Source organism: Papaver somniferum, unplaced genomic scaffold (genome assembly GCF_003573695.1).
Source record: "Papaver somniferum cultivar HN1 unplaced genomic scaffold, ASM357369v1 unplaced-scaffold_19, whole genome shotgun sequence".
Taxonomy (NCBI): domain Eukaryota; kingdom Viridiplantae; phylum Streptophyta; class Magnoliopsida; order Ranunculales; family Papaveraceae; genus Papaver; species Papaver somniferum.
The window spans coordinates 5,537,933-5,608,359 of NW_020628818.1; the positions used below are offsets into that span (position 1 = coordinate 5,537,933).

The window sequence follows — 70,427 nt, forward strand, 5'->3', positions numbered from 1 at the left end:
CGGCAAGTGTGGTGTGAAGATTAGAAGCACACAAAACACTTGCAAGTATACAAGGCCAAGATTTGTAATAAAAGGGTGAGTAGGGGTTTGTCCACAGGGAGAGGAGCATATAAGAAGTCTTCCTAGCTAAAGTGTGTAGTGATGATGCAAGGCAGAGCAATATGGCATACAGACAAGAACCACAGCAGCAAGGAACCACAGCAAGGAAAGAAAAACAGACAAGAACCAGGCTTGGAAGCCAGGGCAGAGGTGAGTTTGTGCACTGACTTCAGTGCAACAAAGGCTTCAAGTGCAGAAAAAAAAAGGCAAAAAATAAACTGAATTTCAAGCAACAGACTGAAAATGCAATTACTGAGAAGGGATTGGTGGTTAGCCAAGGCTTAGGATCCACCTTGTGTCCTAATCAAATGACATGTTTCTAGGTTGTGTTTGATCCTATGCATACTCTAGAAATAGAAGATACTAAATTGCTCACTAGTTTGCCCCTAGCATTGGCTGTCTTTTGACAGTACATCCAATCACAGGCTCTATGAGCATTGGTATCTTCCCATTTGCTCAATCAAAACATAGCAACAGGAGAACTATCCTAGCTTCTAGTCACATGACAGTGCACAAGGCTTCAGCTGGCCCTTGGCCTGAGCTGTTTAGCTCATGCTAAACATGATATAGCAACATACCATACATTAACACAGATGATTCATACAACCTAGCAACATTTGAGATAACTAAAAATATATGCAATTGTTCAACTGTTAACTGACAAGCAACTAAAATTGAAATTCATAAAATTTGTAGCAAATTCTCTACTGGCTAGTCCAGAGAGATATACAGTGTCTTTCACACCATCCACATACTACTTTATACCCAATTACACTTTAGGGTTTTTCCCCAATTTTCCCCAAAATCAGTAGAACTAGGGTTTGGTGAAATTGATTTACCTACTGTTGATGAGATACTCGCTCCATCTCGTCGACCCACTCTCTCCTGCTTCTTCTCGTTCCTCTCATGCTCCAATTGTTGCTTTAATCATCACTATATCCCCAATTTCTCACCTAGGGTTTCAGTGAGCAGAGAGATGAGAAATTGAAATTAGTGATGCTAAAGAGATGGTACGTGATGGTGATGATGGGCTTAGGTAGAGTAGAGTTGGGGAGAAAATAGTGGAGTGATTTGGGGTGAGGTGGTGGTGATGGAGACGGACATGGTGGTGTACGGAGTATGGTGGTTCTGCAGAGGGTGGGATGGAGGAGATGGGTTCGATGGAGAAAGGGGAAGGGTGCGTTTGTTTGAGGTCTAGGGTGTTCGGCACTTGGGTGTGAGGCGAGTGTATCGAGTTTGATGATCTGCGACGCTGAGCCGTGGGATAGGGAGATGAAAGATCAATCGGACGGTGAGATGAAGTGAAGCTTGTAGCGACCGCTGGATTATATAATACAACAAAATCAACGACGCCAGATGGAGTTAGGTGTTGTATGTTAGGCGGGATATATCAAACTTCGATGCACAGCAAGGGAGCGACCGTCGGATGCTTCTGAGAACTGATCTGACGGCTGAAGACGCAAGCGGGTATGGATTTGGGTTTTAGGCTTTTGGGTATAGAATATGGGTTTGGGAATGAGTTTGGGCTTGGAAAACCTTGAGCCCACTTCCAGTTTTTGGACGTGCGCTCCATTCTTTGCGGCCTCCTTGCGTAATTTCTCCCGGCTTTTCACCACTTTTCTGCTCTTTTTGCTCCGCAACTCATCCAATCTTTATTTATTACCTAAAAATGCAAAATTAAGTAAGAAAAATATTTATTCTTGAAAACAATGAAAATACAGAATATGGGATAAAATGTAGATTAATGCACAAAAGATGAGTTAAATGCCAACAAAAAGGGATAAATATATACAATATTTGGCACTCATCAAATACCCCCAAACCTGAATTTTACTTGTCCTCAAGTAAAACAAAACTAAGGAAATCCTAACTATACCACTGTCGCTGGTCTCTCGAATGCATTTAGCGTATGCACTAAGCCTTTTAAACCACTAAGTGTCCCTAGTGGACGAGTTGAAGTCTCGTGAAGGTTTGCTTAGAACGTACCTACAAAGTTCTAGGTCAAAATATAAGCTCAGATTCCATCAAATGTGACATGTGCAAAACAGTTTAAGCTCACAGCAAAATGGAGATGTCAATCTAGCTATCGAAGGCACAATCCTAGCACTGATAACAAAAAAAGACATGTGATAAGAGTGTAAAGTGTATCTACACATGTGTAAAGAAAGATCTGAAGTTATGACTACTAATCACCAAGAGATAGTTTCTCAGGCTAAGAACTGAGGTCGAAATCTAGCTAGCTGTCCGGACTTTACGAGAATTGTGAATGAGTTGGAGGTATTTCACAATTACTCGCGTTGTACATCAATGGCATACACCCTCCTTGCTTATTACAATGAAACAACAAAATGACTTTTTATTTTTGGAACTGAATGAGAGGAACTACTCTTTTTTATTTTTGGAACAAGAGAGATGGAATTGATAAATACTTGATTTTTTTGTATTTTTTGATATTTTTTTTTTTTTTTTTTTTTTTTTTAAGGAAACACTTTTGATACATATACAAAAGGAAACAAAAATTACATGACACTTTGCAAGAGGTAGCCCTTTTTGATGCACCCAGTTAAATTCGATGGTTGTCTTTCTTAATGTAACCTCCACCTTCTATCCCAACCAACCAAAGAACAAGCTAGTCAAGTTTCGTTCAGTATTCTAAAGTGATTGGCAATCGTAACTTCCTATCAAACACCTTGAAGATCGAGGCCATACATGTATTGGTAGATCGTGCGCGTGCAAATTTCTTATCACTATGTGAATTGTGCTAGAATCAGGGTGCCTAAATATCTAGACTAAGACTCCTAATAATACATATTTGCACAAGAGTCAACATTTCAAGGTAAATGAGCTCCATTTTTGATTTTTTTTTTTTTTTTTTTTTTTTTTTTTTTGATTTTTCAATTTTTTTGGAATTTTTCAATTTTTTCAAAAAGAAGGAGTTTGTTTTCAATTATGGCAAATTATCATGGTATCTACTCTATATACCCCAACCTAAACTAAACATTGTCCTCAATGTTTCAAAATATGGAAAGAATTAAAATGCAACATATGGAAAGGGACATGCTGAGTAGAGTAAAAGGAGAGAGAATACCCGATTTCGGCGAAAGCAGAATTAAAACTCCGTTATTCAAGGCAAACAATCCAACATATTTCAACCGAGATCATATTGGATTAGCAAAATATATACAAAAAGGAACAAAAGGGTTTTTAAAATTTTATCTACTGGATTATATACAAAAAATTCACCATACACTAACAATCTAAAGAGTTGAGGATCAACCCAAAAGACAAAGTGTAGACATTTCAACAGCTTCACACAATAATAATATGATAGAAACGCAAGTGAAACTGTGAAACAAAATGAGCTACCCCCAAACCTGGATTTTACAGAAGATATAATTTTGAAAACAAAATCGCGCAGTTTTGGGGGTTCATCATGCACAAGGTCTAGCTCGAAATGAACTGTGCTAGGGACGGGCAAACATGCAATTTCCAACTGTGGTTCCTCAAATGTATTATATTTGGAAGCAAAATAGTCCAAGAGGACTTGGGAAGCACACAGTTCCAAACCTAGGTTAGGAATTTTCAGAAAAATTGGTTTAAAATTTTTGTTACAAACCAAATCTAGGTTGGGTGGAAGGCCATCAGATTGTGACTTAGGTAGGAGAATAGGCATATCATTATCAATCAAATCAAAATCTCCTAACTCATCTACACATGTCACATCATGCTCACAATCATCAATCAATTGGCAAGTTCACACTCAGAATCATCAACATCATCAACAAATTTCTCATGCATCGGCAAATCAGGAGAAATATCACAATGTGACCTAGGTAGAGAATCAGACACATCAAATATATTTTCATGCATATTAGTGTCTACAGAAGATTCAACTATTCCTATGTCATGCTCATCTTCACAGAATAATTGTACGAATCCCATGTCAATATCAAAATCATATGAATTACAATGAGTATTATAAAAAACAACATTCATGAAGGTCGAGGGCGAGAAGCCATATGTTTTTGAACCAACAGGTTCCACAATATTTTCATGTTCTTCTAACATATCATCATAATCATCATAATCATCATCATGGTAGCATGCATATTGGTCCTCATTAACAGTGGTGGTGTCATTAGTCGATTCATGTTCCTCTAAATTGGGTTCATATTCAACATTATTTACATGAATGGGACTAGACACTTCATTAGGGACAACATACATTTCCTCATGAATTTCCTCATTTTTTCGGTGAAGCAAAATCTGATCTAAATGTGCATGAATTCGTGCTGTAGATCTATCATAGTCTTGCTTACATAGTCTTAAAGCTTCTGTGGTGGAGTCTAAATTCATGGGAGTACAAAATTCTTCATGTTCAAATTGTGGTGAATGGTACATGTGTGCATGGTCATTAGGGTTTACAAAATATTGATCGCAACCCTCAAAGGATTGATTATGGTCCCAATGACTACCATTCTCACAATTTATGGGCATTTCATACATTGGATTTTCTCTAGATTGCCTAAAATTATGCAAAATATGACAATGCTCAACAGGGTGGTCTAAACTACCACATGCGGGACATGCATAGATTTCAGGTTGCCTAAGAAAATTAGATGTGACAGATTCCTCATGTGATTGCATTTCTAAAGCTGTGATTCGAGCTTCTATTTGATCCATAAGTGATGATTGGGTGAGTGAGGCACTAGCAAAACGTTCATTTTCACGTTGCGATGAATGATGCATGTATGAATAGTCATTAGGGTTCATGTATTGCGGCTCGGGACTTTGAAAATGTCCATAATAATTCCTATGACTATTGACATCATGGTCCGTGGAAGGTTCATAACGTGAAGTTTGTCCATAAGCAAGTTCTCTAAGAGTTTTATTTCCATCCCCAGGAGCAGACCAAAATCCAGACATGATTGGCTCAAAAGCTAAGTAACTATGTTACAAAGCCCAAAATTTGGTTTTTTAAAGGGTTTGGATTTTTGGGAAAAATTTGGTTTTGGTGGGAGACATTTGAAAATTTGGTTTAAAAATGGGAGCAAAAGAAAATTTTGGTTTTTTTTTTTTTTTTTTTGAAAAAGAAAATAAAATTTGGTTTTTGAATGGGAGCAAGCCCACTGTTGGTCCTCTAATGGAATGGAAGGCTGCGGCTCACGAAACACTAAGTTTTAACTTTGAAAGTTGAATTTGGCCCAGTTGGTTAAGGCCCGACGTTTTTTTAAAACTTTGGTTTCGAGGTCTACTCTTGAGTGGAAGCAAGCCCACATTCGGTTATAAGCTCAGCTGGGTTTAAACCCAGAGTCCAAAATACAAGTCCAATGGAAGAATTTAAACAAGCCCACACAAAATAAATACAAGCCCACAAATTAAACAAACAAGCCCAAAAATAATTAATTACAAACCCAAAATAGAGAAATAAAAAGCCCAAAAAATTGGGTTAATTATTACAAGCCCACAATTAAAGAAATTTGGAAGCCCACAGGTTGGGTTCTCTTAATGGAATGGGTTTAGGCTTACCTTTTTAGCACAGCCCAGCTGCTCTGATATTGTTGCAAAAACCCAGTTGGGTTTTGGTTCTTTTCCTTGGTGGCGTCCCAGCAGAGGAAAAACAGGTTCAGAACAGCAGGTCCAACAGCAAATGAAGTGAAGCAGATGCAGATGCAAATGCTATGAAATGAAATACAAAATAGCTAAAGAAAAACACAGATAAAACACAACACCAATCCCCGGCAGCGGCGCCAAAAACTTGGTGTGAAGATTAGAAGCACACAAAACACTTGCAAGTATACAAGGCCAAGATTTGTAATAAAAGGGTGAGTAGGGGTTTGTCCACAGGGAGAGGAGCATATAAGAAGTCTTCCTAGCTAAAGTGTGTAGTGATGATGCAAGGCAGAGCAATATGGCATACAGACAAGAACCACAGCAGCAAGGAACCACATCAAGGAAAGAAAAACAGACAAGAACCAAGGCTTGGAAGCCAAGGGCAGAGGTGAGTTTGTGCACTGACTTCAGTGCACAAAAGGCTTCAAAGTGCAAGAAAAAAAAAGGCAAGAAAATAAACTGAATTTCAAGCACACAGGACTGAAAATGCAAATTACTGAGAAGGGATTGGTGGTTAAGCCAAGGCTTAGGATCCACCTTGTGTCCTAATCAAATGACATGTTTCTAGGTTGTGTTTGATCCTATGCATACATCTAGAAATAGAAGAATACTAAATTGCTCACTAGTTTGCCCCTAGCATTGGCTGTCTTTTGACAGTACAGCCAATCACAGGCTCTATGAGCATTGGTATCTCCCATTTGCTCAATCAAAACATAGCAACAGGAGAACTATCCTAGCTTCTAGTCACATGACAGTGCACAAGGCTTCAGCTGAGCCTTGGCCTGATGCTGTTTAGCTCATGCTAAACATGATATAGCAACATACATACATTAACACAGATGATTCATACACAACTAGCAACATTTGAGATAACTAAAAATATATGCAATTGTTCAACTGTTAACTGACAAGCAACTAAAATTGAAATTCATAAAAATTTGTAGCAAATTCTCTACTGGCTAGTCCAGAGAGATATACAGTGTCTTTCACACACTCCACATACTACTAATTTATACCCAATTACACATTTAGGGTTTTCCCCCAATTTTCCCCCAAAATCAGTAGAACTAGGGTTTGGTGAAATTGATTTACCTACTGTTGATGAGATACTCGCTCCATCTCGTCGACCCACTCTTCTCCTGCTTCTTCTCGTTCCTCTCATGCTCCAATTGTTGCTTTAATCATCACTTATATCCCCAATTTCTCACCTAGGGTTTCAGTGAGCAGAGAGATGAGAAATTGGAGAAATTAGTGATGCTAAAGAGATGGTACGTGATGGTGATGATGGGCTTAGGTAGAGTAGAGTTGGGGAGAAAATAGTGGAGTGATTTGGGGTGAGGTGGTGGTGATGGAGACGGACATGGTGGTGGTACGAAGTATGGTGGTTCTGCAGAGGGGGGTGATGGAGGAGATGGGTTCGATGGAGAAAGGGGAAGGGTGCGTTTGTTTGAGGTCTAGGGTGTTCGGCACTTGGGTGTGAGGCGAGTGTATCGAGTTTGATGATCTGCGACGCTGAGCCGTGGGATAGGGAGATGAAAGATCAATCGGACGGTGAGATGAAGTGAAGCTTGTAGCGACCGCTGGATTATATAATACAACAAAATCAACGATGCCAGATGGAGTTAGGTGTTGTAGTGTTAGGCGGAGATATCAAACTTCGATGCACAGCAAGGGAGCGACCGTCGGATGCTTCTGAGAACTGATCTGACGGCTGAAGACGCAAGCGGGTATGGATTTGGGTTTTAGGCTTTTGGGTATAGAATATGGGTTTGGGAAATGAGTTTGGGCTTGGAAAACCTTGAGCCCACTTCCAGCTTTTTGGACGTGCGCTCCATTCTTTGCGGCCTCCTTGCGTAATTTCTCCCGGCTTTTCACCACTTTTCTGCTCTTTTTGCTCCGCAACTCATCCAATCTTTATTTATTACCTAAAAATGCAAAATTAAGTAAGAAAAATATTTATTCTTGAAAACAATGAAAATACAGAATATGGGGTAAAATGTAGAATTACTGCACAAAAGATGAGTTAAAATGCCAACAAAAAGGGATAAATATATACATTATTTGGCACTCATCAAAGTGATGCCTACATCCTCAGAGGAATCCCATAGGGAAAGATTTTATTGATGATCATAACACAATTGTATTTCTTCGGGTTAGCTAAGCTAGAATTCCATAGCTTCTTAGGGTTTAGGATACATGTTTTTATATATAGTTTATGTAACCCCAATTTTGATATAAACTATATGTGCTAGCAACTTGGGCAACAAGACTTCTGGAATCTTCTTTCACGGGCTAGACGGGTTTGATTAGCGGGATTTTCGTCTATTTTATAGACGGTACAAACATCGCTCCCTCTTAACCGCCAACTTTTTGGGGGTTAAGAAGTTGGTTTTTCCTTATGCGTCGACCATCGATGACGTAATTCATCCCCAAACGTTTGTAGAGATATTACAAAGACGCCCCCAACTGTGGTTACCTGCAATAAATTTTCTCACATGTCAAGCGAGAGTTTTTACCACGTGGTGGACTTAATGCTCGAGAGCTAGTTGAGTCTTGATAGGAATTAAGTGTGCTTTCGGTTGTGGCAAGGATTTTTTCTCGCAACGTAAGAAGGTTGTAGCGCCCGCTTCTCGGGTAGGCTGGTTGTTGCTTGTGTTGAGTACGAGTCTTTGGACCAACATCGGGCGTTGGGCTCGTGGTTGAGACGAGACTTTGTTCTTGCATCGATGCTATTCTTTATATGTACTTGCGCATAAGACGAGATTTTATGCTTGCGAAAGTAAGACTTAAGTACTCACGTGCAAGGTGAGGCTTTAGGTGCTTGCGATGTGATGCAAGGCTCATTATTTAAGGGTCTAAGCAATCCTCATCCCGAACTCGGTCACGTCGTTATCCACGAACCTCGAACTTGATCATGTTGCTGCCCCAAGTGCAAAATAAGCAATACATATATAATCCATGAAGATTAGGTATTGCAAGTGATCTTCCAAAATAAACTTTAAACATGTAAGATGATAATATTTAGAATAGATAATGTAACACATAAGAACTACTCCAAAAGCTAGTGTTCCTCCTTAAACAATAAGAATAAATTGCTACAAGGATTTAACTAGTAAAAAGATACGAAGGAGCTAAGGATCATCTCCATCTTCACTCTCCGATTCACTCTAAAAAGCTTGAGTTTTCTCCATATCATCCTTAATCTCGGCAAATTTTATACCCAGTAAACACATTTGTTCACGTATACATCTTACCTTGTTGTCTACCTTTCCAACCTTTTTAAGAATTTTGTGTAAAAGTTCCAAGGAAGTAGAATCACAAGTACCGAATGAGGATGGAGAAGATCTTCTTCTCTTGAGATCATCCCAAGTTTTCCAAAAAATCATTATATTCTTTGATCTCCTCGCCCGTGCCGTGTCAGTGACATTTAATGTCATGTCGTCTATTTTAAACTCCACCATTGATTATCTTCTAGATTTGCACGCGTAATCATTCCGAACAGATGTGGCAGATATCTAAACACTCGTGTTTGAACATCCACAAATGATTTGGTACTCTACTCTCATTCTTCCCCGATGTTCCGCTTCACTAGATGATGTCAAGTGTCCATCTAATATTTCACCGCTACACTAACAATTACCCTGCATTCATCTTGCTTGAAAATTCGACAAACGCAAGAAAAAAATGAATAAATGAAGTACCACGCAAGAAAAAAATGAATAAAGTCATGAAAGTCAAATACCTCAACATGAAGGATATAATGCATATGCCAGCTCTTCCTAAGCCAACTGACTCTTGGGTTTGGAAAGGAATCCTGTCAGGCATTGCAAACATCCAAAATTATGGGAAATGGAAAATAGGGAATAGAGTAAAAGTGAATATATGGACAGATGTCTGGGTTCATGATCTAGATGGAAAACTAGTCAAGCCTAACAACTGTCCTGAAAACATTGAATATGTTGCTGACCTAATAATCAACAACAACCAATGGAATAACATCATATTAGAAAATATGTTTGATAACACTATTGTGAACAAAATAAAGAACACAGAAATCCTAAATGAACAGGAAGACAAAGTCTACTGGCCACTAACCAAGGATGGTAAATTCACTGTAAAATCACTTTTCAGTGAACTTACCCATAGAGGAAAACATCAACGTAACATGAAGAATTGGAAAGCTATATGGAATCTGGAAGTTTCCCCCTCTATAAAATTATTCCTTTGGAAGGCAGCCCACTCAATACTTCCAACAGGAGAAAGAGTTGGAAAATACCTAAATTACATAGATACTACTTGCAAAATCTGCAACAGTTCTAAAGAGTCTATCTCCCATTTATTTATCCACTGTCCCCTTATCCATGAAGTCTAGCAGGAGCTATATTTCAACCCATATGACGTAATTGGCAACAAATGGGACTTTCATGAATGGCTTACACATATTCTTATGATAAGAAATACTGAACAACAGACTATGGGGTGGTCTGAACTGTGTGCGATTGTTCTATGGCATGTCTGGAAAGCCAGATGCAATTTAACCTTCGAAAAAATAAAACCAAGAGCTGATCTCATTGTCAAGGAGATTATACTCTACATTAATACAGCAATAGCTGCAAAAAAGAAAGAAAAGAATAATCCAATGCATGTGGAGTACACAAAAGATGAAGCGGAAGCATAAGTTATTGAATTCAGAATAACTTGGAAAGCTCCAACACTCTTTACGCTAAAACTTAACATTGCTCTCATATTTAACCTTGAGAATAATATGTATGGAATGGGAATGCTTCTCTTTGACCACACAGGAAACTGCAGAGGAGCTAAAGGGGCACGGGTCCAACAAAGATCGCTTACAACAATGAGAAGGAAAGTAGCTGCAAATGCTTACAACTGGGCAGCAGAATTACGAAGCAAAATGGAGTTCGAATCACACTCTGGCCAACTAATAAAGCTGATCAGGAGTCTGCATGCAGAGAAGATAGGAGGGAGATTCACACTGAACCATGAAGGGGAGGAAGTTTTTGAAGTAAGCACTTGGAGCACCATCAGTGAAAGGGAAAACAATCTGGCAGTTAACCTAGCTTTATTGAGTACGAAATCAATCGCTAATAGAAGTTGGGACAATTCTTCTATTCATGATCTTCTTCTATTAATTTCAGATAACTTTAATACAAGCCAAGTAGGAAATCAGAACAATGGCTTTGTAACTTTTAATCCAGTATTGGAAAACAATATTTTGAACAGGAATCAAACTGAAAGTCTGCTGGCCAGCTTCAGTTCCCACAACATGTAAGCGGCTTAGGAGTTTATCCCCCTTTTTCTTATAAAAAAAAGAAGAAGTACCACCCATTTCCATAGTCCTTACTGCTCCCTAGTTAAGTTGGTGGGGGGATTTAACTCTCTCCGACAGTTAGTTTTGGAGAGGTTACTCAAAAACCCAAAACCCCTCAAACCCCAAATCAGTAGAACCCTGAATGTCTGCTATGTTTTCCCTGCAGCTTCCTCTTCCTTCCATGAAAACCAGATTATCTCCTTCCATATCATTCAAACAAGTTCCATCGATTCTCAATAGTCAATCTTTTAGTAGTAGCAGAAAACATTCATCACAAATTTTACCTTCTTCTTTGTCTATTCCCAAATCATCTCTTGTTATTACTTCTTCTGCAACTAAAGCTCTGATTGAAGAAGTTAATGAAGGTAATGAAAGGATAACAGATGCAAAAGTTCAAACAGAGGAATGGGGTTTAAGGACTGGGCTGAAATTAGAATCGATTCCAAAACATGTAGCAGTAATCATGGATGGAAATGCAAGATGGGCAAGACAAAGAGGTTTACCTCCAACTTCAGGTCATGAAGCTGGACTTCGTAGTCTCAGAGAGATTGTTGACTCATGTTGTAAATTGGGAATTAGGGTTTTGACTGTATTTGCTTTCTCTACTGACAATTGGGTTCGGCCTCAGGTTAGTGTTTTGAATCTACACATGAACATAAACTGTTCTAGAAAATTACTCTGAGATTTTTATTGTTTTTATCTTAATGAATTCGATTCGTGTTCCAGATGGAGGTTGGATTTCTAATGAGATTATTTGAAAGAGGGTTAGAAGATGAATTGGAGAATTTTATGAGGTAATAATTGCTGTCTAGAATCATGATTTAGTTAATACTAACGGGGGGTTGGTTCCGGATTTAAACTTGGGATTTGGTGGAAAGTTGAATCTGTTTTTAGTTGAGCTTCGTTTTCTCGACTAATAGAGAGTTGTATGAGTTTTGTTTCCTTTTGTGTGCATGCAAATGCAACATTTGTAACATTGCTTGACATGTCTTGGTTTGTTTGCTTATACGTAATTTGTCATTTCGGCAGGAGAACCCTTGTTTTAGTTTGTCTCCATCTCAAGTAATCATGTGCCAGTTATACTGAACAAAATTTCATTTGGTTTGCCACAGGAAAAACATCCAAGTATCTGTAATAGGTGACTCGTCAAAACTTCCAATTTCTCTGCGGAAATTGATAGCTAAGGCGACAGAAACCACCAAGAACAACACAAGACTTCAACTGATTGTTGCAGTTAGCTACAGTGGGAGGTATGACTTAGTTCAAGCATGTCAAAGTATTTCTCAGAAAGTAAAGGATGGTAAGATCGAACTAGAAGACATTGACGAAACCCTAATCAATCAGGAACTGGAAACAAGCTGTACAAAGTACCCTTACCCTGATTTACTTATTCGTACTAGCGGCGAACTTAGGATTAGTAACTTCATGTTATGGCAATTAGCATACACTGAATTGCTTTTTGTAGAATCACTCTGGCCTGATTTTGGTGAAAGCGAGTTTTTAGAGGCTCTCCACTCGTTTCAGCAGAGGCAGAGACGATATGGGGGTAGAAATTCATAAAAGTTCGCATGCTACATATATTTACACTCAGTACACATAGTAAAAATACTAAGTAGAGATGTGTGTTAGGACAATCTAGTTGAACTTGTATATTAGTGTTTGTCCAACACTACTTGGTAAATATTTTTGTTAACATGATGCTACTTCAATTTCACTATAATTCCGCTATTAAAGCCTGCTATTTGTATTTGGTACATTCTTTTATAAGCACTCATATCTATAGCCAACAGTTAACACCGTTTTTATAACAGTGGTAGTCTTGCAAGCAAAAACAAAGAGCATTTGGGTGATTGCTATTATTTCTAGTTCTATTGGGGAGATTTACTTTATGAACTAATGGTATGATTCAAATGATTTACTTGGTCCAACTAAAAAAGTACTAGATTGTACAGTTGGACCAGCAAGCAACTAATGTATGTCTGCTTGCATAAATACGATACACCAGAATTGTAAATTACTTGCTTCTGTTGTATTAGGAAAGAAAAACATGTGCTTTCAACGGGAGATGAGATTAAGACAGAAAACATTCAAAAACTGACATTTAGAACAAGAGTATCGTGGGAATAATTATATAATTTATTTGTTTCACTAACATGGTAAATCTAAAAGTAGGCATGATTCAACAACTAACTACACTGACGTTGGTGACTAACAGTGTTGCATTGGCAATTAATTTACTAGTCCCTCTGCACTGTGTCAAAAGCTTTTATATAGATTGAGTGCTCGAAACCAGGAATTCTCCATGCATTTACAATTCCAAGTTATCACCAGTTCTTCCATTGAATTTCTCAATGATTAATATTTACCTTGTAGTAGCAGTGGTAATGGTAGTAATTATAGTAGCAGAAAAGTTTCGCAAATCTTCTGCTTTGCTTTTTTTTTAACTCATCATCTCAATTTGCAAAAAATGAAGAGAGGGTTATGGTTGAAAGACTATACCAGGAAAACATTGGAAAAGTTCCTTCTAGTTCTGATGCAAAAATTTCATCAAAGGATGAACCTCCGCCTGGTCTAAGTTGCCAACTTATTCCGAAACACGTGGCAGTAATCATGGATGGCAACCGAAGGTGGGCGAAAAAAAAGGGAATGCCACCTATGTATGGTCACCGTGCTGGAATCCAGGCTCTTATAGATCTTGTTCCAATATGTGGTAATTGGGGTATTAAGGTCTTGACAGTATTTGCATTCTCTTCAGAGAACTGGATTCGACCTCAAGTATGTTACTTCTACTCCACTAGATATCTCGCTCTTTCTCTTTGGATTTCTTGTTTCCTGATCAGTTTTATTTGTGTTTTCAGATGGAGGTTGACTTCTTAATGAATTTGTTTGAAAGAATTTTACAGGAAGAGCTGGACAATTTCATGAGGTAACTCGTAGTAGTTTTGGATCAGTGTCTTTGGCTATTTACAGCATCTGTACTTGTATGATGTCCCATACGGTCGCTGATATTTCTTGTGATCCCTTAATAAACACCGCTATACTGCAATTTTATATAAACAATAAGTAAACATTGGCAGAGACAAAACTCTTGGCTGTGTCAGGTGAGAATGTCTGCTTGGTCATGTGGATGTTTGTCCAAGTTATAAACCGACTCCTTAGCTGACATTGATCTCGTTATTTAGCTTAATTCGGTTCTTTTCTAAACAGTAATTACTAAATGCTTATTTGTAACAGGAATTCGGTTCGACTATCTGTAATAGGAGATTCCAGAAAACTCCCAAACTCGTTACGAAGGTTGATAATGAAGACAACGGAAACCACCAAGAACAACTCAAGGTTTCATCTGATAATGGCAGTTGACTATAGTGGGAGGAATGACATTGTGCAAGCATGTCAAAGCGTTTCTCACAAAGTAAAAGATGGTTTAATCAAACCAGAAAACATCGACGAACCCTTGACCAATCAAGAACTGCAAACCAATTGTATGGAGATCCCGTACCCTGATTTACTTATTCGGACTAGTGGTGAACTTAGGATGAGTAATTTTTTAATGTGGCAATTAGCTTATACCGAACTTTACTTTGATGAATCTCTTTGGCCTGATTTTGGTGAGAAAGAATTTGCAATGGCATTGCATTCATTTCAGAAAAGACAGACGATTTGGAGGAGATTCCAAAGGGGATTTAGGAGACGATGTCCAGAATACTCTAGTTAGAGATACCAGAGGGGATTTGGGAGACGATACCCAGAATGTTCTAGCTAGTTGATTACCCACAAAGGGATCAAGTGATAAACTACTCATTTGAGCAATTAAATGTATTAAGTTTTAGGTTCTTTCTGTTCTATTTTGTACTGTGCTCTCATTGATTTGTTCTGTCGTGGAAAATCTTCGGCTTCGACTGCGGGTCAAGATTTTTCAGTTATGGTTTGCTGGCAGTGATAGACATAACTTTTGCAACTATTCCTCCGTTCGAGTAACAACTGTTTGTAACAGCTTATTTGACCTGTCAGATTCCTTTACAAATTCAGAATATTTACTAGTTACATAATTACACTCTGCTTGTAGTTAAAGGAGTATAACATTGATGGAGACTGGAGAGTGGCTTTACTATACTGTTTTTCAGAGCCAATGACCAAAGCCTACATGTCTAGTTTTAATCTTTGCAATAGCCATGTATTTTGGAGTAGCCTTATTTTTGGTGTATTACTTTAGCTTCATGCCCCCACTAATGGCAATCAAACATACACCTGCTGAATAAACTTAAGTACTGAAATGAATGCCCGGCTCAACGTCGCAAGTACATGCAGGAAAGATGCTCTCTTTTTTCAGGAGGATATGGTGGGAAGTTGTTATACAAAAATGAGAGCTAAAATAATGTGAGAGGAATTTTGGACTTGTACAACAACACTTACAGGAATGGCGGGGCTATTTAAAATCAGTACCCGGTCATCTTAAAATGGATCTAGTAACGGTGTTGCACCGGCAATTCATACTTCAGTTAATCAAACCAGGACTTTTTTTTTGTTTTTTGATACTCAACCGCTACCATAAATTCTTATAATGATTTACCTACTAATGGTAGGAGTGGTGGTGGTGGTAATGATAGCGGAAAAAAGGTTTCAAAAGTCGTCCCCTTTTGAGCAGTTTGAAGCGGATACTGGACAAGCTGCTGTTAGCGGTGCAAAAGCTTTGTCAGAGGGGGAATTGCCGGCCGGCCTAAGGCACGAGCTTTTGCCAAAACATGTGGCAGTTATTGCTGATGGAAGCCGGAGGTGTGCAATAAAGAAAGGAATGCCATCTATATTAGGCCATGGTGCTGGAATGCAAAGTCTTCTGCAACTTGCTGACTTATGTTGCAACTGGGGTATTGAGGTTCTGAACGTATTTCTATTCTCTACTGAGAATTGGGTTCGACCTCGTGTCAGTCATCTCTCTAACTAGATTCTTCTATTTCATTCGTGCACTGTTTTAGCAATTACACTTTCTGATTCATTGATTATTTCTTTCTTTCCAGTCATAATGGAAGTTTATCAAAAAGGAATTTTCGAGGAAGGGCTGGAGTTGTTCATGAGGTAACTGCTCTAGGACCAAAATCCAAATTTGCATGATCTTTAGGCACAACGATCATACTGTGCAATTGTATTTCATGAGTGCATACAGATTGTTGTCTAATACTTATCTTGCACTGATTTGCAACAGAAAAGGGATTCAAGTATCTTTAATAGGGGATCCTTCGAAGTTACAGATTTCATTATGGATAACAAAGACAGTAGAAGCTACTAAGAACAACTCAAGACTTCATTTTATCCTGGCAATCAACCACAGCGGAAGAGAGGACATTGTACAAGCATGTCAAAGTATTTGTCGCAGAGTAATGGATAACTTGATCAGAGTAGAAGACATCGATGAAACCATATTTAGCCAACAACTTGAAACAAATTGTACTGAATTCCCTTACCCCGATTTACTCATCAGGACTAGCGGTGAGCAGCGGATTAGTAATTTCTTAATGTGGCAATTAGCATACACTGAACTTTATTTTGAGGAATGTATGTGGCCTGATTTTGGCGAGAAAGAATTTGTCAAGGCGTTGCTCTCATTTCAAGGAAGACACAGACGATACGGAGGGCAAGATTAAAAGAAATTAGAAGAAGACAGGAATTTGGAACCAATCTACATGACAGTTTCATTTGCAAGCTTAAGAACTAATTGGTTAGCCCGTTAGAGAAAGTGAAATTAGAGGGTCTATCATTTTCTGTTTTTTAGTCTGTTTGTCTAAATGCAATCCAATATGTGTACCCTCTGCGCGTCTGTGTCTGGTCTCTGCAAAAATGATGGTGACCTTTAGGATTCTTGCACTTCTCTGTGACATTCCTAATGGGGAAACAATTAAGCCCCTTCTGGTTTTCATTTCACCACTGCATGCCTCTATTTACTATCAGTTCTGGTGCTGCTGTGCAAATTAGACATTTGATCGTTAGAGGACGGATGGGTGCAAAATCGGACTCTGCAAATGTTCCATTCTTAATCGAAAACTAATCTCCGCTTCTTTCTGGGATTGTTCTTGTTTTTTTTTCAAAAGGGATTGTACTAAAAATAGAAATACATTATGATACCAAATGGAGAATCAAGTACAGATTTTGTGTAAAATCAAGGAGGACCCAAACAAAAAGGATAAAATATTTATGCTTTTACTTAGAATAACTTAGTGCCTAGTGGCCATCTTCCCTTCTAATAAAATGCATGGCCCTCGTTGCAAACAGTAGATTTGTGCCGACATAGTCTGAAATATGTAACAGAAATGTTTGGTGTAGCGCAGCAATGCACCGTGATGTTTGGTGTGAGAGAAAAAAGAAGTGGTGGACTCCACCTTTAACCCCATCCCCTGCAAATCTCCCCGGAGCTGCCCTAATGGCCCTTGGATCTGATCACAGTGCACATCACGGTGCACTGCTTCGGTACATGTATCATTTCTGAATATATGTAATGAAGCGTGATATTGAAACTCGTTTTTTATAATAGAGTAACACAAGTGGCCTGCCCACCACCGATGCGTGGAGGTCTGCTCTTCACAAAATGAAAATACTAGCCCTTTTAGTTTAAATAAGCAATAATACATTTTTAAACCGTGAGACTTGAATAGTAGCTCTTGGTGGTGCCATTTGGTACCGAATACGTGTAAAGTAAAGCTAGCTACAAAGACTTGTCTGCTCAAAAATGGCCTATAAATGTACCACCAAAACAGGCAAAAGAAAAAATAAGCTGTGATTATAAGCACTAGTTCTTACATTGAAGTTTCTAAATGATCGATATTCTTCTTCTGGGAGCACTGGTAGTGGTACTAGTAGTACTCATTGCAGAGGTGTTCCGCAAATCTTCGATTTTTTTTCTTTGCAAATCATCAACTCATTCTGCAACAAAACAGCCCAAAAAGGGAACTGGAAAATCATTGGACGACAGCGGATTGCCGAGTGGTCTAAGCCGTGAACTTGTTCCAAAACATGTTGCAATTATCATGGATGGCAACCGGAGATGGGCGAAAAATAAAGGATTGCCATCTATGGCAGGCCACACCGCTGGAGCTCGGAGTCTTATGAAACTTGTTCCATTATGTTGCAAATGGGGCATTAAGGTCTTGACGGTGTATGCTTTCTCTTCTGAAAATTGGGTTCGGCCTCGAGTCAGTCATCTCTTTCCCTCTCTAGCTGATTTCTCTTATGCACACTCGATTTCTCGCTTCCTAATTGACTGGATTGTTGTTTCCAGATGGAGGTCGACTTCTTAATGAAGTTGATGGAAAGAACGCTTAGGGAAGAGCAAGAGAATTTCATGAGGTAGTTTATGTTCTGGAAAAGAAATGCACTTTTAAGTACCCATATGTTAATGTTAGAAATTCCTTTGTAACAGGCATGGCGTTAGAGTTTCCGTTATCGGGGATTCAAGAAAACTCCCTGAGTCAGTACAAAAATGGGTAACAAAGATAACAGAAGCAACCAAAAACAACCCAAGACTTCATCTGATATTGGCAATTAACTATGGTGGAAGGAACGACATTGTGCAAGCATGTCAAAGCATTTCTCACAAAGTAAAAGATGGTTTAATCAAACCAGAAGACGTAGACGAAACCGTAATATGTCAGGAATTACAAACAAAATGTACTGAATTTCCTTACCCTGATTTACTTATCCGGACTAGTGGTGAACTTAGGATAAGTAATTTCCTGATATGGGAGTTAGCTTACACTGAATTTTACTTTGATGAATCACTCTGGCCTGATTTTGGAGAGAAAGAATTCGCCAAGGCACTGCATTCATTCCAACGAAGACAGAGGCGGTTCGGAGGACAAGATGCAAAGAACAAATGAGAGAAAATTAGTAACAATCTAAATAGTCAACTTCTGTTGTGAAATTTCTTCTTACAATGTTTCCAGAGATACAGGTTACGTATTTGACGGCTTTGCAAATAAATCCTCATGTAATTTTTTTTTATGATACCAAGCAATACAAGATTTAGCAAACTAAACAGAAAAACAAAGAGAGAACTGGCTGACCAAGGATTTGAATTAGTTGACCACAGTTATATTCAATAATGATCTTGTCGAGCTACCTTCTCTGGGTTAACTTGAACGCTAAGATCACACACCTTGTGTCTCAGCTATAAGTGGAACAAACTGGATTTGCAGCCTGAAAATTGGCTATCACAGCAGCGGAGGCCTTGTAATCCTGAACTGCACCAATTTATCTTTACAATGTCAACTTCCGGAGGGTTCCACTAGGCAGCAGTAGGGTAGTTGTTGAAGGAATAACTTGCTCATCTTCTTCATGTTTAAACTACTCCTTGAACAATGAGAGTGACTCACTAATAACTTCCTGCGCCATTGGATTTTTATTCTCAAAATGTTCAAGTTTCAACTTTTCCAGACTCCCCATAAAATGATTGCACCGTAACATAAGGCCTCGTACCTGTTTTTCAAAGCCAGCTTTCAACCTGCCAAAGCTTTTCCATGGGAAAGGATTACTGGAGCTAGAAGCAGACTGACCACGATCCTCCAGTTATTTCTGAAAGGATTTCGAGCTGAATTTTCCAGTAGGCGTGTACTTCCACACTAGTTTGTCTCTTGCTCCCTGCTTGGGGATGTGTATGGACTGACTGGCATCAAATTGAGTATCACTGCCAACTCAAAATAGAGTTTTGAGAGCTAAGTTCCAACTCACCACTGCTCCAACACATTAGCCCGTCAACCTGATGACACTTGGTATTGGTGCAGATTGTCTGATCAAAAACATCCTTAGGCTTGATTAAGCAGCTGATAGCAGGCCTACGAGAACTGATAGCAGGTATCCACGGGTCTCGCCAACTGTTAACTTCTTTTCCGTCGCCCATGGACCAGAAACATCCTCTCCTTGACACATTCCTAATGGACAGTGTGGCCTTCCATAGGCTTGATTAAGCAGCTGCGTCATTAGCTTCCTCTGAGGAGCATGACGAAGGTACTTCGCATTAACACCTGAACCCATGGAGTATATCTGCCATTGCTGAGCCGCCAAACTAACGTTGCAGCCATAGCCTTGTTAAGTTGTTCTAGTGACTGTACATCAAATCCGCCCTTGTCTTTGTTCTTTAGATACCAATCCCATTTTATAAAGTGTACACCAGGAGTTGTGCCCCCACCAAAAATTTCAGATTATTGATCAAATCTCGACCTGCATAGGAATCATTGATGTCGCCATGAAGTAGACAGGGATGAGAGCCAGAACCGATCTTATCAACTGCATTCTTCCCACGCGAGACAGAGAATGTAACTTCCACCCAGCTAGTTTAGTCTCCATCTTCTCGATATAGGTACTGCACATGTGAGCTGGTTGAAGAATTTTAATGCCCAGGTATTTTTCATTGACATCCATGGACCATGGATCCATAGCCCTTATATACCCAACAACATTGCAACAGAAGTTCTTGCTGAGAAGAATAATCTGTTTTCCATAAGTAATAAAGTTCATTTCCTTTCTCAAGAGAACTGCATTCCGTTACCAATCACATTATACTAATACATTCTTAAGGTCAGAATATACATTAAGATAATGGTCATAATTTTGCTAACTAGCCAGAGCATATACCTAGTCAGCTGCAGCAGGAGCAATCATAGTTCAAACAGAAGTTCTACAAATTGCTCAGATGACATAGCAACTAAATTTCTCAATCACATGAAATATACAATCAGTAACGTCACCTGAACATATCAAAGGAGAAGACAGGACAAAGAATAGAAGGAAATGAGGAAAATTGCATTCGAAAGGAGCGAGGAAAAAATTAAATAAAAATGAACAAATTAGCCAACTGACATTATAATTCTCTCGTGGAATAAGCAGAAATGGAACAAACTGCACAAGAAGAAAAATAATAACAAACTTCCTAACCGTAGAAACAAAATGCACATACTACCGACCTCAAAAATATTATGTTTCTGAACCTTCTGGAACACTGGATAGTTCTTCACATTCAATGAAATTTGGATTAAGAAACTTCGCAGTGAAAGCCCACATCTTATACACATCTTCAAAATTTGTGAGAAAGCTGAGAGATGCTGTCACCACTTCAACCCGAGCAAATGCCTTTTCCTTCCCATGTCCCCCATTTGCGCGTTGTTTTGGATCGTCGACCTGAATATGACTAAGAAAACCAATACCTAGAGAGATGTTATTTTGCTCGCCCAGTCTTTGAACACTTTCAGGGTGAACCAGTGCACCACTACCATCTGTCACATTGAATGCTACAGCTGCACCCCTTTCGTATTTGATCTTAGGGCCATATATCTGGACAAGAGGAGTGCCCATGTTCTCATCTGAACCGGGAAACCTCAACTGCAGCAACGAAGTAACAAGCCAATTGATCAAATAACGCAATCTGAGAGATGTTTTATTGAGGCCCAGCATATCAACATGATCAAGATGCCGACATATTATTTCAGGCTCTCTCCTGCCCCATTCTTGCTCATCCTCATATTCTTCTTCGTCAATTACTGAATCATCATCAAAGATCCCAGAAACTTCTCCTGACTCCAAAGTATTGCTCAGACGTTCTTTCTGGTTTTCATCCACTCTAAAAGACACCCTCTGGCCGAAGCTTATAGCACGTTCATTATCCTCCACGCCGAAGAATCTACCCCCACCAGCAAATTTGTTATCTCTCCTTCCCAAAAGCCTAAATTCACCTTCTGTTTCTCTTTTTATTGCACTTTCTTTTTCTTGGCATATCTCAGAGATTGACCCCTTTCCATTATTGCCTACTTGATTTAGAGCAGTATTGGACTTGGACCCAGATGTTGACTCTCTGATTGTGGGTTCTTCCTGAATCTCACTGAAGTGCTCAAAATTTGCATCCTTTATGTTCTTTTTAAAAACTGAATCTGTTTCTGCATATAGTTCCTCCTCAGGAATTTCCTTGAGATGGTCCAGTTCCTGTGAGACAGATAAAACAGCCGCATCAAAAGAGAGGACTCCGTCTTCATGTGCTCCAAGGTTTAGCCGGTTGTCGTCATAGATAGGTTTGGGAGAGATTCGGTTATGGTGTTTCCTGCTGCTAAACCATGGAGGAGGTAATGGAGAATCCAGTTTTGATTTGCCCAAAGTCTCGGAATGATCAGATCCAAAAGGACTATGACCCAAATCAATCCACAAAGAGTTGTCTGAAGACCCATCTTCGCTGAAAGCTGGACTCCTCATCATATCACCTATTGAAATACTCTCAGTTTCTTCAAATATTGTGCTTGCCCCATCTCTGTCAGAACTGTCGTCGTGTTCCATCTCAGCTTCAAAGACATCACTTACCTGACCAGAAGTAAACACACCAGAAAAAGCAGGCAACTGCGACCCTTTGTGGGTTTCTGGCATCATTTCTTCATCAGCAGTGATTCCATCATCCTCCCTTCCTCTCAAACCATCCAAGCCATCGATGGAGTCGCTCAAATACTGCGGGAAGACTGGGACAATTCTTACCATTCCAGAACCAGCACTTCCACTTTGGTTCCGCAAACTTGCCATCACAGATTTCTTTATAAGAAGGCAACCAAATCCAGTTGGATCAGATCCAAATACTCGGTAAAATGAAGTGATGATAAAATCTGGCCGAAACAATGACAACCCAAGCGAGTCCATATCCTTGGGACCTAAAGACCCAGCATCCAGTAAAACATGCCAATTGTTCTGCTGTGCCAATGCCATCCACTGATAAGAATACTTGGCCCCAGTAACTCTGGACTGAACAGGGAACACAAAAAGACCAGTTGCAGAATCCTTTTTCCTCCTCTTCTTGTTGGACATTCGCTTCCGTAGCTCTTGGGCACATGGTTTCATGGTTGGCCAATTAAACCAAGCACTGTAAACTTTTGCACCCTTCTCTTTAGCACTCTGAGCCATCCAATTGACAGACTGGCTCTCATAATCAAACATGGTTAACAGTTTCTTGTTTGTTTGAAATGGATATGATTCGGCTAACAATTTAAAAGCAGAACCTCTACTAACAGTAAAAACAAGGCCATATTCACTTTCAGGTATGTTCAAGTAATCCATGATCCTAGATTTTATATCATACTCACAAGTGCCACTTTCAGCACCACCATATAAAGCATGATTACCCAAATTTGCAGTTATCTCAGATAGACTAAATGAACTCGAATCCCAATATTGAAGACTTTGAAGATATGAAAACAACCCAAATCCACAGTAATCAAGACATACCTTATAACCAGATTCTGAAAGATGCCCATACTCATCAGACCTCAACTGATCAATTTTCTCAGAAGATTGAAACTTTGGGTACATTGTGAGAAACTTTGAGAAACATTCATGAAGATTAGGTAATGAGTCCCCGGTCTCGAATGTTCGTTCAGCCGCAAGAGATGTAGCTCTAAGAAATTCATTTTGAGTTTCAAGTCTAGCAAATGATCTTGATCTTACTATGTTGTTATTCCCAGCTTGGTTAGAGGCTGATTCTTGATCCACAATGACTTTTGACTTAACAAGAGACCCATCTTCTGAAGCTTCTTCCAATGCTTCCCTAAGCTTGTTCTCTCCATCTCTATTAATTTGAGATTTCTTATTCTTCTTGGTTTTCTTCTTATTGTCTAGTATTTTTGCAGCACAGTGAGATATTTTCTTCCATATTGAAAAATGCATGGATGCATCTTCTTCTGCCTCCTCAAAACTTCAAAGATAGTAATGAAAATGCAAATGAAAAATCACTCACTTGTTTGAAAATCATTCAAACCCCTCAATGGTCCCAAAACAATGCACAGCAGAAGGAATGTGCTTTAATCAAAAATCAAAATTTGGAGTGGGAAAACTTGAGATATTCAGAGGAAGACTTTACTTTAAACCAACAAAAAGATATTCAAACCAATTAAACTACCAAGAGATTCTTCTTCTCTTTACACTTTTTAATCAGAGAGAAAAAGAAACCCTTGAATTCTAGATACCTTGCAACAACAACCCACTAAACCTGCAACTAAAATTCAACAACCATCCATAAAAATCTCAATTTTGACCAACTGAAACCCTAAATTAAATCGAAAAGTGTGACTGTAACCCCACCAATTGAAAAACAAAAAAACAAAGGAAACCCAGAAACAGAAATCAAAAATTAAGAACACCCCAGATCCAAAATCCCCACGGAAGATTTCTGGAAGAGTGTTGAAGGAAGTGGGAAACAATAACTTTATGAAGAAGATGGATATAGTAGTAGTATATAATTCTGAACAAGGTAAAACCAACTAAACAGTGAAATACAGTTGCAACCAACCTTTTATCTCACTCCCTCTTTTCACTCTCTCTATCTCTCTGAGAGTACTGAAACTGAATTTAATGTGAACCCTGAATCCTGTTGGTTCTGTAATTCTGCATCAACTGTGCTTTCATTAACTACACCAACTTCAATTCCAAAAATATGTTTGCATTCAATTTTCTCTGCTCTCTGGTTCACCCAATTTCTCTGTGAATTTTAATGTCTAAAAGTTACCTACCCGGTTGTTATTTACTTTTTCTAAAGACCTATAATGTGGGCAAGTCTTTGGCGTCAAATCTCATGGGCGAATCTTTTTTTCTGTTTTTATAATAAAATAACTTATAGAAATAAATATGTGAGTTTTAATAGGAGAAGACGTGTGTATTTGTCAAAGCTACCTTCATGGTGCGTGGGGGAGTTGTAGTCCCGGAGATTCTTGCTCTACACTATAGAGAAACATTAAAAATCAGCAAAATCTTTTATTAATTGTTTTTCTTTAGGAATTTTGAGAGAGACAGAAATAGTTTTCTTTGATTCTATCATCATCGGCTGACTAGTTTTGCGAAATCTCCAACATTTTTTTCTCTAATGCGATAAAATTGTTGCAAGTTTTTTAAAGATTGCATACATTTTGAAACTACTTGTGTGCTCCTACAATTGTTTGTCACAATGATGTATAACTGGTAACCTGCGGGACTGGAAGTTTGGAACAAGTGTCAGGTAGCACATTTGATTGACGATTGGTTTAGACCCGGATTCACCTTTTGCATCCTCGCAATTTATCTACTCCTATATTTTCAAGTCTTAGTAGCTCACTTTCAAAAAAGAGTAGTTGCCTACTTGAAATCTAACTCGTTCAAAGGAGAATTGTTGCCTACCTTGTTGATCTTTTCAAGACTTGGCTATGTGCTCGGACCTAGCAAGCGGCTAACTGAGGCTAAAAACCTTTTAGTGTACTTACGTGAATTTTTGAACTTCGCCCGACCGCTTAATAATATATTATCCCACTTGTAACCAAACCCACCAGCTAATAATCACTTAGAAAGAAATGAGAGTTTTAGTTTTCTTCATTTGTTGCGGCCATTGGTCAGACAATATTAATAAAGTTTTTAGTGGTATATTTTGCAAACTCAAACAATTGTTTTGATTTTGATCAATACGTTTTCTTTTAGAAATTGTGGCAAATATTATAATTGATGCTCAACTAGAAAATTTTATTGACCTCGAGATAATTATGCATTACACTAGTGTTTATATGGCTGAACTTTTCTTACAGACAAGCTTCAAAAATAAAATCGGCAGTCTTCGGCCGTCTAACATAAATTTGAGAATATAACCCTTCCCAAAGTAAATTTTTGAGTTCGCCCTTGACTGCAGTCAAACCAAAAGTTAAACTAAGAAGCCCTGTCTACAGTGTTTCTACTAATTTTTCACTGGAAAAATAATTGATGTAGAGTTTTATCATTGTAGTTATTTTTTCATCACATGTACGTTTTTGGTTGTTTGCTGATTTTTTTTCTTTTTCTGTTATGAGGAGAAAAAAAACATAGAAATACAAGTTGTTGGCACCAAAATGGTGAAAAATACATGAAGGAAGGGTTTTTAACCACCAATGAGACCATAAGTTGAGCAGAGGTAGCAAAACAGCAAGAGAATTATCTATAAGATTATCTTATATTTCTATAAACCCAAATTTCATAGAATTAAATTTAGATGTCAAAAATCAAGCAAACATCTCGGCAAGAAACCTCAACTGATAGTACTAATTATGGGGTGAGGGATTAAATTGATGTCCGAAAGAGTTATCCAACACCAATAGAAGAAGAAAATCATGCATACCTCTGGAGAAAAGTATTGTTGGAACTATAAAGAGAAATTGATGAAGTTTCCATGGTTTCAGAAGGATTTGATAACCGACATTTTTCTTGTTATTACCCGTTGTAGTAGAGACGATCTCAACAAGCACTGGAGAAGAAAAGAGAATGAATATTTCACAAACGAAAATAAATAGAGAGAACTAATGGTGTTAGATCATTGCTCGGTTGAACCCGCAAAATGTTGGTATGTCATTGTTAGGTTAGATTAGGAAGTGTACAAATGGTGAGACAAACTCGTGTTAAACTAAAGAAACTGAACATGTATCGACATCAACGAACACATCATTCTTCTATTCGAGGTTAGTACTACAATACTTGACTTGTTTCCATTTCTATATGCATTACTTTCAAGTATTTTAGATTGAAAACATAACATGCGAAGTTATGTATATGAAACTCTAAGTATCAAGGAAGAATATACAATCAAAATCTTCTTTCCATTATTCTCTTCAAGATTTCTCGGAAGAGAATTGGATTGAAGTTTCTTTTGCAAGTTAGTCTATCTCCAATTTGGAGCATCGGATCTTGTCTTCGTCTTTACAAAGTTATCCTTTTGATAATTATGAAGATTGTGAAAAGGCTTTGTATGATGTTTATAGGCAAAGTTAGGTTTCTCATAACCTTAATTTTTTTGCCTAAAGGATGGACGTTTAAAACCTATAATATCAAGGGGATTAGCCTTAACATATAATCTAGGTTCGATCACTTCTTGTGATGCCCAAACAAGAACATTGTGAAGTTTCTCTGTCCTTATGCGAAATAGACATCCCCTTTGCAGATGACCTTTATTTCCACAAAAATAGCAAACATAAGGAATGTTCTTACCTGGATGTGTGTGTGCCTGCTTTGGAGGTTGATAGACTTTTCTCTTTCGAACAGTAACTGTTGGTGAAGGTATTTCGCTTTTGACTTCAGTAGAAGCCTTTGGTTGTGAAGAATCACTAGCCTTGACCAACTTTATCTCTTTTCTAGTACTTGGAGCATCTATTCATTTCAATCTTCGTGTATCACAATGACTTTTACTTGCTCATAGCATTTAGGTTATTTTGTTCGAGTTAGTATTGAACTTTTTCAAGTCCTCTTCCAACATCTTGATTTTATCAAGGCCACTAGATCAGCCTTGAAGTTGCATAAAATCAGTGAGACGCTAAAGTGGGATTATAGGGTTTATGAAAATGAGTTTTGGGAGATTGAGCACGAAGAGTCTTCGCCTAAACCAAGAACAGTGGCCGTTCAAATGTTGTTTCAGTCACAAGAGCGGTTAGGGCTGGTCTTAGGGAGGGAAGCAAATGAAGAAAGAGATCAGAGAATTCTAGGGTTTGAAGAAAAATTGCTTTGAGAGGTTATGAGAAAGATGTGATGGCTTGGAGAAACAAAGGACCTATTTATAGCTGAAATCCCTAATCTCAGGTCGGTGAAGATAGGGATTCGTCGCCGTGCGGAGCACTTCTCACGTCTCTTCAGGAATAGATAGAGATAAACTAGATTGGGTTTATCTCATTATTCCACCGCCTTTAATCTCTTTTGCGGTGAGAAATAGGCCGGGTATTTCTCACATGTGACGTAGACCGCCAGACCAAAACCCTAATTGATATTCCCCCTATTTGTGTGAAGCTAAGTCATCCTCTGTGATGATGTGTTGAGAGAGAAAAATGTTCTCTTTAGCCGAGTTGGCCAAGATAGAGATATTCTCTGATTTCTAAGAATGAGTAGGATGAGTCGTGTGAAAAGGCATGGATGCCTCAGAATTTGTGTGGAGAGTGTGAGAGGAGATGCGGTTGATCTCCTTCTCTCCATGGCCGGTCATATATGTCATGTGGAGACCATATTATTGCTTGTGGGTCCCTTTGTTGAGCATGCAGAGCTCAAGAGAGCTTATCCACGTTTTTGGATAGACATGTATAGTTCCTACTCAATTTACTAGACGTGAGTGTGTTTGAGAGGCTAAGAAATAGGCTTGAGCCGTAGGTAAGGCGTGTGCCTATTATGGGGAATATTTGGCCCTGTCTGAGATTTCCCGAGAGATTTAAATCTCACTAGGAAGAAAAACCTCAGCTTCCTTATTTGATCCAAACTCCTCTAATTTCCTCTTTTGGATCAAATTCCTTTTCCTTTTACTTGATGACTTCCCTTTTGATCTAGTCTTGAAAATAAAACTAATTTCCAACTCTTTTGGGCGTGAAATAGGGTGGAGGTCGGTCCACCCTTCTTCCACACATTCTGTTTGTATTGATAGCGAATGAATATGTAGACTCTAGACTCCATTAAAAAGAAAAAAAACGGGTTAGTGTGCAAGCTAGATTTTGAGAAGACTTTTGGTACTGTAAATTGGATCATTTTAAATGAATTTTTATATAAAATGGATTCTCGAGGTGTTTAGCGGGCTTGGATACAAAATTGCTTATCTTTCTCCAAATTTTCGGTTATTGTGAATGGGACGTCACATGATTTTTTTGTAGCGAGAAGGGTATTCTTCAAGGTCCTCTAGAACCTTTCCTTTTTACCAGTGTTTGAGAATTATTGATTCATATGTTGAGGAAGTCATAAGATACTGGTAAATTTTTGGAATTTTCGATGGGGAACTAAAGTTAATCATCTTCAATTTGTGGATGACACTATTTTTCTTCTTGATGCTAAGCGAGAACAAGTGTATGACCTTCATAATTTACTTTTTTGTTTTGAGTTACCCTCGGATTTGAAAATTAATTTCTCCATAAGTTGTTTGTTTGGTGTTGCTGTTGATAAAGATATTAATGATATTTTACTAACATGTTAGGATATAAAGATCTATTTTTCCAAGTGTTTAGTTTAGTCTCCCATTGGGTGATAAATCTAGGTAGTGGCACACAAATGTGGAAAAAGAATATTGATTCTTGTTCGTCGAGACTCTTTTTTTGGATCGGGAGGACAATAGGAATAGGAGGTAAGTTAACTCTTATAAAAAGTGTCTTGACTAGTTTACATATATATCAAATGTCAATATTTCTTGCCCTTTGCTCCATCACAAAAGAAAACTTGATAGAATAATAAATAAAAAATTTTAGGATGATGATTCTGACAAGTTCACAAAATTGGGTGGAAATACGGTCGTGAAAACTAAAGAACATGGTGACATTGGAATTCGGAAGTCTAAACTTATGAATTTCGTGCTTCCTAAAAAGTGGTGGCGGCGATTTCGCATGAAAAAGGAGGCTTTCAGGAATAAGATTATTGTGGAAAAATTTGGTGAAACTTCAATCAGTTAAGAAACTCTTCAACCTAAAGGGCTAAAGGGCGTTAGCTTGTGACACAATATTTATGGTGAGATTGAAGAATTCAACAAACTTGTGAGATTTAAGAACGGCGCGGGGAATGAGACTAGATCTTGAGGAGATATTTGGATTGGAGATTGTGTTTTATACAACTTATTTTCATTGGAATTTGAAGCTTAAAGAACTAAAGGGTGCGTGGTAGCTCGTTTATATTAAATCCCGAGTAATAGAATCAAATGGAGTTTATATCTTGAGGGAGGTATACTCAAAATATAATAAGGAAGGTTATCTCCATAAACACGTTACTAGATGTGATAAATATCCAAGAAGGATCTTTAGATTCTAAATTATGGATGATTGATAAAAATAACACGTCGGGTAGTTATATGGTCAAGAATGAGGTTAATTCACTTATGTAAATCAATGACATAAATTTTCCAAATGAGATTATCTGGAGTCATTCAAGACTGATGATGACCGAAGTGGTATGAACGTGGGCATGTTGTGGCAGTTTTGTGAGGAGCAATATAAAACGAGGGGCCACTGTTTAACAATTATTGGAGAAGTAAGAGAATTTGGAGATACTTTGTCGAAGTATGTAGCTTCCAATGGAATTACCATATTAATATCACCACGATTATAAAAACTTGGAATCATGATAGGGGTGATGGACGTCTTAACTGCAGTTGGAACAATTTATCAGTTGTAATATGGTGGTGTATTTGGAAAGAAAGGAATGCTAGGATCTTCAACAACAAAAAGAAAAATTTGGAAAATATGATTAAACACATCAAGATTCTCGCTTTCTTTTGGGCGTAGTCTAACACTAACATGCTATGATTGCATCGCGTGACACAAAATTCTATCATTCTCATTGTTTTAGTTTTAGAGAAGTAAGGTCATGAGGTTTTCTTGGTCCATTTGTACTGTTCTTTTCCTTGGGTGACCGAATCCCATTTGAATTTTTTGTTTTTCTTTCGGGTCGTATTTATTGGATTGAGGTATATTTTAAATATCTGTTTTCGATCAGTTTTCCTATTAACAAATTAACATATCAAAAGAAAAAAGTTAACTTGATGGAGTTTTTTTAATATGAAAGAAGATTTAATTTAATTTAAGCTGAACGAGCATTGTCTTGGTCACTTAGGATCATAGTAGTGATCCATGCTGGCCAGTTATTATACCAATCTAATCCATCTGCTTGAGCTATTGCAAATTTAGCCAAATAATCAGCTAAATCATTAGCATCTCTATGAGCATAACTACATTTCCAAAAATCAAAATCTGAAAGAATAGATAATAAATCATTTGTGATATTATTGGTACTCCATTTCAATGTTGTAGGATGTCCCTGGATTGCTTTCACCACATTACTCCAATCTTCTTCTAGATGTATTATCTTTGGCCTATTTCCTTATCCCATTGGACTGCTTCGAGTGCTTCTAATGCTCCAACCTGTTCAGGATATATTGCTCTTGTTGGAATGCATCGTACTCCATTGCATTCTCCTGCAGAATTTCTAGAAATCAGTCCAATTCCAGAAAATAGCTTATTATTAATGAAAGAAGCATCAAAATTAATTTTCTCTACACTTGCTAAAGGGGGTATCCAGATATGTCTTGCATGAGAATCACTACTATTCGAATTTCTACTATTAGATAAAGAAAGATGCTAGTCCTCAATATGGTTAATAATGTTTTTAGATATAACAGAAACATTAATCTGGACATTATCAAAACTTTTTGGGCATCTAGCTTTCTAGGTATACCAAGCTATGAAACTGACATATTGAAAACCCATTTGAAATCACAGTTTTTTATAGTTTGATATAAATTAGGGTTCACCATATTCCAAATACTAACAAACACAGGACAATTAATAAAAAGGTGTTGAACATTTTCCTTACCATTACCACATAGAGGAAAAACAACACTTTTGTGTTTGGTAAATCTGGCAATTCTATCTTTAGTGGGGAAACAGAAGTGCAAACATTTCCACATAAAATGTTGTATCCTAGGAGCGAGTTTTATTTTCCAGAAGGATGTCCAATCTATATTCATATCATTCATAGAAGGATGTTGTGCTAAGGATTCATCTAAGATTACTCTGTAAGGAGTTTTCACCGAGAAACAACCATTATGAGTTGGGGACCATCTAAGCTTATCACACCTGGTGAAAGGCATCCTAATATTAGTTATATCCTTCATTGTATTCTCATCAAAGAGGGCATGCAGAGTGTCCATTTTCCATGACTTAGAGTCACTATATATGAGGTGGCTAACATGCTTCATATTAACTGAATAGTTTCCAGAATCATGAGATTTATTTCTGTTAGGAATTCGATAATTTCTCCAAATGGCTATGTTTTCTCCATTGCCTATCTCCCATGCATAATGCCTTTTTACAATACCAAGTCCTTGAAAAATTCCCCTCCATTCCCAAGAGCCCAGTAGAGACACAACATCAGTAAGAAGATTATCATTACTAAAATATTTGCAACTTAAAATCTCAACCTATAATTTGTCTTGTTGATTAAGCGTTCTCTATGCTGGTCTGCTGAGGAGAACAAGATTTAAAATATCAGTTCTTCTAATGTTCAAACCACCTAAAGCCTTAGGAAGGGAAACATCTAACCACCTTTTAGGATAAATACCACCCCCCATATCTTCTTTTTCCCACAGAGAACTTATTTGAACAGAATCCATCTTGTCAGTGATTTTTTTAGGCATAGGAAAAACAACTAAGTGATGATTGGCCATATTTCCTAGCACATATTGAATAATAACAGTTCTACCAGGAGGAGCTACAAACTTACCTTTCCAAGTAGCAAGATTACCTTTATAATTATCAATCAAGTGAGCAAAAGATTGAGACTTATATCGTTGCAAGAGAAAAGGCACTCCAAGGTATTTTTCCTGTAAAGTCATTCCTTTTATCTGCAAAATATTAGATATAGTATTCTTGATATTCCCTGGAACCCCGCGGCTAAAAGCGACGGCTGATTTTTCAAAGTTTACAGCTTGGTCTGAAAATTTGCTAAACTGATCTATGATAGTGGCTGAATGATTAGCTTTCCTAATTCTGACTTTTATGAAGACTAAACAGTCATCAACGAAAAATAGGCGGGTGATGTGTGGACCATCCTTTGCATACATAAATGAATAGATAGAGAGATAGAGAATCTTCCTGTCTAAGCCCTCTCTGAAGATAATATCATTTACTTGGAGCACCGTTAAGCAAGTTAGAAGTGGACATTGTCGATAGATTGGTCTTGCCGATCATGAATCTTCAAATGGGCTTTGCTATCAGGCCTCTTTTTAGACCAGTGAGAGATCGAACTCCCGGCCCACCCACCTCCTTTTATCATGTATGCCACCACTTCATTTTATAAGATGCATAATGTTTTAGTATCTTTATTATGCCACCACCAGACATTTCGCATGATTTGCGAGTGCTTGTTGATGGTACCAAGGAGGTAGCTATCTTGTTCAATTGATTGGGCTTCATTTTACCCGAGAGAATGTGATGGAGCTGCTAGAATAGTCGCTTGCCTAGTCGGTGCTCGGTAGTTAGACGCCTAATTAGCAATTCGGGATTCGGCAAACGTACGGAACATCAAACGTACGAGTATTATACGGTTTTGTAAAATCCAGATTCGGTCCAAAATTCGGTCAACGGGACGTGATTCGTCAGTAATTCGGAACGGCATACGTACGTGTATAATTCGATTTATAAATGTGTGTTCTGCTCTGAAAATTGGGTATCTATATATAACAAATAATTTGTATTTATAAGGTCATAGACCAATTTTTATGCATATGTGTGAGTTATTTAAAGAAAAAATAAACTTAATATGATGATATTAATAATATATACAACATTAGTTATCCAAAAGGACGTCGTATGGTGGTTTAGATGCTTGGTTAGTGAGTTTGAGATCTCTCTCACCTTCACCTTCAAATCTCTTCAGTCGTTTTTGTTTCATAAAAATTACAACATGTCTAATATTCGGTCGTGTATGCTCGGAAGGCAGTAAAGCCCAAAAAGTGGAGTCTTTGAAAAGTAAAAGCTAAAGAATTTATGGCGAATTAAGCGGACATATCTTTCGGAATACGTAAAATTCGTGAACGGTTCGCGAATAATCCGGGAATGCCACATAATACGTGACTTGGGTTCGGAGTTGCAAACGTACGTGAATAAGACGGTAAAATTCGTGATACGGAAAAATTTCGCGAATGATTCGCGAATCATTCGCGAACTTACTAACTAGGGTTGGACGTTTGAACTGCTTAAACAAACATGACGAGACATGAAAGGGTGTTTTCGTCAAATTCCATAGAGGAATCTTTTTTGTTTTTATATCATTACGGGTATTTGTTTATAAGTTACCTGAATTTCCCGGGAAAGTTTATGAGAATTGACGTAATTTATCCAGATTAAATTTCCTTTTCTCACTAGAAAAAAAAACAGTTTTAATCGGAGAAGACGTGCTCCTTAAGAGAAGTATATTGTTTAAGCTGCTTTAATGGTTTGTATGGTGGGGTTATAGATTCTTTATCTACAGAGAAACAGTATTAATCAGTACAGTAAACAAGTCACACCACTTCAAATACTGTAAGTTAACTCTCCACTTTTATTTGATTGTTTTTCTAGGAATTTTGACAGAGACAGAAATTGGTTTCTTTGATTTGGGGTTTCTTCTTCTTTCTTATGTCTTTTTCTCTTCTTCAATTTGGTTTACAACTTTGAATTGAGAAAAGGGTTTGAAGGGTTTTTTGTGTTGTTTTGATTTCTAGTGGTGTTATTGTTGGATGGGATTTAGTTTCAGTCGCCATGAGGAAGTCATTCAAGGATTCCTTTAAAGCTCTTCAAGCTGATATTCAACATGCAAATAGCTTGTAATTCTCCTGTTTCTCTCTTCCTTTTTTTTTTTTTTTCAGCCGAATAAGTATAATTAAGAAGTGTGCTTTTATTTCAAATTTGAATGATTGGAAACTAAACAATTTCATTCATCTTCATTGATTTAGTTTGAATTAGTCCATTCAAATATACCGTCACTTGATCATGTTTAGATTAATTTGTTTCCTTGTGGGTTAATGAATTCTGTTCTATCCAGTTTTAGTGTTCCCATAGTCCGGCTGATTCCTTATGGCAGGCTCAGTTATAACTAATTTTGCCTAATCTTGAACTCTTTTTTCGCTGCTGTGATAAAACTGTTCAGAATTTTAAAGTTTGCATACATTTGAAGTTACTTGTGCATATACATCAAAGGTGTTGAAATTCTAACTTGCATACCTAATATGGTCCTACAATTTTTGTCATAATGATTAATGATTGGGAACTTGCGGGCATTAACAAGTGTAAGCTAGCACAATTGCTAGTGTTCATTGATAATAACGGCTTAGACCCATATTCAACTTTTGTAATCTTTCTTAAGCCTTAGCTCACTTTCAAGAAAGAGTACTTGCCCACTCTGGAATCTAACTATAGGCTTTTTCAGCAATCTAGTACTATTTGTTTTACTGCATTCAAAAAACAAAACCTATGCTGAAGAGCGCTGGCTTCAATGTTTGTTTTGGGTTTAGATTTGAATGATATTATAATCTAGAAGTTCACCATTACATCACTGTGTTTTTTCCTCTTGTCTCGGTCCATGCATCTTTTCTTTTTTCTCTCATTTTTTATTTCAATGGAAGATTATTAGCTGACATAGAGTTCTGTGAAGCAGTTCTTTTTCCATTACATGTATTTCATTTTTGGTTGTCTGCTAATTTTAGTTTTTGTGTTTTTCATTATGTGATTATAGGGCTTCATTTTATCCGAGAGAATATGATGGTGTTTACATTCAGATGAGATTATCATACAGTCCAGCTGCTCGCTTATTCCTATTTTTTGTTCAGTGGGCCGATTTCAACCTCGCTGGTGCCCTTGGATTGCTAAGAATCTTTATTTACAAGGTATGTAAATGTTTAATTACTTCCAATCCCAAGTTTCAGGTCTTCCCATGGATGGCTTCCGAATTAACTCTAATTGGTATAATTTGTCGTAATATGTTGAGCTGCTGCAGGCTTATGTTGACGGAAAAACTACCATGTGCATACAAGAAAAAACAGCTAGTATTAGAGAATTTTACGGTTAGTTTACTAATTTCCTAGTCTAAGATTAGTTTAACTCATGCTCGCGTAAATTTTACTTCCTTTCTGTTTCATTGTTTGTTCCAATGAAAGAAAGGGATCGTGAATGAACGAGTCTAAAACTTCTGCTTCTCCATTGGCAGCTGTCATCTTTCCCTCTTTATTGCAACTTGAAAGAGGAATAAGTGATGCGGAGGATCAAAAGCAGAAGGAAATTTGTGCTACCAAATACAAGAAACTGGTCGACACGGACTCATCCAAAATGTCTGAGATTGATCAAGAGAGAGAAGAGGAGTGTGGGATTTGCATGGAGATGAACTTTAAGGTTGTCTTACCAAACTGCAACCACTCGTTGTGTATGAACTGCTATCGTGATTGGTAAGCATATATTTCAATAAAGTTTTCGTTTACTACTTGTTAATGTCAACTTGCGTGATCTCGAGATCAAATAGCTTGGATTGGATACTCTCTGTGCCGTTGGTCGATAGATTTTGAGTTAGAACAATGTTTCTTACAGCATATGGGAGTAACTTTGAAGGTGAATTTTTTTTTTTGAGCATTTTTGTTGTATGCGAGTCAATCTTTTTTAATCCGTAGTGAATCTCTATTTTGTTTTGATGCTAAAGATTTTGCCGAGTTCTGATTCTGTAGAGAGAGTTAAATTGGCTTCAATTTGTAATTTGGCATTCCAACAAGAGAACAAGGAAGAAACAATTTTATGTTTCTTACCAAATATACTAGTTTGATCCAAAAAAATGTATCTGTTTTATCCTCCGCTATCCTTGTTTGCAGAATGTTGGCATACTTGTTCATTCGATGTTTTGAGGTGTGCTAACTGATGAATTTTTATTCGTCCCATACGAATTGCCAGTCGAGCTAAGCTGCTTTGGGGGGTTGTTTTTTGAAGCAACCATCCCCTTTCCAAGTGGCCGTAGTCCAGTTTCTTGAGTTTTACTGAGGTATTTCTTAGAGTTCTTTTTTTTCCAAAGAGTATGAAATACGCTCCTGCTCCTTAAATGTAACACCAGCCCCAAGTGAATCCATGAAATTTGCATTTTGTATGATTTTGTTGGTCCCTTGCTCTTGCTGTTCGACTGTTCGTAGTTTGTAGGACTTGTTTTTTATCAATCTACTTCTGCAGTTACCATTTGGCAATTTAGATACCCCTGTTTCACTTACAAAGACAGATTTATGAGACTTGATGTTATAACTGTTCCCTTTCTTGGCTTCAGGCATGCACGGTCTAAATCGTGCCCATTCTGTCGTGACAGTCTTAAAAGAGTAGACTCAGCAGACCTTTGGATATTCACGGACAGCCGTGAAATTATAGACACATCTTCAATGTGCAAAGAAAATATAAAGAGGCTATTCATGTATGTAGATAAGTTACCTGCTGCTCTTCCGGATCCTCATGTATGTATTTCTACTTATGATTCTTCTCGTCAACACAAGTGACAAATGGCTCTTTTCAAGGAGTTGAAAGCAACAATTTGTGAATAGAAAATCTTTCTGTACATAGAAATTGGAATTACGATGATTCATTGATTTGCTTCAGTACTGGTTTATAGAACCAAACATTTGTATATACTTGTTACATATACTGTATTTAATCGCTCTTGTTTTTATTTGTGCTGATTCAATATATAAACTTATCATAGACTATTGTATTTGGTAACGGAAACTTTTAGGTCTTTGCTTGAGGGCATATTTTCAGTTCTTATTCTTGAGGTTCCCCTAATGTGGTGGATGATGTAGTCCCACAAAATCAGCCCTGTACCTAGAGAACTTTTACTCCCTCTGTATCCGGAAAAGAGTAACTATCATTATTGATCTTTAATTTGGTCTATTTTTAGGTTAAAATGAAAAAATGATATCATAAAATGAGTTGCTCAAACAAATGAGTATAACATAACTAAATCAAAGAGAAGGTAATGATTCTCGGAGGCTTATACCTGAACTAGCGCCAAAGAAGACACCTTCCCTAATCTGAAGACTCTGGAATCAACTCAGTTTGAGTTGTCCGTCCGACGACTGAATCTGTGTGATTAGTTCCTTCATGAAAAGATACATAATTGGAGTTCATATTGCAGATCTCATAAGCTTTAACAGTGTCAAAAGCTATTGTTAGAATTAAAAAAGAAGGAGCATCAGTAAAATTAGTAATCTGTTGAGGTGAATTTCTCCCTTTTTAAGCCAGCAAGTCAGCTGCTTTGTTTGCTCTTCTAGCCACAAAATGAAAGCCTCCAAATGAAATTAGTTTGTCTGCCATCTTCTTAACTTCATCTAATATTGCTATGCATTGCCATTTGATTGAGGTTTGTTTGCCTTGTAGGTACTTGATAGTATTTTGATTATCTCCTTCTATAACCAAATTCTGCAGTTTGTTTGTAATGGCCCAATGTGTAGTCTACAGCAAGGCTACAACTTTAGCTTCTTCTGCTGATTCAGTCATGCAGCTACCCATTCCTGCTCCCTTGAAGGTACCTGTCCAGTTGCGCAAAATGAAACCACAACCAACATTAGTTTTAGCAGATATCCATGAAACATCACAATTTAGTTTGTAAAGATTTCTTATTGGGAGTGTCCAAAAAGGCTGAGTCTGAGATCTGATGCTGTTCTGCACTATAACTAAGAAATGTGTAATTGGGTGCCAATATTCATAGTGTCTTAGTATGTCAAGAGCTAATTTTTCTGGTGTTCTGCTTTTGTTTTCAAAAATTCTAAGGCGCCGTTCTTTCCAAATAAATCAACATTTGGTGGCTGCCAAAGCCATGGAGATGGAATTTAGGTCTCATGTCATCCATTCATTGTACATGTCTAAAAAAGAAATATTAGTAGAGAAATGGTTAGAAATTACTCCTTGTGAAGGCATTGGATGTAGCTTCCAGACAGATTTAGCATTGTCACATTCAAAAAATATATGAAAAGTTGATTCTTCCATTTGTTGGCAGAAGACACATTTCCTCTCTTTATCCTGAAAACCTATCTTTTGTCTTCTAGGTAATGTATCTTGTAAACACTTCCATATAAATTGCATGATTCTTTGTGATGTGTTCATGCTCCATAATTGTTTCCAAAATTTATTGTATCCTGAAAATTTATTGTTTTGTTTGGAGTCGAGTCTGACAAGTTTTGAAGCTTAGCATACAGAGATTTCACAGTGAATTCTCCATTGGTAGTAAGCAACCATCTGATTTTATCTTTTTTCAGTGTACCTCCCTCTGTTAAGAAGAGCCTAATATTCAAGATTTTCTTGACCAGTAAGGTGTCAAACATAGAGTTTAACACTGTGATATTCCACTTCTTTGTATCACAGTTAATTGTGATACAAGTGTTATGTTTTGGTTTCCATTAAGGACTGAGTTTGCTAGGATCTTTTCCCTATTAGGTACCCATTTATCTTCCCATATGTTTATGGAGGTGCCATCACCAACCTCCCATATGCTGTATTTTATGATATGTTCAATTCCTTGCAAAATGCATTTCCACCCAAGAAACTTGTGATTTCTTCTTGGAATGAAGTTCTCCTGTTTTTTTAAAGTATTTCTTTTTTAAGATTTGTGCTCATAAGTCATCAGGATGACTTACAAGTCTTCAAGCAATTCGGCTTATCATTGCTTGGTTAATCTTATTCGCTTCTTTGAATCCTAATCTTCCCTGGTTTACTGGTTTGCAAAGAAAATCGAAAGATTTTATGTAAACACTTTTAGAGTTAATGTGTTTTCCCCATGAAAAAAAAACTCTCCCCTCCTCTTTCCACTTTGTAACCGTTTTTTCCAATTTCTGATCCCAAATCTTTCCTAAATATTTTAACTGTGATCCAAATTGTTGGATTTGATCTGAGTTTTTCAGATCTTCTTCACAGATTTGGTTTCAAGTAGTATCTGTATATATTATTAGTATTAAATAAAACATCGCTGATTCAAGCAATTTTTAGGGTTTTCTACTAACCCGTTTCTATTTTATTTTCTATAGTCTTTCTTCTTTAATGGCTTATAAATGCTTGTTAGATATTTGTAAAGCAGTTTCTCATAACGTTGAAGGTGTTTAAATCGATTGGAACAATCATTTCATATATATCAATAGGGGAGATTCATCCTGGCAGAAAGTGATTCTCCATTTTTGGGAAGATCAATGGCTATCGGAAGCAATCGTAATGATATTATGTGCGTATTACTCCCTTTTGGTCGGTGTATTACAATGTACTTGTTACTGTGATACAAGACATTTGTATTTTATCATGCATTTCACTTTTGATGTATCTGGGATTGTTGTATTCAATTTTATCTTATCAATGAAACAGAGGGTTACCTCTTTCCTTCAAGAAAAATGTGCTTTCCCCCACCAGAAATCTCTTTGAATGTCATTTATTCTCTTTGTAACTTTTTTTGGCAGCACAAAACAACCCATGCTAAAGATAGGCATGCTAGACAAAACAGATTTGTTAAGCACCGTTTTAGATTTTTGTTATAGGGAAAGCTGATTTGTTTAGGGGGAAAGCTAGAATTGTTTGACTACGGTCTATCTATGTTGACCACGGGTCATTAAAGGGGAGAAGTGAAAATTTATCTTTCCCATTCACAAAAAACGGAAATTTACAGTTCTGTCCTCAACTTCATCTAATCCTATAATTAATCTACTGTGTATAAGATGCAATCCTATAATTAGTTTCTAATAGATGTTCATATTATGTGATTGATGTGCAAGCAAATTTCGGGATTGCATCGTTGCAATATATTTCTCTAAATTCTCTCATTAACCGTGTGGCAAAATCTCTAAATTTCAAGTGTCAAACAGGGTCAGAATAAAGAGAACAGATGAATATATATTTGATGCCTACCATGATTAGAATCCTTCATGAGAATCGAAACTTTCTGGCAAAAAGAAGTTCAAAAGAGACCACAGTCAGACAAGTTGTTCCGCAGATGAGTTCCAGCTAGAAGAAGCTCATTTTCCATGGGTATGTTACGTATGTATTTCAATTCTTTTAGGAGTTTACACTCTGTTTTTCTTTCTAGCTGATGCCGTCAATGAAGAAACATGATTGTACGATCATATGAGCACAAGAACATGCTCGCAAGCAATTGCGTTTGTGTGCAAAAGAAAATCATGACTGGATTAAAGTAATCGACCATAACCTCATCTATAACAACATATTCCAAACTATATTTTATCATAAATCTGGCACCATTCAGTGCAATCTCATATGAATTTAATGAAGCGATTACAATGGGAAAGTTGGGCTCATTAGAATGGACATTGGCTTTCGCCTTATCTGGTCCCTAGCTTTCGCCCCTCCATGATATACAACAGTCAACGAACATTGCTACAACAAGTCATAATGGATGTATAAAAACTAGGGTGGTAATGATACTGGTAACACATAGGCTGGTTAGCTGATCAAAATTTTGACAGTGGCAAATAGGTTGTCGTTCACTCGAACTTGTTGAGAAATTGTTCAAAGACTTAATAAAGAAAATAAGGAAAATATATAAAAATATGATGACAGGATGAGAGAGGCTGGGACTCAGGATTCCACTGTTTTTCATGTTCATGGGGTTCAGAAATTAATTGTAGACATTTATAACTCAAAACAAAGGAAATATCAGCTCTATTCTTTGCCAAAGTAGATTTCATAAAATATTATGCGTAGGTCATAAGCATGGCGCATCAAAATTACTTAAAACTAAGCATGCTCCATCAAACAAAGTCACGAGTAGTTAATAGAAATCATAATTCGTTAAAAATCAATTCAAATAGTAAATAAACAATTAATTGAATTACCCCAATGGTGAAATCCAGCTTCCTCCGTCGTCCCAGTGTTGGGATTAGCTCATCACTTCGAAAACACACTTAAAATATTTATTCATGGCTCAAAAAGTGGTTTACAAATGATGAAAATGTGAAAAAATTATTAAAGCAGTGATTTTCTTTTCTCTCCAAAACTCCTCCCAAATGTTCTCTCTAGCTCTCTATTTATACACACAAATACACATCACTCAAATATATTCTTCCATAACTCCAAAATCTTCTTCTATTTAATTAAAAATATCTTCAAGAATTTTTCCTTCTCTTTATTCTATATATGTCTTTACTAAACCCATATCTTCTTTAATTCGCAGAATAAAATCCAAGATAAAATCTTCTAAGGATATCTTTCTTGTTTAATACAAGATAACTTCATTTTTCTTCAAAACTTCATGTTTGTAAGGAAAGAAGATATTCTTATCTTAAAGATAATAAATCCTTTACCGTTGAAACCAAATTTCCCGCCAATTTTTCTTTTCAAATCAAGGAAGAAGATGGAGCCCTCTTAACCAGTAATGGGGTGAGATTAGCAGTTGACTCCCTGGGGTGCCCCTTATCAGTTATGTGACCCTTATCCAAAACTGAGAGTCCGAATAACATGTTTCCTCCGGGTGCCTATACCAACTTTTCGAGCCGAATTTTCCAAAAATGTTTATTTTCCAAAAATACCTACAAACACATAAAACACCATAATAAGTAGAAAATCGAGTACTAACAATATTGAAAATTGAGGACAATTCGGTCACAAAAATGTGTCTATCATTAGCTTTATCTTAGACTGTTATATCTAATTTTGTGGTTTATGTCTGACATGTTATGCGAAAATTCACCCATGGCAATCTGTGAAACATTTTATCGAACACCCATCGTGCATACAAACAAAGGTTCACATGCATGTCAATAAAATCCCAAAAACTAAACTTTTTTCGCACCCAAACTTCAAAATGTGTTCCTCTTTGGATTAGATGGAACTAAATTCAGAAAGAGCTCTTTTAATTTAAGGAAGATGAACAATAGGACATATAGGAGTTTTAGTTAGAGGGTAATTTTGTAACGCAAAATAATTTTTAAGAATCAATTTCAGTAAATATTTCCCCCTAAACACATAGCAATAATACTAGCTTTCCCCTTAAAGTGCTTCCCCCCTAAACAAATCAGCTTTCTCTATAACAAAAATCCCATTTTACTAAGCTGAGATAAAAAAAATTCCTTGCCAATTCTTGATTCTTTGTTCCATTTTTTCAATGATGCTATCAAAGGATTTTAACTTGGATTTATCCATAAACACTGACATCCCTAAGTGCGTCCTTTATGTTTATGTTTTTTATTTTCATAAGTCTAGAGATAACCCCTTGATGTTTATAATGTACCTTTTTACTGGAAAACAGGCCCGATTTTGAGAATTTTATGACTTGTCCTGATGCTTTACTTAACATGTTAATAGCATCCAGCAGATTTTTTCAACTTCCTAAATCTTCCTTAGTAAACAGGAGAAGATCACCAGCGAAAAACAAGTGTGATACAGGTGTTGATTAGGTGTTAGTTTTATTCCCTGCACTTTTTTAACAGTTTCCAGGTGCAAAATTAATCGAGAAAGAACCTCCATGTATAATATGAATAGATAATGGGATGGATGATCCGCTTGTCTAATCCCTCTTGATGGATAGGGATTACCATTAAGAAGGACTGCAATGGAGGAAGAAGATACGCATTGGAAGATTAACTCACACCAGTCTTTAGAGAAACCAAAAGATGTTAAAGTTTTGATCAAAAAGTTCTAGTTTACCCTATCAAATGACTTACACATGTCGATTTCCAGACCTATGTTTCCTGTTTTCTTTTTACTTTTTTTCATGGAATGCACCAATTCATGAGCAATAATGATGTTGTCGGAAATATGCCTAGAAGAAAGGAATGCATATCGAAGAGGTGAAATAATTTTTTCCAGGATTTTTTTGAATCTGTTTGCCATTATCTTAGCAATTACCTTATAAGGAGTATTGCATAATCCTATTGGCCTAAAGTCAGCTGGATTTTTAGGGGTCTTATTTTTTGGTATGAGAAATAAGAATGTTTTGTTAAGGTTTGGATTAAGTTTTTTAGTCTTGAATAAATCCTGAATTATTGCCACCAGTTGAGATCCAAATGTTTCCCAGTTATGCTTTAAGAAGCTAACAGGAAACCTATCAGGACCTGGTGCTTTGTTAGACTCCAGTTTTTTAACTACCTCCCATATCTCCTTAGATGAAGGAATTTCTATTAGTGTTTCATTTTATTCTAAAGATATGCAAGGTTTTAAGTTAGAGAAAATCTCAGTTTCAGAACTCAAAGAGGATTCAGTAAAAAAATCAGAGAAATATGATGTCAATACTTCTTCTATTTCAATTCTAGAGGAGACCACCTTGTTTTTATTATCTTGAATGCGGTCAATATTATTTATTTTCCTTATTTTCAATGTTGTTACATGAAAAAAAATTGTATTTCTTTCTCCTAGAGCAATAGTATTGTTTCTAGATTGTTGCTTAGAAATTTCTTCTTGTGTGTCATACAAAAATTCTAGCTCTACAAGCTTTTTGTTAATCAATCTAGTGTTAAAGTCACCATGATTTTAGCCTCCAAGTTTTCTATGATCTTTAGGAGATTTTTTAATTTTTGTTTGGCTTTCCAAATACATCTCTTTGCCAAATGCCTAAATTTTCCCCTAAAGCTGTAATATTGTTTAGTAGGTCCACATATGAATTCACTGTTATTTCATGATTCCAAGAATTCTTTATTAATTGTATAAGCAGTATTCCTCCTTTAACCATGTATCATAAAATTTAAAGGTTGGACTCAGTTGTACCTGATTAGATTTTATTGAAAGGCATATAGGCCAATGATCAGAGCCTATAACCACCAAATTTTGAAGAGAGGCTTCATGGAATTCAATGTTCCATTCTGCATTTGCCATAGCTCTATCAAGCCTTTGTTTAACGTTAGTTGTGCCCTCCCTTTTGTTATTCCAGGTGAATATGTTTCCCCTAAAACCTAAGTCTTCTAATCCAGTTCTATGAATTAGATTTAAAACTAGTTCCACCTTTTTCCTATCAAAAGGAATCCCCCCTTGTTTTTCCTCATTGTTGAATATTATGTTTAAGTCTCCTATACCAACCAAGACATCTTATTAAGGTTAACCCTTTGAGCTATGTCTTCTAAGTAACCCATAACTTCTAGTTTGTTTTCATGTTTTGGGGCTCCATAAAAACAAGTTAGTAACCACTCCTGTGAGTGGAAGTTGTTTTTATAACAATGATGTTAATCATGTCAAGGTTCCATTAAACCACTTCAAAATGAAATCCATCCACCCGGGCAATTGCTAGTTCCCCATCTATTCCATCTGGGTCTACAATGTGGGTGTTTGAGAAGTATTTTAGAATGTTTCTCATTAAGCTCCTTTGAGACTTAGTTTCAGACAGAAACAAAAAATCTGGTTTTTCAAAATTTAGAATTGATTAAAGATGTTGTTGAGCTTTTTTCTGGCCACACCCATGTGTATTCCATGCCAGAGTTTCCATAATTATGATTAAAGCAAGAAATTCAAAGTCACCACCAGTAATTTATATGTCTAGCTTATAGCATATAAGTGTATCTAAACTAATCCGTTAAGCAAACATAGAAGTTTCATTTATACTACTAATCACTGTTTAAAGAAGGTAAATTGAGAATATGACAGCAAATAATGAATCTTAAAAATAAGAATGAAAGTAGGACAGAAATGTTGAAACATACCTGGATTTTCCCTTCCCATTTTCTGCAGCTGTTCTATATTTTCATTTATGGAGAGAGTATCCTTGGATAGTGATGATGAGCCCTCATTAAAAGAACCAAATTGATTAATGTGTTTAATTTCAAAAACTTCTTTGGATGCAGAAAAGATTGAAACTTCCTGGGATGCAGAGAAAAGTGAGTCCTCAACAATGATAGCTAAAGATTCATTTGAAGCTATAGAAGAATGAGTTGAATCCAGAGAGACAAATGAATCATAAATTGAAATACTAAAACCCGGCTTAGGCGAATCAATTGAATCTGATGAGTCAGAGAATGTAATGCAGAACGCCGGCTTAGGGAGATCACTTTGCAAATAAATATCTTCCTCTGGCGTGAAGAACCGTTCAACCGAATCTTCAATGTTAACTGCTGCTTCATCTTCTAAAGGTATGAACATCAAGATTATCCAGAGAAGATAGGATCTGATTTACCACATCTTGAAGTAAACCTGTGTTCTGAGTCTTAAATTCCAAATCTGAAATGGGTTGATAAGAAGAAAGATGAGCTGAAGACTCTGTACTGGGTCCTAAAGTTTAACATGTCCTAAAGAAAGCAAAGCCAATTTTTTTTTATTATTTATATTTAATAGGAAAGGAAATTCATTAATAATTAAACTGAGTGCATGTTTAACCTCTCTTGCAAGAGAGATTGAATCCAAAAAGGGCAATCTATGTTCCAAAAAATTGAGCTACTTCTATGTCTTGCGTCTTTTGCTAATGTGTCTGCAACGTTGGTTTCTCTAGGTACATGAGTACAGACCCGGACATTAAAGTCTTTGAGTAGTTCTAGACAATCCCTAGTGACTGCATTTATTGTCCACTTAATTCTCCTTCAAAATGTGATTTGCAAATGTGTTGATATCTAGCCCACTTTATTGCCTCCAGAGCTGCTATTGCTTCAACTTTTTCTTCATACTCCACTACTCACGAGATACACCATGCACCTTTGAAATTCCATGCATCATCCATGCATATTAGCGCGGATCCTATAGTATGGGTATTTCTACAAAAAGATCAATCAAAGTTAGTTTTGCTAAAAATGTTTACAAGTGGAGTCCAAGGAATTGGTATTATAGGACTATTATTATTTATGCTCCTTGTAAGCTTCAGCCCTGCATGATCATTTCATTCTGAAATTGATTGCTTTATCTGCCTCACCAAGGCTTCAAGATGGATTTTTGCATTATCGAATACTGTATCACATCTTGTCTTCGAGATATGCCATAATGTATAACCTACAATTATAATAAATTCTTGTGTACATCCTGCATTGCTCCCATTAGTAAACCAATTCCATATCCAATCATGCATAGAGAAATCATTTACACTGCCTACAATATTAGTCTGAATAGAATCCCAGACTTTTTTAGAAGCCGGACATTGTAGATCAAATGATCCATACTTTCAATATCATTGGTGCAAAGGGGACAGGTGGCATTTATGTTGTTTACAAACCTCACAATCTTTTCTTTAACAGGTAGGTAGTTATGGACACACTTCCAAAGAAAGTGAACAATTTTGGGAGGAAGGTTAATTTTCCAAAATGTTCCCAAGGGGAATTTGATATACCTGCACCATTATCATGTGCATCAAAATCAGAAACAATTACTCTATAAGCAGTTTTCACAGAGAATAAGACGTTAGGATCGAGCGGGTGTCCATCTTAGCTTATCTTTACCATTAATTGGTATTCTAATCTGACGTATTTCTTTCACAGTGTTATCATCAAAAAGGATATGCAGAAGGTCAGTATTCCGATTGGTAGTTTTGGATATCATTTTCAAGGAAGAAGAAAAGAAAGTAGAAGATACAATACCCTCCTTAGTTGGTATCCGTCTATCTTTCCAGATAGATATACTCTTCCTATCCCCAACCTCCCAACAATAATTTTGTCTAATAATTTCAAGACCCATACAAATACCTTTCCATACCCACGAACCCTGGTTACTATCATGATGTAGAGGGTTGTGGTTAGGAAAATACTTAGTTTTGAAAACCCTAATCCACAGAGTATCAGGTTCATTAAGGAGTCTCCAGGACAACTTAGCTAAAAGGGCCTGATTTAACTCCACTACGTCAGAAAGCAAAACCATATGTCTTAAAATTAGGCCTAGGTGGTTCGGGGATAGACCTAGGTGGACTTCAAAAATAACACAAAAAAACACCAAAAAATTAAATAAAATAGGTTGTAAATATTAGTAGTGGGATTGAAGAATTAACACGGGTTTGATCCCATATTTGCTCTCCCTTAGGTCCATCCATGAGGTAATTAGTCCCAAATATCGTATTATCTCGCTAATCACGAATCTCACATTATCTCGCTCAGGTTTCCAACACCTTGACAACTGTACCACAGAGAGAAAATTTGTAGCGATCCGAAATAAATTCCCTAGCCGTATTTGCATACTTAAACACTGAAAATAAATAAGATTTTAATATTTTACAACTGAGCCAAGAGCATGTAATTATGAGAAAAAGATGATTCTTATGTTGCACCACTGATCCAAGAGCATATGATTCAGCGATTTGGAGCTTAGTCTATTATCATGATCATGGTTGAGACAATTAACCCCCGTCCAAGATTGCCACAAATCTTAAACTCTTATTAAGATTTTCCACAAATTCCTTGCAATCTTATCTTAGATGATTTATATGTTTCACCACTAAGCCAAGACATGTGGTTAAGCGATTTGGAGCTTAGTATCGTGATCGTGTTTGAGATAAGATTTGCCACGAATTTCGTTAACTGTTATCTTACTAAGATTTGAACCCTTAACCGAATCATAATAAATTGAGAACCAAACAAATATTGGATGCACTATATATTTGCTTCATTTTAAATCATATAAATCATCTTCACCAAAACATTACATATATGATAAGCATTTAGTTATAATTCTAAATCATGTTTGATATATATGCACACTGTAATAAGTATAATATTTTATATTTATTTCCAAGATACCACTTTCAAGGTGTTAGGGACCTGGTTGAGACAAGTCTGAGAATCGATACTACCTTATTTCACAGATACCTCTTCCAAGTATCTTAATTCTTTGAAATTAACAAAAAAACTTAAGTGAAAATTTATCCATTATAATAGATTATCTAGCTAACCATGATTAATATTTTTATAACTTAATTCATACAATTTCACTAAATACTTTTGTATTTTCATTTTGTAGGGGTTTAAATTAAGAAAAAAATAAAGAAGAAGAAGATTGAAAGATAAGGAAGAGAGATCTTACTCATAATATGCACGTAGAGTTACAAAAGCTGAAATCTCTATTAGTAATATCTCGAAGATTTGTTATTTTATATTAGATAGGACCTCGTTGATAGACACATTTTTGTGTCTAATTTGTCCTCTATGTTCTGTATTGTTGGTACTCGATTTCTTACTTATTATGGTGTTTTTATGTTTGTGTAGGTGTTTTTGGAGAAATACACTTGTGTGGAAAAAGTTGCTCAAAAAGTGCTATTTGGACCCCGGAGGACACTTGCTATATGGACCCCAGATTTAGCTAAGGGGCACCCAGGGTTATGCATAACCCAAATTCATCCTCAGCACCCAATTACTAAGGGACACATTACCTGCTATTTGCACCCCCAGAGCGCCATCTTCTATTCGCACCCCGTCGTGGATAAGGGGCACTTTCTTCTACCTTTCAAATTCAAGAATTGGCGGGAAAACGTGTCTTCACTGGCAGAATTAGGGTTGAAGTTTTGGACGGGATTTACAGAGATTCAACCGCTGATTTTCAAGGGATAGGCATGTTATGGATAAATAAAGATGATGTGGGTGTTTTATTGGTCCAGAATTGGCTAAATCATTGAGTTTAGTTAAACAGCGGTTCACGAAAAAAAAAATATACGGGATCTTCTGGATTTGGTTTGGAGAGCTTCTGGTGAGTTTGAATCGAAGTTTTAGCTTGATTTGGGCCTGTTAACCACAAACAGGACTGGTAATTTCCTCTGGTTCGAAAAAAGGAAGGATTTTCTCACGATAAGAAGAAACAGGGAAGCTTATATTATCCTCGGGATTTCTGGGTATGTTTGGGAAGATTTCATGTGACCTGAGCGTGTTTGACGCATGTTGGGATGTGTGGAAGAGTGTTTGGACAGAGGATGACTACAACAGGTGCGTGCAACAGAAGAAAAAGGAAAGAAAATATTCATGTGGTTGGCAGCGTTAATGAGGATTAGAATGGAGTTATTACGGTGATTTTCTTACTGCAGAGATGTATAAATAGTGAAGGGATATGCAAGGAAGAGACACGTAGAGTTTGGGAGGATATTACAGAGCTGTGAAAGTCGAGTTACAGAAGAATCACCATTTCTGCTGCTGTGAAGAACACCAAGAATATTAGGCGCGCAACAGCAGTCGTTTCTCAACAGTGGAAACGACACACAGGCGAGGGTCGAGAATCAGCGACAGTACTCTGTTCTATCGTTCTTTTCAGTTTGTAACACTTATAACTGTTGCAAACCCGATTTTTAACAGTTTTCTCCATTTCATCTTTGTAAACACCCTTTGAGCAATAAAAATGAATTTTGAGTGTGTTTCCAACATGATGATGAGCTAATTCTCCCACAACCAAGGCAATGAGGAAGCTATTCACGCATGAATAATGGGTAACTATTTCATTTTCTCTAATTTTTAATTATAATTCACTCAATCACTGCTCTTGCAGAGTTTTTAAATGTTTACATAATTTTCTTAATTATTTGTGATTCAATTTGATAGATTATACTTTGTTTAATCAATTGATAGTCTATGCTTGGGGAATACAATTAACATTTGAGAATATGTTTGATTAATTGTGAATTAAGAAATAAGGGACTTAAAAGATAATTAGAGTTTTGGATTATTTTCCATAATTTATTCATGTGTGATAGTGAAATCAGTGTCTTGGTTATTCCTAATAATCTTGAATTAAGTTTTGTTTTTTTTAAATTTTATTAAATCTAAAATCTTTGCTTTCACAAGTCTCAACGAACTTTTTACTACAACTCAATTTGAAATCACATCAATTTTTGGCGCCGCCGACGCGGACTTGTCTTTAGGCTAGAGTTTTTAGATTTTTATTTGTTTTTCATTTTTATTTTATTGGTTCTTCTTTACGTTTCTGGGTTTTTGTCTTTTTCTTACAGATTTTGGAATTTGGAGCGAAAGAAAAATTTGCAAAAGCTTTTGGTGAATACTTAAAAAATTCTGAGTAAAAGCAAAGCGAAAGGAGCGAAAGAAAAGGAGAATAAAAATTAATTAAAAAAAGAGAGAGACAAAATATTTTTTTTAGAATTTCTTTTAGTTTATGTTTTTCTTTTGCACTTTATTTTTGGACTTTGGACTGTGGACTTTGGGACTTTATTTTTTTTAAACCCTACGGAAGGGTAGTTTAAATATCAATTGTTTGCAGAGAAGGACGGCGATTACGAATATCGCCTCGGCCCCTCGGGTTCGTACACTACATAAGAGTCATGGTCCGAGTCGACTTCAGTGGTTCATCCCCCGTATAGTACGGGAGGTAAGTTTGTCGAAACACTCGCGAATCTCTCCTGTCAGCGAGTTACTGTATTCCTTCGTTTGCATATATGATGAGGATTTGAAAACGGCTGCTTTAATTTCCTAGTAAAGGGCAAGGACTGGCCATACAAGATAAGGGTTCGGATTTCATCATCGTTCCCTTCTTGCCCGCCTTAGGAAAACGAAACCAAATGCGAACCTAAGCCTAAAATTTGACTAGAACGAGACCTATAGGGTAACGAGCTTAATAGGAAAGTCATTCGAAAAAATATTGGTTGCTCTTTTACGCATGGTTCAAAGTTCATGATGGTTTCTGCGAGTTGAATACACCGCCTTGTAACGCCGGTGAGGCCTTGGGTATCAAAGATCCATTGAGCTTCCCTCATATCGATTCAACTTACTTAAACTCGGATTGCTTCCATAGGGGTTTGCTTAAATTGTGACGAATTCCCTTTCGAAGGATTAGAAGCTGGTCTAGAAACAATCTAAGTGGAGCCATCATGCTTTTTGTTTGCTAGAAATCTTTAGGTTTGCTTTGGTGGAGTCAGCCTGCTTTGTGTTTGCATAGAACTTCCCTTCCTTTTAGGATTTCTTTCTTTATCTTTTTTTTTTCTAGTGTATGCCCAAGGTTATTAAAGAGCGGGCTTGGAAAAGAAACACTCTAGGTCGTTTGATTAGTGATAAACCTAGTAGTTCTTCTTGTGAAGGCGAGGAGCTCGAAGACTCTTCTTTTGAGAGCCCTGTTTTTGGAAACTTCAGTTTTGAGAATCTGTCTCTTCGTGAGGAAAATACCCCTAGTACTTCAGCTGTGCCAGCAATGGAAACTTTGAAAGATTACATGTTCCCAACTAGGTCCACCCGAGCTTCGTGCATTAAATTTCCAGCCACTACGGCTAATTTCGAGATAAAACCTAGTATTCTTCAGATGATCCCTATATTCTTAGGTAAAGATGATGAGAACCCTTATTTTCATATTAGGGACTTTGAGGAAATTTGTGGGACAATTAGAATAAAAGACTTTACTGATGAAGTCTTGAAACTTAAGATGTTTCCCTTTTCCTTAAGAGATAAAGCCAAGACCTGGCTGAACAACCTACCATCTGAATCTATTGAAACATGGCAGGAACTTATTGCTGCTTTCTATATGAAATTTGATAGACACATTTTTGTGTCTGAATTGTCCTTAGTGTCTCTATTGTTAGTGCTTGATTTTGTACTTATTATGGTGTTTTATGTTTGTGTAGGTGTTTTTGGAGAAATACACTTGTGTGGAAAAAGTTGCTCGAATAGTGATGCTTGCACCTCTCTGAGAAAATTAATAAAGGCACCTGCACTTTGGATAGGGGCACCACCTTCTTCTTCATTTTCAAACAGAATATTGGCGAGAAATTTGGGTTTCAACAGTAAAGGATTTACAATTTTTAAGACAAGAATATCTTCTTCCTTATAAACAGGAAATCTATGAGTATTAATTACTGGAGTTTTGAAAAAAAGGAAGTTATCTTCTATTAAACATGAAAGATATCTTAGAGGATTTTCTCTTGGATTTAATTCTGCGAATTAAAGAAGATTTGGGTATAATAAAGAAATTTAGAGAATATAAAGAAGAAGATTTTGGAGTTATAGAAGAATATATTTGATTAATGGGTTTGTGTGTATAAATAGAGAGCAAGAGAGCACAATCCAGGGAGAGCCGGTGAGCCGGTAGTCAGTTTCACAATTTTCTTTTATTTCTTCTATTTAGTTTTCTTTGTAATAATGAGGAGCTAAACCCAATACTTGGGGCTATGGAGGAAGCCGTTGTTTCGGTAAAAGTGATATATTTCCATTAATTAATTACAACAACTCTATTATGATTTTTGCATTGAACTAAAAATTGTTTATATGATTTTGATTAGTTAGGTGTATTTTCTCTTGATATTCTATGCTTGCTTTAGGGTTTTGATATTCTATGCTTGGATTAACATCTATTCTTTTGGAAATCTACATGTCTAGGCAATACTATTAGAATCAATTTGAATGTTGAGTTGCATAATTATTGTTTTATTAAATCACTAATATCAACCAATGGTGGAATCCTAGCCCCATTCTCTCCATAATTTTCACAACATCTTTTTAATTTAGTTCGCTATTTTTATTTATTAAAAAAAATCTAAAAATCCGCTTTCACAAGTCTTGAACAAATCATATTACTACAACAACTTTGAAAATACATCAAAATTATACCCTAAGCATAAAACTGCGTCTGTTAGGCAAAAAATTAGTGCTAGTGTGCAACAAGAGGGAGAGTCTCTTTATAGGTTCTTAGAGAGATTCAATGATCTCCTATCCCAGTGTCCTCACCATGGATTTGATAAGATGAAAATCGTAAAGATTATTTATGATGGTTTAGACCATTCAACCAAAGCCATGGTTGACTCTATGTGCGTTGGTGAGTTCACTAGTAAAAGTGTTGATGATGCTTTCACCTTCTTAGGAGCTGTCGCTGAAAAATCCTAACAGTGGGAGTCTGGTGTTGAACCCCACAAAAGACTCTTGGTCAATACAAGTAGCATCGATGTGTTAGATACAAGCTTCAGGTATGATGATAAGTTTGTTGCTTTGTCTAGAAGGTTAGAATCTTTGGAATTGAATCATCCTAAACATAGGTCTCTTGTTGAACCTGATGATAGGTTTAGAGCCTCTCAAGTGTCTAGTTGTGGAGTAGAACCCAATAACTCGTTTTGGGAAGGTCAAGTTAGTGAAGAGCAAGCCTATGATGTCTATAACAATGCTAGGTTTGAGAACCGTCAGAAGTTTGACCCATACTCAGAGACTTACAACCCTGGTTGGAGAAACCATCCTAATTTTTCTTGGTCTAAGGGTCAGAATCAAGGACAGTCTAGTAATTCTCAGCCTCCCCCAGGTTTTGGTTATGCTAAGAACTCTTCAGGTCAACCCCAGTTTCAGAATGAGAAAAATATCTCCACTTTAGAAGAAACCCTTACTATGTTAGCAAAGAACCATGAGATGTTATCAAAGAACCACTGTGGTTTTCAAGAAGAAACCAGGCAGAATTTTAAGAATAATTCCCAGTCTCTTGCTAACTTAGAACTTCAAGTCGGCCAAATAGCTAAGTTTCTTAGTGAAAGAGAAGATGGAAGATTCCCTAGTCAAACTGATCCTAACACTAAAGAAGAGAAATCGTACAATCATGTGAATTCTATAACAACCCTTAGGAGTGGAAAGAAAGTTGACAACAAGGTTGCCATGCCTGATAGTGAACATGTTGTAGTTCACCCTTCTGAGCCAGGAATGAGGAGACTGATAGAGTCTCCAAAGAGACCAATGAGGGTCATGCTGAGCCCGGCTTTGTTCCCAAAGCCCCGTTCCCCCAGCTTCTAGTTCCAACTAAGAAGGAGTCCAACTTTAATGATATATTGGAGGTTTTTAAGCAGGTTACTATCAACCTCCCATTGTTATATGTGATTAAGCAGATTCCCGCTTATGCCAAGTTTCTTAAGGATATGTGTACGCGAAAGCGAAAACTTAGTGTCCAGAAGAAAGCCTTCCTAGCTAGTCATGTGAGTTTTATTATTCAGAATACCACTAATCCTAAGTATAAAGACACAGGGTCCCCTACTATTTATTGCACAATAGGTAAACACCATTTCGAGAAAGCTTTGCTTGATTTAGGAGCCAGTGTGAATTTACTGCCATACCATGTGTACCTTAAGCTAGGACTTGGTGAGATGAAACCTACCGAGATGACACTTCAGTTAGCTGATTGGTCCGTTAAAATTCCTCGTGGTGTGATCGAGGACGTTCATATTGAGGTCGACAAGTTTATTTATCCATTGTATTTTGTTATCCTAGATACCCAACCTGTCCCTGACCCAGAGAACCAAATACCAGTGATTTTAGGTCCCCCGTTTTTAGCTACATCCAATGCGATCATTAACTGTCGAAATGGTATTATGAATTTGTCTTTTGGTAATATGACTATTGAGCTGAACATTTTTAATATTAGTAAGCTACCCTCTGAACTAGATGACTCGAACATAGAAGAGGTGAACATGATAGGAACATTAGTCGAGGAGTCATTACCAAACACTTTGTTAGAAGATCCATTAGAGAAATTCCTAGCCCACTTTGGGATTGATTTTGATGATGACGATGTGATTAATGAGGTGAATGCTTTGTTAGATTCAAACCCTTTGATAGACACTAACAATGGCTGGAAACCTAAGTTCGAGACTCTACCCGTTTCTGAGTCTACCCTAGTTCCTTCGTTAGAAAAGCCTCCTAAGTTGGACCTTAAACCATTACCAGATTCCCTGAAGTATGTGTTTTTAGGCCCATCTGAAACTTTACCTGCAATTATAGCATCCGACTTGGATAATGATCAGGAAAGTAGGCTAGTGACTGTCCTTCAGAATAACAAGGAAGCTTTAGGGTGGACCATAGTAGACATTAAGGGTATAAGTCCTACTAATTGTATGCATCATATCTATTTAGAGATTGACACCAAACCTTCTAGGGAGATGCAACGTCGATTGAACCCTATTATGAAAGAAGTAGTTCGAACCGAGGTTCTTAAGCTGTTAGATGCAGGCATTATCTACCCCATTTCAGACAGTAAGTGGGTCAGCCCCGTTCAGGTTGTTCCCAAGAAATACGGTATTACTGTAGTCCAGAATGATAACAATGATTTAATCCTTACCCGGGTGACCACGGGTTGGCGTGTTTGTATTGACTATAGGAAATTGAACAAGGCCACTAGGAAGGACCACTTTCCCCTTCCCTTCATCGATCAAATGCTAGAGAGATTAGATGGACGTAGCCATTATTGCTTTTTAGATGGATACTGCGGTTATAATCAGATTGTCATAGCCCCAGAAGACCAAGAGAAAACCACTTTTACCTGTCCCTTTGGTACCTTTGCGTATAGACGCATGCCTTTTGGTCTATGTAATGCCCCTGCGACCTTTCAGCGTTGTATGCTGAGCATATTTTCTGACATGGTAGAACGGTTCTTAGAGGTCTTTATGGATGATTTTTCAGTGTTTGGTTCGTCTTTCGATGAGTGCTTGCATCATTTGTCATTAGTTTTGACTAGGTGTAAGGAAAAGAATTTAGTGCTTAATTGGGAGAAATGTCACTTCATGGTTCGTTCAGGAATTGTTCTAGGGCATATCGTATCTTCGAAGGGTATAGAGGTAGATAGAGCCAAAGTTTACCTCATTAAAACTTTACAGGTCCCAAAAACCATAAGAGATATTAGGTCATTCTTAGGGCATGCAGGTTTTTATCGTCAATTCATTAAGGATTTTAGCTTAATTTCTAGACCTCTTTGCAATTTTCTTGCAAAAGACGTTAAGTTTGTCTTTGATGATGCTTGCTTAGAGGCTTTTGAGAAGCTTAAGAATTTACTCACTACCGCCCCCATAGTCCAGGCACCCAACTGGAACCTACCCTTTGAGATGATGTGCGATGCTTCAGATTATGCTATTGGTGTTATGCTAGGTCAGCGAGAAAATAAGTTACTTCATGTGATTTACTATGCTAGCAAAATTCTGAATGATGCCCAGTTGAACTATACCACTACGGAGAAGGAACTATTAGCTATTGTGTTTTCCTTAGACAAGTTTAGATCCTACCTCTTAGGTTCTAAGGTCATAATCTTTACTGATCATGCTGCTTTGAAGTATCTTCTTTCCAAGAAGGATACTAAACCTAGATTGATTAGATGGATCCTATTGTTGCAGGAATTTTCCTTAGACATTAGAGATAAAAAAGGTGCAGAAAATATAGTAGCAGACCACTTGTCTAAGCTTGTTGTGGATACCCTTAATGATTCTCCTCCTGTTAGGGATAGTTTTCCTGATGAACAATTGTTCTTTGTTACCCAAGCACCTTGGTATGCGAATATAGTGAATTATCTTGTTACTGGTCGAATGCCCCAACATTGGGGAAAACAAGATCGTTCTAGGTTTTTAGCCGAGGTGAAGCACTTCTTTTGGGATGATCCTTATTTGTTTAAGTATTGTCCAGACCAGATTATTAGGAGATGTATACCTGAGAACGACCAGTCCAGTATTATTTCCTTTTATCATGATCATGCTTGTGGGGGTCACTTTAGTGCCAAGAAGACTGCTGCTAAGATATTGCAGTGTTGATTCTATTGGCCTTCATTGTTTAAAGACTCCCATAGTCACTGTGTTACTTGTGAGCGTTGCCAGAAGTTAGGAACGATTTCCCGTAGGAACATGATGCCCTTGAACCCTATTTTAGTTGTTGAAGTCTTTGATGTGTGGGGTATTGACTTTATGGGTATGTTTCCTAATTCTTTTGGTAACCTTTACATCCTTGTCACTATAGACTACGTCTCTAAGTGGATTGAGGCGGTTGCGTGTAAAACAAATGACCATAGGGTTGTGATTGAGTTCTTGAAAAATAATATACTTACACGTTTTGGTACATCGCGAGCTATAATTAGTGATGAAGGGACGCACTTTTGTAATGGATCTTTTAGGCTTTTAATGAAGAAATATGGTTTTACACATAAGGTAGCTACCCCATATCATCCACAGACTAGTGGTCAGGTAGAAGTTTCCAATAGGGAGATAAAGCGTATATTAGAGAAAATAGTTAATCCTAATCGGAAAGACTGGTCGTCTAGGCTTAATGATGCCTTATGGGCTTACCGTACTGCGTTTTAGACCCCCATTGGAATGTCGCCTTATCGGCTTGTGTATGGCAAGGCATGTCATTTACCTGTTGAGTTAGAACATAGAGCTTATTAGGCTGTTAAGAAGCTAAATTTTTCACTTGACAAGGCAGGAGCCCATAGGAAACTCCATCTCAATGAGTTGGAAGAGATTCGTACAGATGCTTACGATAGTGCGAAGGAGTATAAGAACAAAATGAAACTTGTGCATGATAAGAATATTTTAAGAAAGTCATTTTCTTCAGGTCAAAAAGTTCTTCTATATGATACCCGCTTGCATCTTTTCCGTAGGAAGTTACGTTATCGGTGGACGGGTCCTTTTATTGTTCGCACTGTCTTTCCTCATGGAGCTGTTGAGATCGAGACACCAGATGGTAGTAGTTCTTCGAAGGTTAACGGTCAGAGATTGAAACCCTTTTTAGAGCCCTTTCCTACAGGTGATGTTGAGGAGGTCCCTCTGGAGGACCCTGTTTACCCTTGATTGACCATCGAGGCGATTGTATGTTGTATATTAGTTTTTAATTTCTCTCTTTACCCAGGTACTATCTTTCTGACTTCTCTCTTTACTGATTCCTCATGTTACTTTGCTTTTTGGTATTGCTCTTTCACTAGAAACATTGAGGACAATGTTATATTTAAGTTTGGGGGTGGGGAAGAAACTTTTTGTTAGCTTTTACTTGCAATAAATAAACTCCATATCCTAGAAATTTATGCTTATTAAGGTTGGCACTAACCAATCTAAGTGGATGGGAACATCTTGGTTGTAGGAGTTGAGGAACCAATCTTATTAGATGGAAACATCTAAAGAGTATATTCATAAAAGCACAGAGCTCAGGTGTTAGAATTAAAAAAAAAACATGGTAGTTAGGTGTCGACCACTGGTGCCCTTGTATATGCCAGTTGTGTTGACCTAAAGTTAGATTTATCGACCACTGGTCCCCTTGTATATGCCAGTTGTCTTGATATTATTCAGACCGGTATCTCAATCCATTAGGATAGGATCATCTTGGCAGAGGCCTTTAGACAGATATGGGAAACACCGTTCACTTTAACCATCTATTTTTCTCTTTATCCATCTTCTTAATCTTTCCATATGATTGGTTGACTCCGGTTATGATGTCTAGAAACTATCTGAGTATAGCTCTGTCACTTATATATAAATTATAGTATGGTAAGTGCAAACTCATGTACAACAATTGGAATTTCGCATCAGGGTACTTCCTCCTATAGTCAATGATTGTATGCCAACCAAGGAGATTCTTTAGTGCCTTCCAAGGTTCTGCGTAGATAGCTAGGGTATGGAGTAAAGGTTTTGTGGATACACCTCTGGTAAACCCTCCGGAGACAACACTCCGCCGCTAGGGCCACCTAGCGGTTTAACGGCATGCTGCACGTGCTTAGTGTAGTCATTTTATTTTTCTAGATTAGTTTTGCTCGAGGACTAGAAAATAATAAGTTTAGGGGTATCTGATAGACACATTTTTGTGTCTAATTTGTCTTCAATGTTCTGTACCGTTGGTACTCGATTTCGTACTTATTATGGTGTTTTTATGTTTGTGTAGGTGTTTTTGGAGAAATACACTTGTGTGGAAAAAGTTGCTCAAAAAGTGCTATTTGGACCCCGGAGGACATTTGTTATACGGACCCCAGATTTGGATAAGGGGCACCCAAGGTTATGCATAGCCCAAATTCATCCTCATCACCCAATTACTAAGGGGCACACTACCTGCTATTTGCACCCCAAAGCGTTTGGGGGGAGATTACAGAGCTGTGAAAGTCGAGCTGCAGAAGAATCACCATTTTTGCTGCTGTGAAGAACACCAAGAACATTAGGCGCGCAACAACAACCGTTTCTTAACAGTGGAAACGACACACATGCGAGGGTCGAGAATCAGCGACAGTACTCTGTTCTATCGTTCTTTTCAGTTTGTAACACTTATAACTGTTGCAAACCCGATTTTTAATAGTTTTTCTCCATTTCATCTTTGTAAACACCCTTTGAGCAATAAAAATGAATTTTGAGTGTGTTTCCAACATGATGATGAGCTAATTCTCCCACAACCAAGGCAATGAGGAAGCTATTCACGCATGAATAATGGGTAACTATTTCATTTTCTCTAATTTTTAATTATAATTCACTCAATCACTGCTCTTGCAGAGTTTTTAAATGTTTACATAATTTTCTTAATTATTTGTGATTCAATTTGATAAATTATACTTTTTTTAATCAATTGATAGTCTATGCTTGGGGAATACAATTAATATTTGAGAATATGTTTGATTAATTTTGAATTAAGAAATAAGGGACTTAAAAGATAATTAGAGTTTTGGATTATTTTCCATAATTTATTCATGTGTGATAGTGGAATCAGTGTCTTGGTTATTCCTAATAATCTTGAATTAAGTTTTGTTTGTTTTTAAATTTCATTAAATCTAAAATCTTTGCTTTCACAAGTCTCAACGAACTTTTTACTACAACTCAATTTGAAATCACATCAATTTTTGGCGCCGCCGACGCGGACTTGTCTTTAGGCTAGAGTTTTTAGATTTTTTTTTTTTAGGTTTTTATTTGTTTTTCATTTTTATTTTATTTGTTCTTCTTTACGTTTCTGGGTTTTTTTCTTTTCCTTATAGATTTTGGAATTTGGAGCGAAAGAAAAATTTGCCAAAGCTTTTGGTGAATACTTAAAGATTTGGAGTAAAAGCAAAGCGAAAGGAGCGAAAGAAAAGGATAATAAAAATTAATTAAAAAAGAGAGAGAGAGACACTATTTTGGTAAAATAATATTTAACATCCTTAAAATGTATAAGGTTGCAACCGCTAATTTCGTGAAGAAATTTGCTAGTTGATAAAATCTTTTTTCATGTTGTACAAGCAAAATTGTCTTCAGATAATGCCATTATTCAGTCTGTATGATACTTGAACATATTTACAACTTATTACATGGATTGCTGGTTAACTACTTGAGATGTTTTACATAACTAATCAATTTAATTTTCAAATAGTCAAGATACAAATATATTACTGCAAGAGAACAATTACGTATTTTGCGACCATGTTATATATGGATCAAATGACATCTAAATTCCTTGAAAATGCTTCTCTTGATGTTGTCCAGCAAATTAAACTAGTTAATGTGGGCATACACCAAGAAACCAAACTCACACAACTCCCCGCTTAAATCACAAAAAAATTATAAACTTTTTTTTTTGACAAGAAAACGGAAAATTGAATTAGTAATTAGATGTCAACAAAGTGGTGATATCTAAGATGCAATGTACAACAAAGAAGGCTAACTGTTGCTATTGCCGACAACAACATCCCAGTTACAAATGAGTGTACTACGACTCTAAGAGAAAAAACATCAAAAAGTTTAGTAGAAGAAGCGCAACTAAACGTAGTACATTTTATAGATATGATTAATTGGCCCCAATTTCTTCTTCAATCACCGTATAACCTATTATTTCTCTCCATCTAAATTGTCCACCAAACAACAAAAGGTTACGCACCCCAGAGCTTCTACACCATGACGCTTCTCTTCTTGTTAGGTCATTCCCAAAGTGTGCTCCTTACAGTATTTGCAAAGGCCCAAGCAAAAGTAGTAGAAATAACCTTCTTAATAGTTGCATCTTTTTTCCTTCAGAGTTTGAAAATCCTTTTAAAAGAGATTTTAAGAGGATTATCCCCAATCCACTTGTCCTTACAAAAATGCTTTATTACCACTCTGAATTTGAACTTTAGAATTTTGGATAATATGATATTTGGCGTTTAAAATCCCTGACCACAAATAATGACCAATAGGTTTGGAAGAAAAATTAGGCAAGAAAGCAAGAAGATTACCTCCAAATTTATGGAAGACCTAAGTAAGCTTCTTAAAAAAGCTGAGGAAGAGAAAACAATTCATGGCATTAAAATAACTAACAACAGCATCCCCATTTCTCATCTTTTGTTCGCTGACGACTGTCTCATCTTTTCAAGGCCACTATATTTGAAGCTAGGAATCTTCTAGAACTCATTAATGTCTTTACTAATGTGTCATGACAAATGATTAATTTTAAAAGTCTGGAATTGTCTTTAATGATCATTTTCCAAATAAGTTTGGTAAAATAATATTTAGCATCCTTAAAGTCAGGAAAATTAGGATGCAAGACAACTATCTAGGAACACATATATTCATTTATATCTCTAAAATAAAATGTTTTGACTCTATGACTAAAAGGTTTAGGGGTAGGCTTCAAAACTGGAAAGGAAAGAAACTTCCCCAAGCAGTGAGATCGGTCGTTATCAAATCAACCTTGGAATCAATGCCCATCTATCAAATGGAATGTTACAAGATTCTGAAAATTATCATTTACCCCTTAACCCCAACCAAAGAGACTGTTGGTAGGGGATGGCGGAAGGCAAGAAGAATTTATACCGAAAATCTTGGGTAGCTTTCTGCAAACCTTTGGCTGTTGGAGGACTTGGATTTAGAGATATAGAGTCTAACAATTTAGCCCAATTGGTGAGGATGACTTGGAACTTAGTCTCAAATTATGAATACCCATGGTGAAAATATTTAAATCCAGGTATTATAGAAACTGTAGTACAAAAATAAATAAGAAAGGAATATGGATATGGACATTCATTCAAAAGGGTGTTCAACAAATTAAACTTTTTTTTGCATGTGGGAGATAGGTAATGACTCTTCTATAAACATTTGGGAGGACTATTGTATCCCTGGCTACATATCCATCCCAAATTTCCATTCTTCACAGTTGAAGATGGTGAATGTACTTATGGATGAAAATTTAGGTTGGGATTGGAACCAATGTAGTCAATATCGTCCGTATCGGCCGATATATCGGGGATATTTCGGATATCGGCCCAGAACGATACGATAAGAAGGATATCAGGGATACGATATTCGCCCGATAATATCGGCCGTGTCGGTCGAATATCGGCCGTTTCGGTCAAATATCGGCTGTATCGGTCGATACGAAATTTTCCTACGTTTCCCGATATGAGACGGTATTGGTCGTTTTCTATAAAGTTTAAGGGTAATTTTGGCGAAGAAAGTCTTCCAGGTAGTAGTAGAGGTGCATGTAGCTCTCGAAGCAAGTTACTAAAGTTACTCTTTTGTTTTTTTGATAAAATTGATGTTATCTATTATATCTTATCCGAAAATGTGTGGAGAAAATGTTTAATATAATTATAGTCTCTAAATCTAGAACCGATATTATACCGATATTTCAACGATAATATCCCCGATATAAAATCGTACCAGTGTATCGGTCCCGGCCGAGATGAACCGATATCCGATATTAACTACATTGATTGGAACCTTATTAATTCCGTATTTCTTTAAATATTTATGACTCATTGCTCTTATTAGGCATAGATCAGATCAAGTGGATTCTCCAAGATGGGAAGCGGATCAATTTGGAATATTTAGCACTAAATCGTTATATTAAACCTAGTCCTAATGACAACAATATCAATTGGGATAAAATCTCGGGATTAAAAGCCTCCCCTAAAGTCGAATTGTTTGTCTTTAAACTATAGAACATATATTCATCTTCTTCCTTTTTGCCCGAGTGTTTGGTTTGCTAGCAATGCGAACCCTTTCCCTTCATGCCTCATCATAAACTCGATTAAAGACTGGATATTAGGAAGCCATACTAGTCCAGCATGTTGGAATAATGTTGAGGGTGAGTAATCACTTGGCATATTTGGAAGGTTAGGTGTGAAAATATTTTATGTGGTACACAACCTAACCAGGAAATACTCCTATGCAACAAAGGCATATTGGCGAGACAATGTAAAAACTTACATACTAGACCAAAATGTCGGAAGTCCTAAGCAATCTATTTATTGGGAATTACCTTTATACAACTAAAATCAACTTGGCAGTTAGCTGGAGCAAGTGCTTAAATTTGGGAATTGTAGTAGTTGGTCTAAGAAATTGTCTCGGTGTTTGCAGGTAAGTAAGGATTAAATCTCTGAAGGCGAGGAATAGATACGAAGTAAAGGTTCAGGCAATCATAGAATTAATTGAATGGAGCCATGAACTTGTTACGGAGGATGTTCTCTTGGAGTCTATAATTACAACAATCTACCTAGTTAAGGAGATCAAAAGAATGAAGAACGGCTTGGCATATCAAATTATCAAGCTAAATCTTTCTAGATAGATTATAAATACACAATTTTTTTTGGACTATCATATTCAGAAACTGTTTACTTTAATTGTATTTCTAAAACAATAAACATGTAGCTTTAGCCTTAATTTCACATACTAACAAGGTGTTTGTTTTTTTTGATTCGGGCTTTTGGATCTGACTCGGCCCCTGACTCAGTATGAGTCAGCTGCCTGACAGTTAATTTTTTTTTAATATGAGTCAGATCTGACTCACAACCTGACTCAGACCTAATCCCTGATTCGGATCCGTTTGAGTCAGGAAATAAAATGCGCTGATTCATGGGACCAAGCCACTGACTCACATATTTTTGAGTAAGATGAGTCAAATCTAACTCAAAAAAACAAACATATCCAGATGATCCAGGTGATTTCAGTCAGATCCAGACGAGTTAGATCTCAAAAAAACAACAACAACCTGATGTATGGAAAGTGCAACTTGTTCCCTTTGTTGTTATCCCCTTTCAATTATCTTTCAGCTTGGACAATGATAGGATTACGATATCTGGACGTAATCCAAATAGTGTAACCCCTTATATAGTTTGCCTATCAATGTATGCCGATTGTTGTTGATGTTAATCAAACACGAAGAACATCAACCCATAATCGGTTGATGTGAGTGTACCATATGCATCGATTCTGGGTGATGTTCTTCTTGTTTGATGAACATTAACAACAATCAGTATACATTGATGCTATATCAAACGATTCTGGTTGATTTTCAAAAAAAGATTGATGAGGAAATTTTAGAGTTTCATAGTTAAACCATTGATGAATCCTTGTTAAAAGGAACATATTAAAGGGGTTTAACTCAATCACTTGAATTATTCGTGGCCGAAAATATTGTTTGAAAATCAAAATCAAAAATAAAGAAAATGGATTGTTGTTTGAGATTAGGTTTCAGTTTTTGATTATTATGAAAATCGAAAGAGAATTAGATTTTAATATATTTTGATTAAAGATTGTTAATAGAACTGATTTAGTTTTCTCATTTGTTTAGTATTTTGGTATATTCTAGACACCTCGTATCCCCTATTCTAGGTTGGGGGGAAAATGATAGGCCTCTGATAATTTCTATAGGCCCGGCCTAGCCAGGAAAATTAAAGGGGACGAAGCATTTTCGTCTTCGCTTGAAAATCCAAGTCACACCTACTTTATGTACATCTCTTTATGCATTGAGTGAATGAATATGATCCAAATACACAGCTAATGAAGTATAGACTATAGAGTAACAAGGTACTTGACCAAAATCCAAGATGATATAAGACATGCTACGGATCAGAGGAAAAGAGAGATATCTATCAATATCCCGACATTTATTTCTTAACCCACGCGCTCTCGTCTGTATCCTCTCCCTCCCTCCCCTGTTTTATTAACCCCATTATCTTTCAATTCCAATTTATTGCAGCACATCACCATTATCTCTCTGCCTCCCACCCGTGCGCTCTCTGCATCTTTCTCTTTCTCTCTAATGGCGTTTCTTATTTTTCTTCTTCCTCTTTCTCTTCTGTTCCTCTGTATTTCAGTATACTTCATTTTCGTTCACTACTACAACAGTTTCAATCTCAAGAAACAAGGTTTACCGCCAGGAAATCTTGGGTTACCTATCATTGGTGAATCCTTACAATTAATCTCAGCTTACAAAACTGAAAACCCAGAACCATTTATTGATTCTCGTGTGAATCGTTTTGGGAAAATCTTCACTACTCATGTTTTTGGGGAAACAACAGTTTTTTCAACAGATTATGAAGTGAATCGTTTCATATTAATGAATGAAGGGAAATTGTTTGAGTGTAGTTATACTTCGTCGATATCGAATTTACTTGGAAGAAAATCTTTGTTGTTATTGAAAGGGAATTTACATAAGAAAATGCATTCTCTTACTAAGAACTTCATTAGTAATTCCACTAATGTTAGAGATCATTTGTTCTCTGATATTAATCGGATTATTCAGTTCAACCTCGATTCTTGGTCTAACAAAGTTTTTCTCCTTGACCAAACCAAGAAGGTAGTAGCACTACCGTTCCATTGTAGTTTTTCATAATTTGCGTTTATTTTCATTTTTTTAAGATTAGCGCAATAGTTAATTGTCAGAAATTAGGATTTTGGTGCTGCTACTGTGAGTCAGATACATGCATATACAGTGTAGCGCCTCCTCTTAACAGTTCTTCGGAATTTTTCTTTTCATTTTTGTATGAACTTAAAGTTTCGCTCGTTTTAGTAATTAAAATTAATTACGATAATTAATATTTTACATGATTCACACACACATTAATTTCTTTCTTTCTTTTTTCTGTTAATTATTTGAAACGTTTGGTTCACCTGCTTTGATTTGTTGCTAAGTTTTTTTTGCCCCACAATATTTAACTAATTTGTACCGTACCTATTAATTAAAATCAGCTAAAAATTCCTATTTTTGATTATAAGAAAAAAGAATAAATGTTTTCCTCTCTTAGATTCTGCCATGGATTTACGTAATAAATGTACATTATAGGAGTATATTTTATATTAATCTTTAACTTAATGGGATTTTTTTGCAGATAACATTTGAATTGATAGTGAAGCAGTTAATGAGTATAGATCCAACAGGGGTTGATCAACAATGGACAGAATCTCTTAGAAAACACTATCTAATCCTCATTGATGGTTTCTTCAGTGTGCCCATCCTTTTTCTCTTCACTCCATACTACAACGCCATCCACGTAAGTACACTTAATTTATTTACGCTACTTCTTCTTAATAATTATAAAAGTAGACGATCGAGAAAATATATATGAATATTTATTTGGTTTGGGTTTGTGGGGACGATGATAATAACAACAGGCAAGGAAGATGGTGGCCGAGGAGATAAGGGTTAAGGTTAGAGAGAGGAAAAGAGAGAAAGAGACGATGATGACAGGAAGTGATGATCATGATGAAGATATCCGAAAAGAGAAGAAAGACATGTTAGGGATGTTATTAGATGTAATGGTTGGAAAACGAGATCAAGATCATCAAGGTAGTAATGTGGACATCCATGATCCGGCCGATCAGGAGAGAAAGGTAGAGGAATATGAGTTAGAAGATGAAGAAGAGATTGTTGACTTTTTGCTGTCTCTGATACTTGGCGGCTATGAAACCACATCTACCATCATGACTCTTGCGGTCAAGTTTCTTACAGAGACACCTCTTGCTCTTGCTCAACTCAAGGTGATGAAACAACACACGCAACTTCTACCTATATTATAACTACTTGAATAACCCTAGACACTCTAATCCTCATAGTAGCCATATAATTCATAATCTTAAACACTATTGGCAGAGCTATACGTATACGTTTCACCTATTTATTTAAGTAACTCTAGCTAAGCAGTGCATTGTGAAGTGCAAAAAGGAGGCACATAACTTATACATTATACTATCACAGATGGTCGCAGGAAAAATAAGTACGGTCATTTTAAAGAGCAAGCTCAAATAAAAGAATCGGAGCTGCTATTCCACACACTTATTGCAGCATTACTTAGCACTCAACCACATCCAGACCCTAGATTTAGGGATTTTGGTAAAAAGATGGGTCACAACTTAACAATCTTGACCAATAATACTGGGACACATGGATTTGAGCTGTAAATAGTGCTGTGTGATCAGAGCACCTCAGTAAAAGAATAGTTAATTTGTCAGATATCAATATTTACCACCAGGATGAAGAGGGTAAAGTACACTAGTGTATGACACCAATAATATATCATGGTCCTCCTCCTCATTCATAATAGCATGCAGTGATTAATTTATTATGGCCATTAGATTAGAAAATCAAATCAATTGTGGTCCTAGATAAATTATTAGATCATTGATAGATTAGCGGGACCTTTATAAGAGCATGTCCCACGTGATTCCTGGGTCCAAAACCACAAATATCTACTTGCGGGAAATCGAGAGGGAAAAAGTTTGCATGAATGTGCCATGTTTGCACTTGCAGTGTGAAAATTCTCATTTCCATTCCATGTGCTTTTTTTTTTTTAAAATCTCTGAGCGTGGGTTGTGAGTCCCAACTCGCCATGTGATTACAACCTTTATAATAGGTCCCCGAGTAGGTTATTAGTTTACCCCCTTCACATGTAATGTAATGTGGGTTAATATGCCCTACCATGTAATTAGTAGGTCAGTTTGGTTCTAGTTTATGTGCAAATTTCTGGTTCAGTTTATCTGTCGGGTAAACAGGTACCCGATCTGACACTGTACTGAGGGTCTATGTACTAATGCGCCCAAGGGTGTAAGTAATTAAAAGCAGTGTTTGGTACATACTTTTTAGTCAAAAAAGTACAGTTTCTGTAAGGTTAAACTTTTTTTACTAAATTTAGCATACTAGATGTTCCTCAGTCAAAGTCAAAAATGAGACCCAATTTAATTTGGTACTTTTGACATGTCAGACTGCCATCATAAATGGAGAAAACTTTAACTTGTGTCATTTGTTGTGTGCATTTTACCTAGCTACGTGCTTGCATAAGAACTAGAAGGTTTCAATGAACAGTTGGAATACAGAGAGGAAAATTAAGTGACTTCTTTCGGTCGGTTTGGATATGTTACCGAGCCTGCCATTTGCCCATTTCTTGCATGCTCGTGGCAAGACGGCATATATCGACTTCTTATTTTCCTAGCAATGTGCATTCGTTTTCAGCAATCTTCTATTCAAGAATGATTAGAGAATTCACGTTGTCACAGTGTTCGTTTGTTGATGGGTTTTCGGGCCTGTTTATGTTTTTTCCTTGTGTACAGGAAGAACACGAACAGATAAAGAATGCAAAGAAGGAGCAAAAGGATGGGCAATTAGAGTGGAGTGATTACAAATACAATATGCCTTTTACTCAATGTGTACGTACTTACAAAATTTATTAATCTATAATTATAAAATTTATTAATGTATAAAGTTTTCTTTTGTTTCTGTTGGAAACTTGGAATAGCTAATGAATTAAGGACTTCTGTTTATTTATTTTTTGATGTGTTACTATTTGATTATTAATTAACAGGTAATTAACGAGACTCTAAGAGTAGCTAACATTGTTAGTGGAGTATTCCGAAGAGCAATGACAGACGTTAGCATCAAAGGTCAGTAATCTTGTTTAGATTCTAAATAGAAATGTAAAAGAATCGTTCTACATATAACATCAAGAATTCATCGGATTGTTCGGTCAAACTTTCTAAAGATACGACTTGATCTAGATTCTGAATGATATGTATTACTAGGCCTCAGACTTTTAAATCCGGGACTGAATTATCCCACTGAATTGCTTCAACCTAGAAATGGAGATCTTAAACATACAATTACTATTCATCCCAACGGCTAGAGTCTATTGCAATGTGTTTTCTTGGGGTGTACTTTTGCTTGTTTTGAGGCAAAATATAGCTACATGGAACCAGATACAAGGGACAAACTACTGGTACTAGCTATTCTTGACTTGGGTTGACTGTAATTCTGATGATGTGCATGAATGGAAATGGACAGGGTACACGATTCCCAAGGGATGCAAGGTGTTTACATCATTTAGGGCGGTTCATCTTAATCAAGATCACTTTAAAGAAGCTACTTCATTCAATCCTTGGAGATGGCAGCAGGTCTGTATTATCTCTCTAGGTGTTTCATGATGCTATTCTTTTCTTCTCTGATCTGTGTTGTGTCATAAATATGTGACAAGAATTTGAACGACCATAATTGTTATTTCAGAAAAAGGGGGATACAGATCAACTAGTAGGACCATCAAAAATGATGTTGAATCTGTTTACACCATTTGGAGGTGGCCCAAGACTCTGCCCTGGTTATGAACTAGCCAGAGTCGAAATCTCTGTCTTCCTTCATCACCTTGTCACCACTTTTAGGTAATAATTACCATATTCAGTTTTTACCATATGATTCTTTTGTTATTTGCACATTTTCATTTCTTCTAAAGCAGAATTCTGTAAAACATGCAGTTGGACTCCGGCAGAGGAAGACAAGCTTGTGTTTTTCCCTACAACTAGGACTCTCAAGCGCTACCCAATTTACCTTCAAAGACTAATGTAATGCGGCTAATGCCAGATGTAGGGGAGATTTGGAGAATATTTTTGTGGAATCCTTTGTGGTAAATAAATAAAGGGATATTTAAGAAACTGACACATTTGCATATCCCGATTCAAGAAAATGTCACCTTTTTTTCCAGAGTTTATTAAATGCCACAACTGTTAATAATTCTGTTAAGGCCCACCTAAGTTAGTCAATTTTGTTGGAACGAGTCAACATCTTACCGGAAAAAATTAAAATTTAATTGGAATTACTGTTTTACCCTAGCTGTTTTCACTGGCTCAAATTCCTTGTTTATCTCGACCTTTAATTCGAGTCCTAGCCAATGCCAACTGAGCCTTGTACTCAGCCATCGAGCCATGGTTAACAGCTCCTCAAACAGAACTGCCGTTTCTTCGACTGACTCACCCAAACCAGATTAGAATTTGAACACTCCTTCTTGTATGCAGTCGATATCATGGCTAACCATCAGTAATGAAACCTGACAGATAACTTAGTCGACACCTCAACAATAAAGAAGAATTGAGGGAGAATTGCTCGTTCAGGCTATTATTCAAACAGTTCAAATACGTTTTGCTGGTGATACCCATATCAGCTACTGTTGGTTCATGGAATCATTCTATCTTCTTCCCTGCGACAACTTAACATTCAACACATACCCATAACTCTAAATCATTCAGTTCATAGTCACAGCAGCTTGGTGGAATTTGCATGTGCAGAAAGTTATAAATGGTGCTGATTGTTAAATGTGACAGATGAAATGCACCTCTTAATCATCTCCTTTTT

General features: G+C 36.8%; 8 protein-coding genes across 10 annotated transcripts; 7 read left to right on the forward strand and 1 right to left on the reverse strand.

The window, feature by feature from the left end:
- Window positions 1-11,101: 11,101 nt before the first annotated feature.
- On the forward strand, window positions 11,102-12,769 carry LOC113338323 (dehydrodolichyl diphosphate synthase 2-like). The gene is made up of 3 exons (XM_026583765.1): window positions 11,102-11,669; window positions 11,768-11,835; window positions 12,154-12,769. Exons 1-3 carry the CDS (start codon window positions 11,184-11,186, stop codon window positions 12,599-12,601), a joined length of 1,002 nt encoding a protein of 333 aa, XP_026439550.1. The 5' UTR covers window positions 11,102-11,183; the 3' UTR covers window positions 12,602-12,769.
- Window positions 12,770-12,953: 184 nt separating this feature from the next.
- Window positions 12,954-15,007, forward strand: LOC113338324 (dehydrodolichyl diphosphate synthase 2-like). Its single transcript, XM_026583766.1, has 3 exons — window positions 12,954-13,816; window positions 13,900-13,967; window positions 14,276-15,007. Exons 1-3 carry the CDS (start codon window positions 13,523-13,525, stop codon window positions 14,754-14,756), a joined length of 843 nt encoding a protein of 280 aa, XP_026439551.1. The 5' UTR covers window positions 12,954-13,522; the 3' UTR covers window positions 14,757-15,007.
- A 610-nt stretch (window positions 15,008-15,617) lies between these two features.
- On the forward strand, window positions 15,618-15,983 carry LOC113338442 (dehydrodolichyl diphosphate synthase 2-like). Its single transcript, XM_026583867.1, has one exon. The coding sequence runs from the start codon at window positions 15,618-15,620 to the stop codon at window positions 15,981-15,983; it is 366 nt and encodes a 121-aa protein (XP_026439652.1).
- Window positions 15,909-16,937, forward strand: LOC113338334 (dehydrodolichyl diphosphate synthase 2-like). The gene is made up of 3 exons (XM_026583775.1): window positions 15,909-15,962; window positions 16,057-16,114; window positions 16,242-16,937. The coding sequence occupies exons 2-3, from the start codon at window positions 16,062-16,064 to the stop codon at window positions 16,678-16,680; spliced, it is 492 nt and encodes a 163-aa protein (XP_026439560.1). The 5' UTR covers window positions 15,909-15,962; window positions 16,057-16,061; the 3' UTR covers window positions 16,681-16,937.
- A 907-nt stretch (window positions 16,938-17,844) lies between these two features.
- Window positions 17,845-18,906, forward strand: LOC113338443 (dehydrodolichyl diphosphate synthase 2-like). The gene is made up of 3 exons (XM_026583868.1): window positions 17,845-18,222; window positions 18,309-18,376; window positions 18,450-18,906. Exons 1-3 carry the CDS (start codon window positions 17,845-17,847, stop codon window positions 18,904-18,906), a joined length of 903 nt encoding a protein of 300 aa, XP_026439653.1.
- A 1,817-nt stretch (window positions 18,907-20,723) lies between these two features.
- Window positions 20,724-24,550, reverse strand: LOC113338404. The gene has a single exon (XM_026583841.1). The coding sequence runs from the start codon at window positions 23,714-23,716 to the stop codon at window positions 20,999-21,001; it is 2,718 nt and encodes a 905-aa protein (XP_026439626.1). The 5' UTR covers window positions 23,717-24,550; the 3' UTR covers window positions 20,724-20,998.
- A 9,319-nt stretch (window positions 24,551-33,869) lies between these two features.
- LOC113338652 (E3 ubiquitin-protein ligase AIRP2-like) lies at window positions 33,870-37,252 on the forward strand. 3 transcript variants are annotated; one of them, XM_026584031.1, is made up of 6 exons: window positions 33,872-34,062; window positions 34,245-34,346; window positions 35,255-35,405; window positions 35,516-35,582; window positions 35,726-35,960; window positions 36,815-37,252. In XM_026584031.1, exons 2-6 carry the CDS (start codon window positions 34,282-34,284, stop codon window positions 37,035-37,037), a joined length of 741 nt encoding a protein of 246 aa, XP_026439816.1. In that variant the 5' UTR covers window positions 33,872-34,062; window positions 34,245-34,281; the 3' UTR covers window positions 37,038-37,252. The 3 variants fall into 3 exon arrangements, with proteins under 3 accessions (XP_026439817.1, XP_026439816.1, XP_026439815.1); XM_026584032.1 differs by lacking the exon at window positions 34,245-34,346 and having other exon boundaries at window positions 33,870-34,062; XM_026584030.1 differs by lacking the exon at window positions 33,872-34,062 and having other exon boundaries at window positions 34,107-34,346.
- A 27,751-nt stretch (window positions 37,253-65,003) lies between these two features.
- Window positions 65,004-69,897, forward strand: LOC113338994 (cytochrome P450 90A1-like). The gene is made up of 8 exons (XM_026584393.1): window positions 65,004-65,615; window positions 66,148-66,309; window positions 66,431-66,796; window positions 68,363-68,458; window positions 68,614-68,692; window positions 69,090-69,199; window positions 69,309-69,460; window positions 69,554-69,897. Exons 1-8 carry the CDS (start codon window positions 65,079-65,081, stop codon window positions 69,642-69,644), a joined length of 1,593 nt encoding a protein of 530 aa, XP_026440178.1. The 5' UTR covers window positions 65,004-65,078; the 3' UTR covers window positions 69,645-69,897.
- Window positions 69,898-70,427: the final 530 nt, after the last annotated feature.

Coding starts and splice junctions, on each gene's coding strand:
- LOC113338652 (XM_026584031.1), top strand. CDS start 34,282: ATGAGGAAGTCATTCAAGGATTCCTTTAAAGCTCTTCAAGCTGATATT. Junction 35,406..35,515: donor TAAGAATCTTTATTTACAAG/GTATGTAAATGT, acceptor GAGCTGCTGCAG/GCTTATGTTGACGGAAAAAC. Junction 35,961..36,814: donor ATGAACTGCTATCGTGATTG/GTAAGCATATAT, acceptor TCTTGGCTTCAG/GCATGCACGGTCTAAATCGT.
- LOC113338324 (XM_026583766.1), top strand. CDS start 13,523: ATGGTTGAAAGACTATACCAGGAAAACATTGGAAAAGTTCCTTCTAGT. Junction 13,817..13,899: donor AGAACTGGATTCGACCTCAA/GTATGTTACTTC, acceptor TTGTGTTTTCAG/ATGGAGGTTGACTTCTTAAT. Junction 13,968..14,275: donor GAGCTGGACAATTTCATGAG/GTAACTCGTAGT, acceptor TATTTGTAACAG/GAATTCGGTTCGACTATCTG.
- LOC113338404 (XM_026583841.1), bottom strand. CDS start 23,716: ATGCATTTTTCAATATGGAAGAAAATATCTCACTGTGCTGCAAAAATA.
- LOC113338334 (XM_026583775.1), top strand. CDS start 16,062: ATGGAAGTTTATCAAAAAGGAATTTTCGAGGAAGGGCTGGAGTTGTTC. Junction 16,115..16,241: donor GGGCTGGAGTTGTTCATGAG/GTAACTGCTCTA, acceptor GATTTGCAACAG/AAAAGGGATTCAAGTATCTT.
- LOC113338323 (XM_026583765.1), top strand. CDS start 11,184: ATGTCTGCTATGTTTTCCCTGCAGCTTCCTCTTCCTTCCATGAAAACC. Junction 11,670..11,767: donor ACAATTGGGTTCGGCCTCAG/GTTAGTGTTTTG, acceptor TTCGTGTTCCAG/ATGGAGGTTGGATTTCTAAT. Junction 11,836..12,153: donor GAATTGGAGAATTTTATGAG/GTAATAATTGCT, acceptor GGTTTGCCACAG/GAAAAACATCCAAGTATCTG.
- LOC113338443 (XM_026583868.1), top strand. CDS start 17,845: ATGATCGATATTCTTCTTCTGGGAGCACTGGTAGTGGTACTAGTAGTA. Junction 18,223..18,308: donor AAAATTGGGTTCGGCCTCGA/GTCAGTCATCTC, acceptor TGTTGTTTCCAG/ATGGAGGTCGACTTCTTAAT. Junction 18,377..18,449: donor GAGCAAGAGAATTTCATGAG/GTAGTTTATGTT, acceptor CCTTTGTAACAG/GCATGGCGTTAGAGTTTCCG.
- LOC113338994 (XM_026584393.1), top strand. CDS start 65,079: ATGGCGTTTCTTATTTTTCTTCTTCCTCTTTCTCTTCTGTTCCTCTGT. Junction 69,200..69,308: donor ATCCTTGGAGATGGCAGCAG/GTCTGTATTATC, acceptor TTGTTATTTCAG/AAAAAGGGGGATACAGATCA. Junction 69,461..69,553: donor CACCTTGTCACCACTTTTAG/GTAATAATTACC, acceptor TAAAACATGCAG/TTGGACTCCGGCAGAGGAAG.
- LOC113338442 (XM_026583867.1), top strand. CDS start 15,618: ATGGTAGGAGTGGTGGTGGTGGTAATGATAGCGGAAAAAAGGTTTCAA.